Genomic DNA, 71,026 nt, shown 5'->3' with positions numbered 1-71,026 from the left:
TAGCTTCGAGGCTGCATGAACGGAGCTTTCCTAATGGGAAAACAAGCCTTGTGCCATCAGTCTCTAATTTCTAGGTTGACACGCAGCATACACGCAGGACCAGAGCTTCCTGGCTCTCCGCAGTGTTCTGGTACCGAAACGGGTGCTGAAGCAAGGTCCCTAGGAGTCTTGAAAGGCTTACTACCGTTCAACTAAAGCAGAACAGCGATGAAGGCCTCATGGAGCTGCTGCACGCCTCCCGTTTTGCCAGCATAATCAGGGCCTTACTTCGAGGCTAGTGCTCACATTGACTTTCACGTTTGGTATAGAGCAGAGCAGGGTGAGGTTCCAAGTAGGAACTGGAAGCACAAGGTTTCTTTCGAGAAAACTCATTTTCTTCTATGTGCCATGCCGGCTGTAAGGAAAAGCACGGTAACAACAGTGCTTTTCAGGTAGCTTCGAGGCCGCATGAATGGAGCTTTCAAAACGGGAAAACAAGCTTTGTGCCTTCAGTCTCCCATTTCCAGGTTGACACGCAGCATAAGTACATGTTGATGCTACCACGTCAAAAGAGATTCACGATCCCCACTGGGGCTTCCCCTGAATCAACTTTTTTCTACGACCGGTTTTCTGCGTGCAGCAAAGTGCCTAAACAAAGGATGCGCGAGGGAGACTTAGAGACCTGTGCCTCTTCAAAAGACCTGCTGTGTTACACCAAGAACTGTGCTTAAATTGTACTTGGAATGCAAGCCGACCACCCCCTTGAGGATGCGTGACTCGAAGTGTAAAAAGTGAAACGGGATTAGAAGCAGAGTGTTTTTCTCAATAGAGTTCAGCTAGGGGAATGAGGTTACATCCACTGCATGGAGGACAGTCGAGAAGTGTGGTCGTGAATCCTGTGTGGAGCTGAGGTAATCTGGCTCTGCCAAGGAAGAGTGCAGTGTGTTGCCTTTCTCTAGCCAACACTGGGGTGTTCCAAAAGGCCTACGGGGCTGGAAGTTGCTTAATAGGACTAGAGCTTCCTGTGTCTATTCAATATTCTGGTACGGAAACGGGTGCTGAAGCAAGGTCCCTAGGAGTCTTGAAAAGCTCACTACTGTGAAACTCAAGCAGAAGAGTGAGGAAGGCCTCATGGAGCTGCTGCACGCCTCCCCATTGGCAAGGCAAATCAGGGCCTTACTTCGAGGCTAGGGCTCACCTTGGCTTTCACTTTTGGTATAGAGCAGAGCAGGGTGAGCTTCCAACAAGGAACTGGAAGCACAAGGTTTCTTCCATGAAAACTCATTTTCTTCTCAGAACCATGTCGGCAGTGACGAAAACCCAGGCAACAACAAGGCTTTTCAGGTAGCTTCGAGGCCGCATGAACGGAGCTTTCCTAATGGGAAAACAAGCCTTGTGCCATCAGTCTCTAATTTCTAGGTTGACACGCAGCATACACGCAGGACCAAAGCTTCCTGGCTCTACGCAGTGTTCTGGTACCGAAACGGTTGCTTAAGCAAAGTCCCTAGGAGTCTTGGAGAGCTGACTACCGTTCAACTAAAGCAGAACAGCGATGAAGGCCTCATGGAGCTGCTGCACGCCTCCCGTTTTGCCAGCATAATCAGGGCCTTACTTCGAGGCTAGTGCTCACATTGACTTTCACGTTTGGTATAGAGCAGAGCAGGGTGAGGTTCCAAGTAGGAACTGGAAGCACAAGGTTTCTTTCGAGAAAACTCATTTTCTTCTATGTGCCATGCCGGCTGTAAGGAAAAGCACGGTAACAACAGTGCTTTTCAGGTAGCTTCGAGGCCGCATGAATGGAGCTTTCAAAACGGAAAAACAAGCTTTGTGCCTTCAGTCTCCCATTTCCAGGTTGACACGCAGCATAAGTACATGTTGATGCTACCACGTCAAAAGAGATTCACGATCCCCACTGGGGCTTCCCCTGAATCAACTTTTTTCTACGACCGGTTTTCTGCGTGCAGCAAAGTGCCTAAACAAAGGATGCGCGAGGGAGACTTAGAGACCTGTGCCTCTTCAAAAGACCTGCTGTGTTACACCAAGAACTGTGCTTAAATTGTACTTGGAATGCAAGCCGACCACCTCCTTGAGGATGCGTGACTCGAAGTGTAAAAAGTGAAACGGGATTAGAAGCAGAGTGTTTTTCTCAATAGAGTTCAGCTAGGGGAATGAGGTTACATCCACTGCATAGAGGACAGTCGAGAAATGGGTCGTGAAACCTGTGTGGAGCTGAGGTAATCTGGCTCTGCCAAGGAAGAGTGCAGTGTGTTGCCTTTCTCTAGCCAACACTGGGGTGTTCCAAAAGGCCTACGGGGCTGGAAGTTGCTTAACAGGACTAGAGCTTCCTGTGTCTACTCAATATTCTGGTACTGAAACGGGTGCTGAAGCAAGGTCCCTAGGAGTCTTGACAGGCTTACTACCGTGAAACTCAAGCAGAACAGTGAGGAAGGCCTCATGGAGCTGCTGCACGCCTCCCCATTGGCAAGGCAAATCAGGGCCTTACTTCGAGGCTAGGGCTCACGTTGGCTTTCAGTTTTGGTATACAGCAGAGCACGGTGAGCTTCCAACAAGGAACTGGAAGCACAAGGTTTCTTCCATGAAAACTCATTTTCTTCTCAGAACCATGTCGGCAGTGACGAAAACCCAGGCAACAACAGTGCTTTTCTGGTAGCTTCGAGGCCGCATGAACGGAGCTTTCCTAATGGGAAAACAAGCCTTGTGCCATCAGTCTCTAATTTCTAGGTTGACACGCAGCATACACGCAGGACCAGAGCTTCCTGGCTCTCCGCAGTGTTCTGGTACCGAAACGGTTGCTTAAGCAAAGTCCCTAGGAGCCTTGGAGAGCTTACTACCGTTCAACTAAAGCAGAACAGCGATGAAGGCCTCATGGAGCTGCTGCACGCCTCCCGTTTTGCCAGCATAATCAGGGCCTTACTTCGAGGCTAGTGCTCACATTGACTTTCACGTTTGGTATAGAGCAGAGCAGGGTGAGGTTCCAAGTAGGAACTGGAAGCACAAGGTTTCTTTCGAGAAAACTCATTTTCTTCTATGTGCCATGCCGGCTGTAAGGAAAAGCACGGTAACAACAGTGCTTTTCAGGTAGCTTCGAGGCCGCATGAATGGAGCTTTCAAAACGGGAAAACAAGCTTTGTGCCTTCAGTCTCCCATTTCCAGGTTGACACGCAGCATAAGTACATGTTGATGCTACCACGTCAAAAGAGATTCACGATCCCCACTGGGGCTTCCCCTGAATCAACTTTTTTCTACGACCGGTTTTCTGCGTGCAGCAAAGTGCCTAAACAAAGGATGCGTGAGGGAGACTTAGAGACCTGTGCCTCTTCAAAAGACCTGCTGTGTTACACCAAGAACTGTGCTTAAATTGTACTTGGAATGCAAGCCGACCACCCCCTTGAGGATGCGTGACTCGAAGTGTAAAAACTGAAACGGGATTAGAAGCAGAGTGTTTTTCTCAATAGAGTTCAGCTAGGGGAATGAGGTTACATCCACTGCATGGAGGACAGTCGAGAAGTGTGGTCGTGAATCCTGTGTGGAGCTGAGGTAATCTGGCTCTGCCAAGGAAGAGTGCAGTGTGTTGCCTTTCTCTAGCCAACACTGGGGTGTTCCAAAAGGCCTACGGGGCTGGAAGTTGCTTAACAGGACTAGAGCTTCCTGTGTCTACTCAATATTCTGGTACTGAAACGGGTGCTGAAGCAAGGTCCCTAGGAGTCTTGAAAGGCTCACTACCGTGAAACTCAAGCAGAACAGTGAGGAAGGCCTCATGGAGCTGCTGCACGCCTCCCCATTGGCAAGGCAAATCAGGGCCTTACTTCGAGGCTAGGGCTCACGTTGGCTTTCACTTTTGGTATAGAGCAGAGCAGGGTGAGCTTCCAACAAGGAACTGGAAGCACAAGGTTTCTTCCATGAAAACTCATTTTCTTCTCAGAACCATGTCGGCAGTGACGAAAACCCAGGCAACAACAATGCTTTTCAGGTAGCTTCGAGGCTGCATGAACGGAGCTTTCCTAATGGGAAAACAAGCCTTGTGCCATCAGTCTCTAATTTCTAGGTTGACACGCAGCATACACGCAGGACCAGAGCTTCCTGGCTCTCCGCAGTGTTCTGGTACCGAAACGGGTGCTGAAGCAAGGTCCCTAGGAGTCTTGAAAGGCTTACTACCGTTCAACTAAAGCAGAACAGCGATGAAGGCCTCATGGAGCTGCTGCACGCCTCCCGTTTTGCCAGCATAATCAGGGCCTTACTTCGAGGCTAGTGCTCACATTGACTTTCACGTTTGGTATAGAGCAGAGCAGGGTGAGGTTCCAAGTAGGAACTGGAAGCACAAGGTTTCTTTCGAGAAAACTCATTTTCTTCTATGTGCCATGCCGGCTGTAAGGAAAAGCACGGTAACAACAGTGCTTTTCAGGTAGCTTCGAGGCCGCATGAATGGAGCTTTCAAAACGGGAAAACAAGCTTTGTGCCTTCAGTCTCCCATTTCCAGGTTGACACGCAGCATAAGTACATGTTGATGCTACCACGTCAAAAGAGATTCACGATCCCCACTGGGGCTTCCCCTGAATCAACTTTTTTCTACGACCGGTTTTCTGCGTGCAGCAAAGTGCCTAAACAAAGGATGCGCGAGGGAGACTTAGAGACCTGTGCCTCTTCAAAAGACCTGCTGTGTTACACCAAGAACTGTGCTTAAATTGTACTTGGAATGCAAGCCGACCACCCCCTTGAGGATGCGTGACTCGAAGTGTAAAAAGTGAAACGGGATTAGAAGCAGAGTGTTTTTCTCAATAGAGTTCAGCTAGGGGAATGAGGTTACATCCACTGCATGGAGGACAGTCGAGAAGTGTGGTCGTGAATCCTGTGTGGAGCTGAGGTAATCTGGCTCTGCCAAGGAAGAGTGCAGTGTGTTGCCTTTCTCTAGCCAACACTGGGGTGTTCCAAAAGGCCTACGGGGCTGGAAGTTGCTTAATAGGACTAGAGCTTCCTGTGTCTATTCAATATTCTGGTACGGAAACGGGTGCTGAAGCAAGGTCCCTAGGAGTCTTGAAAAGCTCACTACTGTGAAACTCAAGCAGAAGAGTGAGGAAGGCCTCATGGAGCTGCTGCACGCCTCCCCATTGGCAAGGCAAATCAGGGCCTTACTTCGAGGCTAGGGCTCACCTTGGCTTTCACTTTTGGTATAGAGCAGAGCAGGGTGAGCTTCCAACAAGGAACTGGAAGCACAAGGTTTCTTCCATGAAAACTCATTTTCTTCTCAGAACCATGTCGGCAGTGACGAAAACCCAGGCAACAACAAGGCTTTTCAGGTAGCTTCGAGGCCGCATGAACGGAGCTTTCCTAATGGGAAAACAAGCCTTGTGCCATCAGTCTCTAATTTCTAGGTTGACACGCAGCATACACGCAGGACCAAAGCTTCCTGGCTCTACGCAGTGTTCTGGTACCGAAACGGTTGCTTAAGCAAAGTCCCTAGGAGTCTTGGAGAGCTGACTACCGTTCAACTAAAGCAGAACAGCGATGAAGGCCTCATGGAGCTGCTGCACGCCTCCCGTTTTGCCAGCATAATCAGGGCCTTACTTCGAGGCTAGTGCTCACATTGACTTTCACGTTTGGTATAGAGCAGAGCAGGGTGAGGTTCCAAGTAGGAACTGGAAGCACAAGGTTTCTTTCGAGAAAACTCATTTTCTTCTATGTGCCATGCCGGCTGTAAGGAAAAGCACGGTAACAACAGTGCTTTTCAGGTAGCTTCGAGGCCGCATGAATGGAGCTTTCAAAACGGAAAAACAAGCTTTGTGCCTTCAGTCTCCCATTTCCAGGTTGACACGCAGCATAAGTACATGTTGATGCTACCACGTCAAAAGAGATTCACGATCCCCACTGGGGCTTCCCCTGAATCAACTTTTTTCTACGACCGGTTTTCTGCGTGCAGCAAAGTGCCTAAACAAAGGATGCGCGAGGGAGACTTAGAGACCTGTGCCTCTTCAAAAGACCTGCTGTGTTACACCAAGAACTGTGCTTAAATTGTACTTGGAATGCAAGCCGACCACCTCCTTGAGGATGCGTGACTCGAAGTGTAAAAAGTGAAACGGGATTAGAAGCAGAGTGTTTTTCTCAATAGAGTTCAGCTAGGGGAATGAGGTTACATCCACTGCATAGAGGACAGTCGAGAAATGGGTCGTGAAACCTGTGTGGAGCTGAGGTAATCTGGCTCTGCCAAGGAAGAGTGCAGTGTGTTGCCTTTCTCTAGCCAACACTGGGGTGTTCCAAAAGGCCTACGGGGCTGGAAGTTGCTTAACAGGACTAGAGCTTCCTGTGTCTACTCAATATTCTGGTACTGAAACGGGTGCTGAAGCAAGGTCCCTAGGAGTCTTGACAGGCTTACTACCGTGAAACTCAAGCAGAACAGTGAGGAAGGCCTCATGGAGCTGCTGCACGCCTCCCCATTGGCAAGGCAAATCAGGGCCTTACTTCGAGGCTAGGGCTCACGTTGGCTTTCAGTTTTGGTATACAGCAGAGCACGGTGAGCTTCCAACAAGGAACTGGAAGCACAAGGTTTCTTCCATGAAAACTCATTTTCTTCTCAGAACCATGTCGGCAGTGACGAAAACCCAGGCAACAACAGTGCTTTTCTGGTAGCTTCGAGGCCGCATGAACGGAGCTTTCCTAATGGGAAAACAAGCCTTGTGCCATCAGTCTCTAATTTCTAGGTTGACACGCAGCATACACGCAGGACCAGAGCTTCCTGGCTCTCCGCAGTGTTCTGGTACCGAAACGGGTGCTGAAGCAAGGTCCCTAGGAGTCTTGAAAGGCTTACTACCGTGAAACTAAAGCAGAACAACGATGAAGGCATCATGGAGCTGCTGCACGCCTCCCGTTTTGCAAGGATAATCAAGGCCTTACTTCGAAGCAAGTCTCACGTTGACTTTCACTTTAGGTATAGAGCAGAGCAGGGTGAGCTTCCTACAAGGAACTGGAAGCAAAAGGTTTTTTACGAAAAAAATCATTTTCTTCTCAGAACCATGCCGGCAGTGACTAAAACCCCGCCAACAACAATGCTTTTCCGGTAGCTACGAGGCCGCATGAACGGAGCTTTCCTAATGGGAAAACAAGCCTTGTGCCATCAGTCTCTAATTTCTAGGTAGACACGCAGCATACACGCAGGACCAAAGCTTCCTGGCTCTACGCAGTGTTCTGGTACCGAAACGGTTGCTTAAGCAAAGTCCCTAGGAGTCTTGGAGAGCTTACTACCGTTCAACTAAAGCAGAACAGCGATGAAGGCCTCATGGAGCTGCTGCACGCCTCCCGTTTTGCCAGCATAATCAGGGCCTTACTTCGAGGCTAGTGCTCACATTGACTTTCACGTTTGGTATAGAGCAGAGCAGGGTGAGGTTCCAAGTAGGAACTGGAAGCACAAGGTTTCTTTCGAGAAAACTCATTTTCTTCTATGTGCCATGCCGGCTGTAAGGAAAAGCACGGTAACAACAGTGCTTTTCAGGTAGCTTCGAGGCCGCATGAATGGAGCTTTCAAAACGGGAAAACAAGCTTTGTGCCTTCAGTCTCCCATTTCCAGGTTGACACGCAGTATAAGTACATGTTGATGCTACCACGTCAAAAGAGATTCACGATCCCCACTGGGGCTTCCCCTGAATCAACTTTTTTCTACGACCGGTTTTCTGCGTGCAGCAAAGTGCCTAAACAAAGGATGCGCGAGGGAGACTTAGAGACCTGTGCCTCTTCAAAAGACCTGCTGTGTTACACCAAGAACTGTGCTTAAATTGTACTTGGAATGCAAGCCGACCACCCCCTTGAGGATGCGTGACTCGAAGTGTAAAAAGTGAAACGGGATTAGAAGCAGAGTGTTTTTCTCAATAGAGTTCAGCTAGGGGAATGAGGTTACATCCACTGCATGGAGGACAGTCGAGAAGTGTGGTCGTGAATCCTGTGTGGAGCTGAGGTAATCTGGCTCTGCCAAGGAAGAGTGCAGTGTGTTGCCTTTCTCTAGCCAACACTGGGGTGTTCCAAAAGGCCTACGGGGCTGGAAGTTGCTTAACAGGACTAGAGCTTCCTGTGTCTCCTCAATATTCTGGTACGGAAACGGGTGCTGAAGCAAGGTCCCTAGGAGTCTTGAAAGGCTTACTACCGTGAAACTCAAGCAGAAGAGTGAGGAAGGCCTCATGGAGCTGCTGCACGCCTCCCCATTGGCAAGGCAAATCAGGGCCTTACTTCGAGGCTAGGGCTCACGTTGGCTTTCACTTTTGGTATAGAGCAGAGCAGGGTGAGCTTCCGAAAAGGAACTGGAAGCACAAGGTTTCTTCCATGAAAACTCATTTTCTTCTCAGAACCATGTCGGCAGTGACGAAAACCCAGGCAACAACAATGCTTTTCAGGTAGCTTCGAGGCCGCATGAACGGAGCTTTCCTAATGGGAAAACAAGCCTTGTGCCATCAGTCTCTAATTTCTAGGTTGACACGCAGCATACATGCAGGACCAGAGCTTCCTGGCTCTCCGCAGTGTTCTGGTACCGAAACGGGGGCTGAAGCAAGGTCCCTAGGAGTCTTGAAAGGCTTACTACCATGAAACTAAAGCAGAACAACGATGAAGGCCTCATGGAGCTGCTGCACGCCTCCCGTTTTGCAAGGATAATCAAGGCCTTACTTCGAAGCAAGTCTCACGTTGACTTTCACTTTAGGTATAGAGCAGAGCAGGGTGAGCTTCCTACAAGGAACTGGAAGCACAAGGTTTCTTACGAAAAAACTCATTTTCTTCTCAGAACCATGCCGGCAGTGACTAAAACCCCGCCAACAACAATGCTTTTCCGGTAGCTTCGAGGCCGCATGAACGGACCTTTCCTAATGGGAAAACAAGCCTTGTGCCATCAGTCTCTAATTTCTAGGTAGACAAGCAGCATACACGCAGGACCAAAGCTTCCTGGCTCTACGCAGTGTTCTGGTACCGAAACGGTTGCTTAAGCAAAGTCCCTAGGAGTCTTGGAGAGCTGACTACCGTTCAACTAAAGCAGAACAGCGATGAAGGCCTCATGGAGCTGCTGCACGCCTCCCGTTTTGCCAGCATAATCAGGGCCTTACTTCGAGGCTAGTGCTCACATTGACTTTCACGTTTGGTATAGAGCAGAGCAGGGTGAGGTTCCAAGTAGGAACTGGAAGCACAAGGTTTCTTTCGAGAAAACTCATTTTCTTCTATGTGCCATGCCGGCTGTAAGGAAAAGCACGGTAACAACAGTGCTTTTCAGGTAGCTTCGAGGCCGCATGAATGGAGCTTTCAAAACGGGAAAACAAGCTTTGTGCCTTCAGTCTCCCATTTCCAGGTTGACACGCAGCATAAGTACATGTTGATGCTACCACGTCAAAAGAGATTCACGATCCCCACTGGGGCTTCCCCTGAATCAACTTTTTTCTACGACCGGTTTTCTGCGTGCAGCAAAGTGCCTAAACAAAGGATGCGCGAGGGAGACTTAGAGACCTGTGCCTCTTCAAAAGACCTGCTGTGTTACACCAAGAACTGTGCTTAAATTGTACTTGGAATGCAAGCCGACCACCCCCTTGAGGATGCGTGACTCGAAGTGTAAAAAGTGAAACGGGATTAGAAGCAGAGTGTTTTTCTCAATAGAGTTCAGCTAGGGGAATGAGGTTACATCCACTGCATGGAGGACAGTCGAGAAGTGTGGTCGTGAATCCTGTGTGGAGCTGAGGTAATCTGGCTCTGCCAAGGAAGAGTGCAGTGTGTTGCCTTTCTCTAGCCAACACTGGGGTGTTCCAAAAGGCCTACGGGGCTGGAAGTTGCTTAACAGGACTAGAGCTTCCTGTGTCTCCTCAATATTCTGGTACTGAAACGGGTGCTGAAGCAAGGTCCCTAGGACTCTTGAAAGGCTTACTACCGTGAAACTCAAGCAGAACAGTGAGGAAGGCCTCATGGAGCTGCTGCACGCCTCCCCATTGGCAAGGCAAATCAGGGCCTTACTTCGAGGCTAGGGCTCACGTTGGCTTTCACTTTTGGTATAGAGCAGAGCAGGGTGAGCTTCCAAAAAGGAACTGGAAGCACAAGGTTTCTTCCATGAAAACTCATTTTCTCCTCAGAACCATGTCGGCAGTGACGAAAACCCAGGCAACAACAATGCTTTTCAGGTAGCTTCGAGGCCGCATGAACGGAGCTTTCCTAATGGGAAAACAAGCCTTGTGCCATCAGTCTCTAATTTCTAGGTTGACACGCAGCATACACGCAGGACCAGAGCTTCCTGGCTCTCCGCAGTGTTCTGGTACCGAAACGGGGGCTGAAGCAAGGTCCCTAGGAGTCTTGAAAGGCTTACTACCGTGAAACTAAAGCAGAACAACGATGAAGGCCTCATGGAGCTGCTGCACGCCTCCCGTTTTGCAAGGATAATCAAGGCCTTACTTCGAAGCAAGTCTCACGTTGACTTTCACTTTAGGTATAGAGCAGAGCAGGGTGAGCTTCCTACAAGGAACTGGAAGCACAAGGTTTCTTACGAAAAAACTCATTTTCTTCTCAGAACCATGCCGGCAGTGACTAAAACCCCGCCAACAACAATGCTTTTCCGGTAGCTTCGAGGCCACATGAACGGAGCTTTCCTAATGGGAAAACAAGCCTTGTGCCATCAGTCTCTAATTTCTAGGTAGACACGCAGCATACACGCAGGACCAAAGCTTCCTGGCTCTACGCAGTGTTCTGGTACCGAAACGGTTGCTTAAGCAAAGTCCCTAGGAGTCTTGGAGAGCTGACTACCGTTCAACTAAAGCAGAACAGCGATGAAGGCCTCATGGAGCTGCTGCACGCCTCCCGTTTTGCCAGCATAATCAGGGCCTTACTTCGAGGCTAGTGCTCACATTGACTTTCACGTTTGGTATAGAGCAGAGCAGGGTGAGGTTCCAAGTAGGAACTGGAAGCACAAGGTTTCTTTCGAGAAAACTCATTTTCTTCTATGTGCCATGCCGGCTGTAAGGAAAAGCACGGTAACAACAGTGCTTTTCAGGTAGCTTCGAGGCCGCATGAATGGAGCTTTCAAAACGGGAAAACAAGCTTTGTGCCTTCAGTCTCCCATTTCCAGGTTGACACGCAGCATAAGTACATGTTGATGCTACCACGTCAAAAGAGATTCACGATCCCCACTGGGGCTTCCCCTGAATCAACTTTTTTCTACGACCGGTTTTCTGCGTGCAGCAAAGTGCCTAAACAAAGGATGCGCGAGGGAGACTTAGAGACCTGTGCCTCTTCAAAAGACCTGCTGTGTTACACCAAGAACTGTGCTTAAATTGTACTTGGAATGCAAGCCGACCACCCCCTTGAGGATGCGTGACTCGAAGTGTAAAAAGTGAAACGGGATTAGAAGCAGAGTGTTTTTCTCAATAGAGTTCAGCTAGGGGAATGAGGTTACATCCACTGCATGGAGGACAGTCGAGAAGTGTGGTCGTGAATCCTGTGTGGAGCTGAGGTAATCTGGCTCTGCCAAGGAAGAGTGCAGTGTGTTGCCTTTCTCTAGCCCACACTGGGGTGTTCCAAAAGGCCTACGGGGCTGGAAGTTGCTTAACAGGACTAGAGCTTCCTGTGTCTCCTCAATATTCTGGTACGGAAACGGGTGCTGAAGCAAGGTCCCTAGGAGTCTTGAAAGGCTTACTACCGTGAAACTCAAGCAGAACAGTGAGGAAGGCCTCATGGAGCTGCTGCACGCCTCCCCATTGGCAAGGCAAATCAGGGCCTTACTTCGAGGCTAGGGCTCACGTTGGCTTTCACTTTTGGTATAGAGCAGAGCAGGGTGAGCTTCCAAAAAGGAACTGGAAGCACAAGGTTTCTTCCATGAAAACTCATTTTCTTCTCAGAACCATGTCGGCAGTGACGAAAACCCAGGCAACAACAATGCTTTTCAGGTAGCTTCGAGGCCGCATGAACGGAGCTTTCCTAATGGGAAAACAAGCCTTGTGCCATCAGTCTCTAATTTCTAGGTTGACACGCAGCATACACGCAGGACCAGAGCTTCCTGGCTCTCCGCAGTGTTCTGGTACCGAAACGGGGGCTGAAGCAAGGTCCCTAGGAGTCTTGAAAGGCTTACTACCGTGAAACTAAAGCAGAACAACGATGAAGGCCTCATGGAGCTGCTGCACGCCTCCCGTTTTGCAAGGATAATCAAGGCCTTACTTCGAAGCAAGTCTCACGTTGACTTTCACTTTAGGTATAGAGCAGAGCAGGGTGAGCTTCCTACAAGGAACTGGAAGCACAAGGTTTCTAACGAAAAAACTCATTTTCTTCTCAGAACCATGCCGGCAGTGACTAAAACCCCGCCAACAACAATGCTTTTCCGGTAGCTTCGAGGCCGCATGAACGGAGCTTTCCTAATGGGAAAACAAGCCTTGTGCCATCAGTCTCTAATTTCTAGGTAGACACGCAGCATACACGCAGGACCAAAGCTTCCTGGCTCTACGCAGTGTTCTGGTACCGAAACGGTTGCTTAAGCAAAGTCCCTAGGAGTCTTGGAGAGCTTACTACCGTTCAACTAAAGCAGAACAGCGATGAAGGCCTCATGGAGCTGCTGCACGCCTCCCGTTTTGCCAGCATAATCAGGGCCTTACTTCGAGGCTAGTGCTCACATTGACTTTCACGTTTGGTATAGAGCAGAGCAGGGTGAGGTTCCAAGTAGGAACTGGAAGCACAAGGTTTCTTTCGAGAAAACTCATTTTCTTCTATGTGCCATGCCGGCTGTAAGGAAAAGCACGGTAACAACAGTGCTTTTCAGGTAGCTTCGAGGCCGCATGAATGGAGCTTTCAAAACGGGAAAACAAGCTTTGTGCCTTCAGTCTCCCATTTCCAGGTTGACACGCAGCATAAGTACATGTTGATGCTACCACGTCAAAAGAGATTCACGATCCCCACTGGGGCTTCCCCTGAATCAACTTTTTTCTACGACCGGTTTTCTGCGTGCAGCAAAGTGCCTAAACAAAGGATGCGCGAGGGAGACTTAGAGACCTGTGCCTCTTCAAAAGACCTGCTGTGTTACACCAAGAACTGTGCTTAAATTGTACTTGGAATGCAAGCCGACCACCCCCTTGAGGATGCGTGACTCGAAGTGTAAAAAGTGAAACGGGATTAGAAGCAGAGTGTTTTTCTCAATAGAGTTCAGCTAGGGGAATGAGGTTACATCCACTGCATGGAGGACAGTCGAGAAGTGTGGTCGTGAATCCTGTGTGGAGCTGAGGTAATCTGGCTCTGCCAAGGAAGAGTGCAGTGTGTTGCCTTTCTCTAGCCAACACTGGGGTGTTCCAAAAGGCCTACGGGGCTGGAAGTTGCTTAACAGGACTAGAGCTTCCTGTGTCTCCTCAATATTCTGGTACGGAAACGGGTGCTGAAGCAAGGTCCCTAGGAGTCTTGAAAGGCTTACTACCGTGAAACTCAAGCAGAACAGTGAGGAAGGCCTCATGGAGCTGCTGCACGCCTCCCCATTGGCAAGGCAAATCAGGGCCTTACTTCGAGGCTAGGGCTCACGTTGGCTTTCACTTTTGGTATAGAGCAGAGCAGGGTGAGCTTCCAAAAAGGAACTGGAAGCACAAGGTTTCTTCCATGAAAACTCATTTTCTTCTCAGAACCATGTCGGCAGTGACGAAAACCCAGGCAACAACAATGCTTTTCAGGTAGCTTCGAGGCCGCATGAACGGAGCTTTCCTAATGGGAAAACAAGCCTTGTGCCATCAGTCTCTAATTTCTAGGTTGACACGCAGCATACACGCAGGACCAGAGCTTCCTGGCTCTCCGCAGTGTTCTGGTACCGAAACGGGGGCTGAAGCAAGGTCCCTAGGAGTCTTGAAAGGCTTACTACCGTGAAACTAAAGCAGAACAACGATGAAGGCCTCATGGAGCTGCTGCACGCCTCCCGTTTTGCAAGGATAATCAAGGCCTTACTTCGAAGCAAGTCTCACGTTGACTTTCACTTTAGGTATAGAGCAGAGCAGGGTGAGCTTCCTACAAGGAACTGGAAGCACAAGGTTTCTAACGAAAAAACTCATTTTCTTCTCAGAACCATGCCGGCAGTGACTAAAACCCCGCCAACAACAATGCTTTTCCGGTAGCTTCGAGGCCGCATGAACGGAGCTTTCCTAATGGGAAAACAAGCCTTGTGCCATCAGTCTCTAATTTCTAGGTAGACACGCAGCATACACGCAGGACCAAAGCTTCCTGGCTCTACGCAGTGTTCTGGTACCGAAACGGTTGCTTAAGCAAAGTCCCTAGGAGTCTTGGAGAGCTTACTACCGTTCAACTAAAGCAGAACAGCGATGAAGGCCTCATGGAGCTGCTGCACGCCTCCCGTTTTGCCAGCATAATCAGGGCCTTACTTCGAGGCTAGTGCTCACATTGACTTTCACGTTTGGTATAGAGCAGAGCAGGGTGAGGTTCCAAGTAGGAACTGGAAGCACAAGGTTTCTTTCGAGAAAACTCATTTTCTTCTATGTGCCATGCCGGCTGTAAGGAAAAGCACGGTAACAACAGTGCTTTTCAGGTAGCTTCGAGGCCGCATGAATGGAGCTTTCAAAACGGGAAAACAAGCTTTGTGCCTTCAGTCTCCCATTTCCAGGTTGACACGCAGCATAAGTACATGTTGATGCTACCACGTCAAAAGAGATTCACGATCCCCACTGGGGCTTCCCCTGAATCAACTTTTTTCTACGACCGGTTTTCTGCGTGCAGCAAAGTTCCTAAACAAAGGATGCGCGAGGGAGACTTAGAGACCTGTGCCTCTTCAAAAGACCTGCTGTGTTACACCAAGAACTGTGCTTAAATTGTACTTGGAATGCAAGCCGACCACCCCCTTGAGGATGCGTGACTCGAAGTGTAAAAAGTGAAACGGGATTAGAAGCAGAGTGTTTTTCTCAATAGAGTTCAGCTAGGGGAATGAGGTTACATCCACTGCATGGAGGACAGTCGAGAAGTGTGGTCGTGAATCCTGTGTGGAGCTGAGGTAATCTGGCTCTGCCAAGGAAGAGTGCAGTGTGTTGCCTTTCTCTAGCCAACACTGGGGTGTTCCAAAAGGCCTACGGGGCTGGAAGTTGCTTAACAGGACTAGAGCTTCCTGTGTCTCCTCAATATTCTGGTACGGAAACGGGTGCTGAAGCAAGGTCCCTAGGAGTCTTGAAAGGCTTACTACCGTGAAACTCAAGCAGAACAGTGAGGAAGGCCTCATGGAGCTGCTGCACGCCTCCCCATTGGCAAGGCAAATCAGGGCCTTACTTCGAGGCTAGGGCTCACGTTGGCTTTCACTTTTGGTATAGAGCAGAGCAGGGTGAGCTTCCAAAAAGGAACTGGAAGCACAAGGTTTCTTCCATGAAAACTCATTTTCTTCTCAGAACCATGTCGGCAGTGACGAAAACCCAGGCAACAACAATGCTTTTCAGGTAGCTTCGAGGCCGCATGAACGGAGCTTTCCTAATGGGAAAACAAGCCTTGTGCCATCAGTCTCTAATTTCTAGGTTGACACGCAGCATACACGCAGGACCAGAGCTTCCTGGCTCTCCGCAGTGTTCTGGTACCGAAACGGGTGCTGAAGCAAGGTCCCTAGGAGTCTTGAAAGGCTTACTACCGTGAAACTAAAGCAGAACAACGATGAAGGCCTCATGGAGCTGCTGCACGCCTCCCGTTTTGCAAGGATAATCAAGGCCTTACTTCGAAGCAAGTCTCACGTTGACTTTCACTTTAGGTATAGAGCAGAGCAGGGTGAGCTTCCTACAAGGAACTGGAAGCACAAGGTTTCTTACGAAAAAACTCATTTTCTTCTCAGAACCATGCCGGCAGTGACTAAAACCCCGCCAACAACAATGCTTTTCCGGTAGCTTCGAGGCCGCATGAACGGAGCTTTCCTAATGGGAAAACAAGCCTTGTGCCATCAGTCTCTAATTTCTAGGTAGACACGCAGCATACACGCAGGACCAAAGCTTCCTGGCTCTACGCAGTGTTCTGGTACCGAAACGGTTGCTTAAGCAAAGTCCCTAGGAGTCTTGGAGAGCTGACTACCGTTCAACTAAAGCAGAACAGCGATGAAGGCCTCATGGAGCTGCTGCACGCCTCCCGTTTTGCCAGCATAATCAGGGCCTTACTTCGAGGCTAGTGCTCACATTGACTTTCACGTTTGGTATAGAGCAGAGCAGGGTGAGGTTCCAAGTAGGAACTGGAAGCACAAGGTTTCTTTCGAGAAAACTCATTTTCTTCTATGTGCCATGCCGGCTGTAAGGAAAAGCACGGTAACAACAGTGCTTTTCAGGTAGCTTCGAGGCCGCATGAATGGAGCTTTCAAAACGGGAAAACAAGCTTTGTGCCTTCAGTCTCCCATTTCCAGGTTGACACGCAGCATAAGTACATGTTGATGCTACCACGTCAAAAGAGATTCACGATCCCCACTGGGGCTTCCCCTGAATCAACTTTTTTCTACGACCGGTTTTCTGCGTGCAGCAAAGTGCCTAAACAAAGGATGCGCGAGGGAGACTTAGAGACCTGTGCCTCTTCAAAAGACCTGCTGTGTTACACCAAGAACTGTGCTTAAATTGTACTTGGAATGCAAGCCGACCACCCCCTTGAGGATGCGTGACTCGAAGTGTAAAAAGTGAAACGGGATTAGAAGCAGAGTGTTTTTCTCAATAGAGTTCAGCTAGGGGAATGAGGTTACATCCACTGCATGGAGGACAGTCGAGAAGTGTGGTCGTGAATCCTGTGTGGAGCTGAGGTAATCTGGCTCTGCCAAGGAAGAGTGCAGTGTGTTGCCTTTCTCTAGCCCACACTGGGGTGTTCCAAAAGGCCTACGGGGCTGGAAGTTGCTTAACAGGACTAGAGCTTCCTGTGTCTCCTCAATATTCTGGTACGGAAACGGGTGCTGAAGCAAGGTCCCTAGGAGTCTTGAAAGGCTTACTACCGTGAAACTCAAGCAGAACAGTGAGGAAGGCCTCATGGAGCTGCTGCACGCCTCCCCATTGGCAAGGCAAATCAGGGCCTTACTTCGAGGCTAGGGCTCACGTTGGCTTTCACTTTTGGTATAGAGCAGAGCAGGGTGAGCTTCCAAAAAGGAACTGGAAGCACAAGGTTTCTTCCATGAAAACTCATTTTCTTCTCAGAACCATGTCGGCAGTGACGAAAACCCAGGCAACAACAATGCTTTTCAGGTAGCTTCGAGGCCGCATGAACGGAGCTTTCCTAATGGGAAAACAAGCCTTGTGCCATCAGTCTCTAATTTCTAGGTTGACACGCAGCATACACGCAGGACCAGAGCTTCCTGGCTCTCCGCAGTGTTCTGGTACGGAAACGGGGGCTGAAGCAAGGTCCCTAGGAGTCTTGAAAGGCTTACTACCGTGAAACTAAAGCAGAACAACGATGAAGGCCTCATGGAGCTGCTGCACGCCTCCCGTTTTGCAAGGATAATCAAGGCCTTACTTCGAAGCAAGTCTCACGTTGACTTTCACTTTAGGTATAGAGCAGAGCAGGGTGAGCTTCCTACAAGGAACTGGAAGCACAAGGTTTCTAACGAAAAAACTCATTTTCTTCTCAGAACCATGCCGGCAGTGACTAAAACCCCGCCAACAACAATGCTTTTCCGGTAGCTTCGAGGCCGCATGAACGGAGCTTTCCTAATGGGAAAACAAGCCTTGTGCCATCAGTCTCTAATTTCTAGGTAGACACGCAGCATACACGCAGGACCAAAGCTTCCTGGCTGTACGCAGTGTTCTGGTACCGAAACGGTTGCTTAAGCAAAGTCCCTAGGAGTCTTGGAGAGCTTACTACCGTTCAACTAAAGCAGAACAGCGATGAAGGCCTCATGGAGCTGCTGCACGCCTCCCGTTTTGCCAGCATAATCAGGGCCTTACTTCGAGGCTAGTGCTCACATTGACTTTCACGTTTGGTATAGAGCAGAGCAGGGTGAGGTTCCAAGTAGGAACTGGAAGCACAAGGTTTCTTTCGAGAAAACTCATTTTCTTCTATGTGCCATGCCGGCTGTAAGGAAAAGCACGGTAACAACAGTGCTTTTCAGGTAGCTTCGAGGCCGCATGAATGGAGCTTTCAAAACGGGAAAACAAGCTTTGTGCCTTCAGTCTCCCATTTCCAGGTTGACACGCAGCATAAGTACATGTTGATGCTACCACGTCAAAAGAGATTCACGATCCCCACTGGGGCTTCCCCTGAATCAACTTTTTTCTACGACCGGTTTTCTGCGTGCAGCAAAGTGCCTAAACAAAGGATGCGCGAGGGAGACTTAGAGACCTGTGCCTCTTCAAAAGACCTGCTGTGTTACACCAAGAACTGTGCTTAAATTGTACTTGGAATGCAAGCCGACCACCCCCTTGAGGATGCGTGACTCGAAGTGTAAAAAGTGAAACGGGATTAGAAGCAGAGTGTTTTTCTCAATAGAGTTCAGCTAGGGGAATGAGGTTACATCCACTGCATGGAGGACAGTCGAGAAGTGTGGTCGTGAATCCTGTGTGGAGCTGAGGTAATCTGGCTCTGCCAAGGAAGAGTGCAGTGTGTTGCCTTTCTCTAGCCAACACTGGGGTGTTCCAAAAGGCCTACGGGGCTGGAAGTTGCTTAACAGGACTAGAGCTTCCTGTGTCTCCTCAATATTCTGGTACGGAAACGGGTGCTGAAGCAAGGTCCCTAGGAGTCTTGAAAGGCTTACTACCGTGAAACTCAAGCAGAACAGTGAGGAAGGCCTCATGGAGCTGCTGCACGCCTCCCCATTGGCAAGGCAAATCAGGGCCTTACTTCGAGGCTAGGGCTCACGTTGGCTTTCACTTTTGGTATAGAGCAGAGCAGGGTGAGCTTCCAAAAAGGAACTGGAAGCACAAGGTTTCTTCCATGAAAACTCATTTTCTTCTCAGAACCATGTCGGCAGTGACGAAAACCCAGGCAACAACAATGCTTTTCAGGTAGCTTCGAGGCCGCATGAACGGAGCTTTCCTAATGGGAAAACAAGCCTTGTGCCATCAGTCTCTAATTTCTAGGTTGACACGCAGCATACACGCAGGACCAGAGCTTCCTGGCTCTCCGCAGTGTTCTGGTACCGAAACGGGGGCTGAAGCAAGGTCCCTAGGAGTCTTGAAAGGCTTACTACCGTGAAACTAAAGCAGAACAACGATGAAGGCCTCATGGAGCTGCTGCACGCCTCCCGTTTTGCAAGGATAATCAAGGCCTTACTTCGAAGCAAGTCTCACGTTGACTTTCACTTTAGGTATAGAGCAGAGCAGGGTGAGCTTCCTACAAGGAACTGGAAGCACAAGGTTTCTAACGAAAAAACTCATTTTCTTCTCAGAACCATGCCGGCAGTGACTAAAACCCCGCCAACAACAATGCTTTTCCGGTAGCTTCGAGGCCGCATGAACGGAGCTTTCCTAATGGGAAAACAAGCCTTGTGCCATCAGTCTCTAATTTCTAGGTAGACACGCAGCATACACGCAGGACCAAAGCTTCCTGGCTCTACGCAGTGTTCTGGTACCGAAACGGTTGCTTAAGCAAAGTCCCTAGGAGTCTTGGAGAGCTTACTACCGTTCAACTAAAGCAGAACAGCGATGAAGGCCTCATGGAGCTGCTGCACGCCTCCCGTTTTGCCAGCATAATCAGGGCCTTACTTCGAGGCTAGTGCTCACATTGACTTTCACGTTTGGTATAGAGCAGAGCAGGGTGAGGTTCCAAGTAGGAACTGGAAGCACAAGGTTTCTTTCGAGAAAACTCATTTTCTTCTATGTGCCATGCCGGCTGTAAGGAAAAGCACGGTAACAACAGTGCTTTTCAGGTAGCTTCGAGGCCGCATGAATGGAGCTTTCAAAACGGGAAAACAAGCTTTGTGCCTTCAGTCTCCCATTTCCAGGTTGACACGCAGCATAAGTACATGTTGATGCTACCACGTCAAAAGAGATTCACGATCCCCACTGGGGCTTCCCCTGAATCAACTTTTTTCTACGACCGGTTTTCTGCGTGCAGCAAAGTGCCTAAACAAAGGATGCGCGAGGGAGACTTAGAGACCTGTGCCTCTTCAAAAGACCTGCTGTGTTACACCAAGAACTGTGCTTAAATTGTACTTGGAATGCAAGCCGACCACCCCCTTGAGGATGCGTGACTCGAAGTGTAAAAAGTGAAACGGGATTAGAAGCAGAGTGTTTTTCTCAATAGAGTTCAGCTAGGGGAATGAGGTTACATCCACTGCATGGAGGACAGTCGAGAAGTGTGGTCGTGAATCCTGTGTGGAGCTGAGGTAATCTGGCTCTGCCAAGGAAGAGTGCAGTGTGTTGCCTTTCTCTAGCCAACACTGGGGTGTTCCAAAAGGCCTACGGGGCTGGAAGTTGCTTAACAGGACTAGAGCTTCCTGTGTCTCCTCAATATTCTGGTACTGAAACGGGTGCTGAAGCAAGGTCCCTAGGAGTCTTGAAAGGCTTACTACCGTGAAACTCAAGCAGAACAGTGAGGAAGGCCTCATGGAGCTGCTGCACGCCTCCCCATTGGCAAGGCAAATCAGGGCCTTACTTCGAGGCTAGGGCTCACGTTGGCTTTCACTTTTGGTATAGAGCAGAGCAGGGTGAGCTTCCAAAAAGGAACTGGAAGCACAAGGTTTCTTCCATGAAAACTCATTTTCTTCTCAGAACCATGTCGGCAGTGACGAAAACCCAGGCAACAACAATGCTTTTCAGGTAGCTTCGAGGCCGCATGAACGGAGCTTTCCTAATGGGAAAACAAGCCTTGTGCCATCAGTCTCTAATTTCTAGGTTGACACGCAGCATACACGCAGGACCAGAGCTTCCTGGCTCTCCGCAGTGTTCTGGTACCGAAACGGGTGCTGAAGCAAGGTCCCTAGGAGTCTTGAAAGGCTTACTACCGTGAAACTAAAGCAGAACAACGATGAAGGCCTCATGGAGCTGCTGCACGCCCCCGTTTTGCAAGGATAATCAAGGCCTTACTTCGAAGCAAGTCTCACGTTGACTTTCACTTTAGGTATAGAGCAGAGCAGGGTGAGCTTCCTACAAGGAACTGGAAGCACAAGGTTTCTTACGAAAAAACTCATTTTCTTCTCAGAACCATGCCGGCAGTGACTAAAACCCCGCCAACAACAATGCTTTTCCGGTAGCTTCGAGGCCGCATGAACGGAGCTTTCCTAATGGGAAAACAAGCCTTGTGCCATCAGTCTCTAATTTCTAGGTAGACACGCAGCATACACGCAGGACCAAAGCTTCCTGGCTCTACGCAGTGTTCTGGTACCGAAACGGTTGCTTAAGCAAAGTCCCTAGGAGTCTTGGAGAGCTGACTACCGTTCAACTAAAGCAGAACAGCGATGAAGGCCTCATGGAGCTGCTGCACGCCTCCCGTTTTGCCAGCATAATCAGGGCCTTACTTCGAGGCTAGTGCTCACATTGACTTTCACGTTTGGTATAGAGCAGAGCAGGGTGAGGTTCCAAGTAGGAACTGGAAGCACAAGGTTTCTTTCGAGAAAACTCATTTTCTTCTATGTGCCATGCCGGCTGTAAGGAAAAGCACGGTAACAACAGTGCTTTTCAGGTAGCTTCGAGGCCGCATGAATGGAGCTTTCAAGACGGGAAAACAAGCTTTGTGCCTTCAGTCTCCCATTTCCAGGTTGACACGCAGCATAAGTACATGTTGATGCTACCACGTCAAAAGAGATTCACGATCCCCACTGGGGCTTCCCCTGAATCAACTTTTTTCTACGACCGGTTTTCTGCGTGCAGCAAAGTGCCTAAACAAAGGATGCGCGAGGGAGACTTAGAGACCTGTGCCTCTTCAAAAGACCTGCTGTGTTACACCAAGAACTGTGCTTAAATTGTACTTGGAATGCAAGCCGACCACCCCCTTGAGGATGCGTGACTCGAAGTGTAAAAAGTGAAACGGGATTAGAAGCAGAGTGTTTTTCTCAATAGAGTTCAGCTAGGGGAATGAGGTTCCATCCACTGCATGGAGGACAGTCGAGAAGTGTGGTCGTGAATCCTGTGTGGAGCTGAGGTAATCTGGCTCTGCCAAGGAAGAGTGCAGTGTGTTGCCTTTCTCTAGCCAACACTGGGGTGTTCCAAAAGGCCTACGGGGCTGGAAGTTGCTTAACAGGACTAAAGCTTCCTGTGTCTCCTCAATATTCTGGTACGGAAACGGGTGCTGAAGCAAGGTCCCTAGGAGTCTTGAAAGGCTTACTACCGTGAAACTCAAGCAGAACAGTGAGGAAGGCCTCATGGAGCTGCTGCACGCCTCCCCATTGGCAAGGCAAATCAGGGCCTTACTTCGAGGCTAGGGCTCACGTTGGCTTTCACTTTTGGTATAGAGCAGAGCAGGGTGAGCTTCCAACAAGGAACTGGAAGCACAAGGTTTCTTCCATGAAAACTCATTTTCTTCTCAGAACCATGTCGGCAGTGACGAAAACCCAGGCAACAACAATGCTTTTCAGGTAGCTTCGAGGCCGCATGAACGGAGCTTTCCTAATGGGAAAACAAGCCTTGTGCCATCAGTCTCTAATTTCTAGGTTGACACGCAGCATACACGCAGGACCAGAGCTTCCTGGCTCTCCGCAGTGTTCTGGTACCGAAACGGGTGCTGAAGCAAGGTCCCTAGGAGTCTTGAAAGGCTTACTACCGTGAAACTAAAGCAGAACAACGATGAAGGCCTCATGGAGCTGCTGCACGCCTCCCGTTTTGCAAGGATAATCAAGGCCTTACTTCGAAGCAAGTCTCACGTTGACTTTCACTTTAGGTATAGAGCAGAGCAGGGTGAGCTTCCTACAAGGAACTGGAAGCACAAGGTTTCTTACGAAAAAACTCATTTTCTTCTCAGAACCATGCCGGCAGTGACTAAAACCCCGCCAACAACAATGCTTTTCCGGTAGCTTCGAGGCCGCATGAACGGAGCTTTCCTAATGGGAAAACAAGCCTTGTGCCATCAGTCTCTAATTTCTAGGTAGACACGCAGCATACACGCAGGACCAAAGCTTCCTGGCTCTACGCAGTGTTCTGGTACCGAAACGGTTGCTTAAGCAAAGTCCCTAGGAGTCTTGGAGAGCTGACTACCGTTCAACTAAAGCAGAACAGCGATGAAGGCCTCATGGAGCTGCTGCACGCCTCCCGTTTTGCCAGCATAATCAGGGCCTTACTTCGAGGCTAGTGCTCACATTGACTTTCACGTTTGGTATAGAGCAGAGCAGGGTGAGGTTCCAAGTAGGAACTGGAAGCACAAGGTTTCTTTCGAGAAAACTCATTTTCTTCTATGTGCCATGCCGGCTGTAAGGAAAAGCACGGTAACAACAGTGCTTTTCAGGTAGCTTCGAGGCCGCATGAATGGAGCTTTCAAAACGGGAAAACAAGCTTTGTGCCTTCAGTCTCCCATTTCCAGGTTGACACGCAGCATAAGTACATGTTGATGCTACCACGTCAAAAGAGATTCACGATCCCCACTGGGGCTTCCCCTGAATCAACTTTTTTCTACGACCGGTTTTCTGCGTGCAGCAAAGTGCCTAAACAAAGGATGCGCGAGGGAGACTTAGAGACCTGTGCCTCTTCAAAAGACCTGCTGTGTTACACCAAGAACTGTGCTTAAATTGTACTTGGAATGCAAGCCGACCACCCCCTTGAGGATGCGTGACTCGAAGTGTAAAAAGTGAAACGGGATTAGAAGCAGAGTGTTTTTCTCAATAGAGTTCAGCTAGGGGAATGAGGTTACATCCACTGCATGGAGGACAGTCGAGAAGTGTGGTCGTGAATCCTGTGTGGAGCTGAGGTAATCTGGCTCTGCCAAGGAAGAGTGCAGTGTGTTGCCTTTCTCTAGCCAACACTGGGGTGTTCCAAAAGGCCTACGGGGCTGGAAGTTGCTTAACAGGACTAAAGCTTCCTGTGTCTCCTCAATATTCTGGTACGGAAACGGGTGCTGAAGCAAGGTCCCTAGGAGTCTTGAAAGGCTTACTACCGTGAAACTCAAGCAGAACAGTGAGGAAGGCCTCATGGAGCTGCTGCACGCCTCCCCATTGGCAAGGCAAATCAGGGCCTTACTTCGAGGCTAGGGCTCACGTTGGCTTTCACTTTTGGTATAGAGCAGAGCAGGGTGAGCTTCCAAAAAGGAACTGGAAGCACAAGGTTTCTTCCATGAAAACTCATTTTCTTCTCAGAACCATGTCGGCAGTGACGAAAACCCAGGCAACAACAATGCTTTTCAGGTAGCTTCGAGGCCGCATGAACGGAGCTTTCCTAATGGGAAAACAAGCCTTGTGCCATCAGTCTCTAATTTCTAGGTTGACACGCAGCATACACGCAGGACCAGAGCTTCCTGGCTCTCCGCAGTGTTCTGGTACCGAAACGGGTGCTGAAGCAAGGTCCCTAGGAGTCTTGAAAGGCTTACTACCGTGAAACTAAAGCAGAACAACGATGAAGGCCTCATGGAGCTGCTGCACGCCTCCCGTTTTGCAAGGATAATCAAGGCCTTACTTCGAAGCAAGTCTCACGTTGACTTTCACTTTAGGTATAGAGCAGAGCAGGGTGAGCTTCCTACAAGGAACTGGAAGCACAAGGTTTCTTACGAAAAAACTCATTTTCTTCTCAGAACCATGCCGGCAGTGACTAAAACCCCGCCAACAACAATGCTTTTCCGGTAGCTTCGAGGCCGCATGAACGGAGCTTTCCTAATGGGAAAACAAGCCTTGTGCCATCAGTCTCTAATTTCTAGGTAGACACGCAGCATACACGCAGGACCAAAGCTTCCTGGCTCTACGCAGTGTTCTGGTACCGAAACGGTTGCTTAAGCAAAGTCCCTAGGAGTCTTGGAGAGCTGACTACCGTTCAACTAAAGCAGAACAGCGATGAAGGCCTCATGGAGCTGCTGCACGCCTCCCGTTTTGCCAGCATAATCAGGGCCTTACTTCGAGGCTAGTGCTCACATTGACTTTCACGTTTGGTATAGAGCAGAGCAGGGTGAGGTTCCAAGTAGGAACTGGAAGCACAAGGTTTCTTTCGAGAAAACTCATTTTCTTCTATGTGCCATGCCGGCTGTAAGGAAAAGCACGGTAACAACAGTGCTTTTCAGGTAGCTTCGAGGCCGCATGAATGGAGCTTTCAAAACGGGAAAACAAGCTTTGTGCCTTCAGTCTCCCATTTCCAGGTTGACACGCAGCATAAGTACATGTTGATGCTACCACGTCAAAAGAGATTCACGATCCCCACTGGGGCTTCCCCTGAATCAACTTTTTTCTACGACCGGTTTTCTGCGTGCAGCAAAGTGCCTAAACAAAGGATGCGCGAGGGAGACTTAGAGACCTGTGCCTCTTCAAAAGACCTGCTGTGTTACACCAAGAACTGTGCTTAAATTGTACTTGGAATGCAAGCCGACCACCCCCTTGAGGATGCGTGACTCGAAGTGTAAAAAGTGAAACGGGATTAGAAGCAGAGTGTTTTTCTCAATAGAGTTCAGCTAGGGGAATGAGGTTACATCCACTGCATGGAGGACAGTCGAGAAGTGTGGTCGTGAATCCTGTGTGGAGCTGAGGTAATCTGGCTCTGCCAAGGAAGAGTGCAGTGTGTTGCCTTTCTCTAGCCAACACTGGGGTGTTCCAAAAGGCCTACAGGGCTGGAAGTTGCTTAACAGGACTAAAGCTTCCTGTGTCTCCTCAATATTCTGGTACGGAAACGGGTGCTGAAGCAAGGTCCCTAGGAGTCTTGAAAGGCTTACTACCGTGAAACTCAAGCAGAACAGTGAGGAAGGCCTCATGGAGCTGCTGCACGCCTCCCCATTGGCAAGGCAAATCAGGGCCTTACTTCGAGGCTAGGGCTCACGTTGGCTTTCACTTTTGGTATAGAGCAGAGCAGGGTGAGGTTCCAACAAGGAACTGGAAGCACAAGGTTTCTTCCATGAAAACTCATTTTCTTCTCAGAACCATGTCGGCAGTGACGAAAACCCAGGCAACAACAATGCTTTTCAGGTAGCTTCGAGGCCGCATGAACGGAGCTTTCCTAATGGGAAAACAAGCCTTGTGCCATCAGTCTCTAATTTCTAGGTTGACACGCAGCATACACGCAGGACCAGAGCTTCCTGGCTCTCCGCAGTGTTCTGGTACCGAAACGGGGGCTGAAGCAAGGTCCCTAGGAGTCTTGAAAGGCTTACTACCGTGAAACTAAAGCAGAACAACGATGAAGGCCTCATGGAGCTGCTGCACGCCTCCCGTTTTGCAAGGATAATCAAGGCCTTACTTCGAAGCAAGTCTCACGTTGACTTTCACTTTAGGTATAGAGCAGAGCAGGGTGAGCTTCCTACAAGGAACTGGAAGCACAAGGTTTCTTACGAAAAAACTCATTTTCTTCTCAGAACCATGCCGGCAGTGACTAAAACCCCGCCAACAACAATGCTTTTCCGGTAGCTTCGAGGCCGCATGAACGGAGCTTTCCTAATGGGAAAACAAGCCTTGTGCCATCAGTCTCTAATTTCTAGGTAGACACGCAGCATACACGCAGGACCAAAGCTTCCTGGCTCTACGCAGTGTTCTGGTACCGAAACGGTTGCTTAAGCAAAGTCCCTAGGAGTCTTGGAGAGCTGACTACCGTTCAACTAAAGCAGAACAGCGATGAAGGCCTCATGGAGCTGCTGCACGCCTCCCGTTTTGCCAGCATAATCAGGGCCTTACTTCGAGGCTAGTGCTCACATTGACTTTCACGTTTGGTATAGAGCAGAGCAGGGTGAGGTTCCAAGTAGGAACTGGAAGCACAAGGTTTCTTTCGAGAAAACTCATTTTCTTCTATGTGCCATGCCGGCTGTAAGGAAAAGCACGGTAACAACAGTGCTTTTCAGGTAGCTTCGAGGCCGCATGAATGGAGCTTTCAAAACGGGAAAACAAGCTTTGTGCCTTCAGTCTCCCATTTCCAGGTTGACACGCAGCATAAGTACATGTTGATGCTACCACGTCAAAAGAGATTCACGATCCCCACTGGGGCTTCCCCTGAATCAACTTTTTTCTACGACCGGTTTTCTGCGTGCAGCAAAGTGCCTAAACAAAGGATGCGCGAGGGAGACTTAGAGACCTGTGCCTCTTCAAAAGACCTGCTGTGTTACACCAAGAACTGTGCTTAAATTGTACTTGGAATGCAAGCCGACCACCCCCTTGAGGATGCGTGACTCGAAGTGTAAAAAGTGAAACGGGATTAGAAGCAGAGTGTTTTTCTCAATAGAGTTCAGCTAGGGGAATGAGGTTACATCCACTGCATGGAGGACAGTCGAGAAGTGTGGTCGTGAATCCTGTGTGGAGCTGAGGTAATCTGGCTCTGCCAAGGAAGAGTGCAGTGTGTTGCCTTTCTCTAGCCCACACTGGGGTGTTCCAAAAGGCCTACGGGGCTGGAAGTTGCTTAACAGGACTAGAGCTTCCTGTGTCTACTCAATATTCTGGTACTGAAACGGGTGCTGAAGCAAGGTCCCTAGGAGTCTTGAAAGGCTTACTACCGTGAAACTCAAGCAGAACAGTGAGGAAGGCCTCATGGAGCTGCTGCACGCCTCCCCATTGGCAAGGCAAATCAGGGCCTTACTTCGAGGCTAGGGCTCACGTTGGCTTTCACTTTTGGTATAGAGCAGAGCAGGGTGAGCTTCCAACAAGGAACTGGAAGCACAAGGTTTCTTCCATGAAAACTCATTTTCTTCTCAGAACCATGTCGGCAGTGACGAAAACCCAGGCAACAACAATGCTTTTCAGGTAGCTTCGAGGCCGCATGAACGGAGCTTTCCTAATGGGAAAACAAGCCTTGTGCCATCAGTCTCTAATTTCTAGGTTGACACGCAGCATACACGCAGGACCAGAGCTTCCTGGCTCTCCGCAGTGTTCTGGTACCGAAACGGGTGCTGAAGCAAGGTCCCTAGGAGTCTTGAAAGGCTTACTACCGTGAAACTAAAGCAGAACAACGATGAAGGCCTCATGGAGCTGCTGCACGCCTCCCGTTTTGCAAGGATAATCAAGGCCTTACTTCGAAGCAAGTCTCACGTTGACTTTCACTTTAGGTATAGAGCAGAGCAGGGTGAGCTTCCTACAAGGAACTGGAAGCACAAGGTTTCTTACGAAAAAACTCATTTTCTTCTCAGAACCATGCCGGCAGTGACTAAAACCCCGCCAACAACAATGCTTTTCCGGTAGCTTCGAGGCCGCATGAACGGAGCTTTCCTAATGGGAAAACAAGCCTTGTGCCATCAGTCTCTAATTTCTAGGTAGACACGCAGCATACACGCAGGACCAAAGCTTCCTGGCTCTACGCAGTGTTCTGGTACCGAAACGGTTGCTTAAGCAAAGTCCCTAGGAGTCTTGGAGAGCTGACTACCGTTCAACTAAAGCAGAACAGCGATGAAGGCCTCATGGAGCTGCTGCACGCCTCCCGTTTTGCCAGCATAATCAGGGCCTTACTTCGAGGCTAGTGCTCACATTGACTTTCACGTTTGGTATAGAGCAGAGCAGGGTGAGGTTCCAAGTAGGAACTGGAAGCACAAGGTTTCTTTCGAGAAAACTCATTTTCTTCTATGTGCCATGCCGGCTGTAAGGAAAAGCACGGTAACAACAGTGCTTTTCAGGTAGCTTCGAGGCCGCATGAATGGAGCTTTCAAAACGGGAAAACAAGCTTTGTGCCTTCAGTCTCCCATTTCCAGGTTGACACGCAGCATAAGTACATGTTGATGCTACCACGTCAAAAGAGATTCACGATCCCCACTGGGGCTTCCCCTGAATCAACTTTTTTCTACGACCGGTTTTCTGCGTGCAGCAAAGTGCCTAAACAAAGGATGCGCGAGGGAGACTTAGAGACCTGTGCCTCTTCAAAAGACCTGCTGTGTTACACCAAGAACTGTGCTTAAATTGTACTTGGAATGCAAGCCGACCACCCCCTTGAGGATGCGTGACTCGAAGTGTAAAAAGTGAAACGGGATTAGAAGCAGAGTGTTTTTCTCAATAGAGTTCAGCTAGGGGAATGAGGTTACATCCACTGCATGGAGGACAGTCGAGAAGTGTGGTCGTGAATCCTGTGTGGAGCTGAGGTAATCTGGCTCTGCCAAGGAAGAGTGCAGTGTGTTGCCTTTCTCTAGCCAACACTGGGGTGTTCCAAAAGGCCTACGGGGCTGGAAGTTGCTTAACAGGACTAAAGCTTCCTGTGTCTCCTCAATATTCTGGTACGGAAACGGGTGCTGAAGCAAGGTCCCTAGGAGTCTTGAAAGGCTTACTACCGTGAAACTCAAGCAGAACAGTGAGGAAGGCCTCATGGAGCTGCTGCACGCCTCCCCATTGGCAAGGCAAATCAGGGCCTTACTTCGAGGCTAGGGCTCACGTTGGCTTTCACTTTTGGTATAGAGCAGAGCAGGGTGAGCTTCCAACAAGGAACTGGAAGCACAAGGTTTCTTCCATGAAAACTCATTTTCTTCTCAGAACCATGTCGGCAGTGACGAAAACCCAGGCAACAACAATGCTTTTCAGGTAGCTTCGAGGCCGCATGAACGGAGCTTTCCTAATGGGAAAACAAGCCTTGTGCCATCAGTCTCTAATTTCTAGGTTGACACGCAGCATACACGCAGGACCAGAGCTTCCTGGCTCTCCGCAGTGTTCTGGTACCGAAACGGGGGCTGAAGCAAGGTCCCTAGGAGTCTTGAAAGGCTTACTACCATGAAACTAAAGCAGAACAACGATGAAGGCCTCATGGAGCTGCTGCACGCCTCCCGTTTTGCAAGGATAATCAAGGCCTTACTTCGAAGCAAGTCTCACGTTGACTTTCACTTTAGGTATAGAGCAGAGCAGGGTGAGCTTCCTACAAGGAACTGGAAGCAAAAGGTTTCTTACGAAAAAACTCATTTTCTTCTCCGAACCATGCCGGCAGTGACTAAAACCCCGCCAACAACAATGCTTTTCCGGTAGCTTCGAGGCCGCATGAACGGAGCTTTCCTAATGGGAAAACAAGCCTTGTGCCATCAGTCTCTAATTTCTAGGTAGACACGCAGCATACACGCAGGACCAAAGCTTCCTGGCTCTACGCAGTGTTCTGGTACCGAAACGGTTGCTTTAGCAAAGTCCCTAGGAGTCTTGGAGAGCTTACTACCGTTCAACTAAAGCAGAACAGCGATGAAGGCCTCATGGAGCTGCTGCACGCCTCCCGTTTTGCCAGCATAATCAGGGCCTTACTTCGAGGCTAGTGCTCACATTGACTTTCACGTTTGGTATAGAGCAGAGCAGGGTGAGGTTCCAAGTAGGAACTGGAAGCACAAGGTTTCTTTCGAGAAAACTCATTTTCTTCTATGTGCCATGCCGGCTGTAAGGAAAAGCACGGTAACAACAGTGCTTTTCAGGTAGCTTCGAGGCCGCATGAATGGAGCTTTCAAAACGGGAAAACAAGCTTTGTGCCTTCAGTCTCCCATTTCCAGGTTGACACGCAGCATAAGTACATGTTGATGCTACCACGTCAAAAGAGATTCACGATCCCCACTGGGGCTTCCCCTGAATCAACTTTTTTCTACGACCGGTTTTCTGCATGCAGCAAAGTGCCTAAACAAAGGATGCGCGAGGGAGACTTAGAGACCTGTGCCTCTTCAAAAGACCTGCTGTGTTACACCAAGAACTGTGCTTAAATTGTACTTGGAATGCAAGCCGACCACCCCCTTGAGGATGCGTGACTCGAAGTGTAAAAAGTGAAACGGGATTAGAAGCAGAGTGTTTTTCTCAATAGAGTTCAGCTAGGGGAATGAGGTTACATCCACTGCATGGAGGACAGTCGAGAAGTGTGGTCGTGAATCCTGTGTGGAGCTGAGGTAATCTGGCTCTGCCAAGGAAGAGTGCAGTGTGTTGCCTTTCTCTAGCCCACACTGGGGTGTTCCAAAAGGCCTACGGGGCTGGAAGTTGCTTAACAGGACTAGAGCTTCCTGTGTCTACTCAATATTCTGGTACTGAAACGGGTGCTGAAGCAAGGTCCCTAGGAGTCTTGAAAGGTTTACTACCGTGAAACTCAAGCAGAACAGTGAGGAAGGCCTCATGGAGCTGCTGCACGCCTCCCCATTGGCAAGGCAAATCAGGGCCTTACTTCGAGGCTAGGGCTCACGTTGGCTTTCACTTTTGGTATAGAGCAGAGCAGGGTGAGCTTCCAACAAGGAACTGGAAGCACAAGGTTTCTTCCATGAAAACTCATTTTCTTCTCAGAACCATGTCGGCAGTGACGAAAACCCAGGCAACAACAATGCTTTTCAGGTAGCTTCGAGGCCGCATGAACGGAGCTTTCCTAATGGGAAAACAAGCCTTGTGCCATCAGTCTCTAATTTCTAGGTTGACACGCAGCATACACGCAGGACCAGAGCTTCCTGGCTCTCCGCAGTGTTCTGGTACCGAAACGGGTGCTGAAGCAAGGTCCCTAGGAGTCTTGAAAGGCTTACTACCGTGAAACTAAAGCAGAACAACGATGAAGGCCTCATGGAGCTGCTGCACGCCTCCCGTTTTGCAAGGATAATCAAGGCCTTACTTCGAAGCAAGTCTCACGTTGACTTTCACTTTAGGTATAGAGCAGAGCAGGGTGAGCTTCCTACAAGGAACTGGAAGCACAAGGTTTCTTACGAAAAAACTCATTTTCTTCTCAGAACCATGCCGGCAGTGACTAAAACCCCGCCAACAACAATGCTTTTCCGGTAGCTTCGAGGCCGCATGAACGGAGCTTTCCTAATGGGAAAACAAGCCTTGTGCCATCAGTCTCTAATTTCTAGGTAGACACGCAGCATACACGCAGGACCAAAGCTTCCTGGCTCTACGCAGTGTTCTGGTACCGAAACGGTTGCTTAAGCAAAGTCCCTAGGAGTCTTGGAGAGCTGACTACCGTTCAACTAAAGCAGAACAGCGATGAAGGCCTCATGGAGCTGCTGCACGCCTCCCGTTTTGCCAGCATAATCAGGGCCTTACTTCGAGGCTAGTGCTCACATTGACTTTCACGTTTGGTATAGAGCAGAGCAGGGTGAGGTTCCAAGTAGGAACTGGAAGCACAAGGTTTCTTTCGAGAAAACTCATTTTCTTCTATGTGCCATGCCGGCTGTAAGGAAAAGCACGGTAACAACAGTGCTTTTCAGGTAGCTTCGAGGCCGCATGAATGGAGCTTTCAAAATGGGAAAACAAGCTTTGTGCCTTCAGTCTCCCATTTCCAGGTTGACACGCAGCATAAGTACATGTTGATGCTACCACGTCAAAAGAGATTCACGATCCCCACTGGGGCTTCCCCTGAATCAACTTTTTTCTACGACCGGTTTTCTGCGTGCAGCAAAGTGCCTAAACAAAGGATGCGCGAGGGAGACTTAGAGACCTGTGCCTCTTCAAAAGACCTGCTGTGTTACACCAAGAACTGTGCTTAAATTGTACTTGGAATGCAAGCCGACCACCCCCTTGAGGATGCGTGACTCGAAGTGTAAAAAGTGAAACGGGATTAGAAGCAGAGTGTTTTTCTCAATAGAGTTCAGCTAGGGGAATGAGGTTACATCCACTGCATGGAGGACAGTCGAGAAGTGTGGTCGTGAATCCTGTGTGGAGCTGAGGTAATCTGGCTCTGCCAAGGAAGAGTGCAGTGTGTTGCCTTTCTCTAGCCAACACTGGGGTGTTCCAAAAGGCCTACGGGGCTGGAAGTTGCTTAACAGGACTAGAGCTTCCTGTGTCTACTCAATATTCTGGTACTGAAACGGGTGCTGAAGCAAGGTCCCTAGGAGTCTTGAAAGGCTTACTACCGTGAAACTCAAGCAGAACAGTGAGGAAGGCCTCATGGAGCTGCTGCACGCCTCCCCATTGGCAAGGCAAATCAGGGCCTTACTTCGAGGCTAGGGCTCACGTTGGCTTTCACTTTTGGTATAGAGCAGAGCAGGGTGAGCTTCCAACAAGGAACTGGAAGCACAAGGTTTCTTCCATGAAAACTCATTTTCTTCTCAGAACCATGTCGGCAGTGACGAAAACCCAGGCAACAACAATGCTTTTCAGGTAGCTTCGAGGCCGCATGAACGGAGCTTTCCTAATGGGAAAACAAGCCTTGTGCCATCAGTCTCTAATTTCTAGGTTGACACGCAGCATACACGCAGGACCAGAGCTTCCTGGCTCTCCGCAGTGTTCTGGTACCGAAACGGGGGCTGAAGCAAGGTCCCTAGGAGTCTTGAAAGGCTTACTACCATGAAACTAAAGCAGAACAACGATGAAGGCCTCATGGAGCTGCTGCACGCCTCCCGTTTTGCAAGGATAATCAAGGCCTTACTTCGAAGCAAGTCTCACGTTGACTTTCACTTTAGGTATAGAGCAGAGCAGGGTGAGCTTCCTACAAGGAACTGGAAGCAAAAGGTTTCTTACGAAAAAACTCATTTTCTTCTCCGAACCATGCCGGCAGTGACTAAAACCCCGCCAACAACAATGCTTTTCCGGTAGCTTCGAGGCCGCATGAACGGAGCTTTCCTAATGGGAAAACAAGCCTTGTGCCATCAGTCTCTAATTTCTAGGTAGACACGCAGCATGCACGCAGGACCAAAGCTTCCTGGCTCTACGCAGTGTTCTGGTACCGAAACGGTTGCTTAAGCAAAGTCCCTAGGAGTCTTGGAGAGCTGACTACCGTTCAACTAAAGCAGAACAGCGATGAAGGCCTCATGGAGCTGCTGCACGCCTCCCGTTTTGCCAGCATAATCAGGGCCTTACTTCGAGGCTAGTGCTCACATTGACTTTCACGTTTGGTATAGAGCAGAGCAGCGTGAGGTTCCAAGTAGGAACTGGAAGCACAAGGTTTCTTTCGAGAAAACTCATTTTCTTCTATGTGCCATGCCAGCTGTAAGGAAAAGCACGGTAACAACAGTGCTTTTCAGGTAGCTTCGAGGCCGCATGAATGGAGCTTTCAAAACGGGAAAACAAGCTTTGTGCCTTCAGTCTCCCATTTCCAGGTTGACACGCAGCATAAGTACATGTTGATGCTACCACGTCAAAAGAGATTCACGATCCCCACTGGGGCTTCCCCTGAATCAACTTTTTTCTACGACCGGTTTTCTGCGTGCAGCAAAGTGCCTAAACAAAGGATGCGCGAGGGAGACTTAGAGACCTGTGCCTCTTCAAAAGACCTGCTGTGTTACACCAAGAACTGTGCTTAAATTGTACTTGGAATGCAAGCCGACCACCCCCTTGAGGATGCGTGACTCGAAGTGTAAAAAGTGAAACGGGATTAGAAGCAGAGTGTTTTTCTCAATAGAGTTCAGCTAGGGGAATGAGGTTACATCCACTGCATGGAGGACAGTCGAGAAGTGTGGTCGTGAATCCTGTGTGGAGCTGAGGTAATCTGGCTCTGCCAAGGAAGAGTGCAGTGTGTTGCCTTTCTCTAGCCCACACTGGGGTGTTCCAAAAGGCCTACGGGGCTGGAAGTTGCTTAACAGGACTAAAGCTTCCTGTGTCTCCTCAATATTCTGGTACGGAAACGGGTGCTGAAGCAAGGTCCCTAGGAGTCTTGAAAGGCTTACTACCGTGAAACTCAAGCAGAACAGTGAGGAAGGCCTCATGGAGCTGCTGCACGCCTCCCCATTGGCAAGGCAAATCAGGGCCTTACTTCGAGGCTAGGGCTCACCTTGGCTTTCACTTTTGGTATAGAGCAGAGCAGGGTGAGCTTCCAAAAAGGAACTGGAAGCACAAGGTTTCTTCCATGAAAACTCATTTTCTTCTCAGAACCATGTCGGCAGTGACGAAAACCCAGGCAACAACAATGCTTTTCAGGTAGCTTCGAGGCCGCATGAACGGAGCTTTCCTAATGGGAAAACAAGCCTTGTGCCATCAGTCTCTAATTTCTAGGTTGACACGCAGCATACACGCAGGACCAGAGCTTCCTGGCTCTCCGCAGTGTTCTGGTACCGAAACGGGGGCTGAAGCAAGGTCCCTAGGAGTCTTGAAAGGCTTACTACCGTGAAACTAAAGCAGAACAACGATGAAGGCCTCATGGAGCTGCTGCACGCCTCCCGTTTTGCAAGGATAATCAAGGCCTTACTTCGAAGCAAGTCTCACGTTGACTTTCACTTTAGGTATAGAGCAGAGCAGGGTGAGCTTCCTACAAGGAACTGGAAGCACAAGGTTTCTTACGAAAAAACTCATTTTCTTCTCAGAACCATGCCGGCAGTGACTAAAACCCCACCAACAACAATGCTTTTCCGGTAGCTTCGAGGCCGCATGAACGGAGCTTTCGTAATGGGAAAACAAGCCTTGTGCCATCAGTCTCTAATTTCTAGGTAGACACGCAGCATACACGCAGGACCAAAGCTTCCTGGCTCTACGCAGTGTTCTGGTACCGAAACGGTTGCTTAAGCAAAGTCCCTAGGAGTCTTGGAGAGCTGACTACCGTTCAACTAAAGCAGAACAGCGATGAAGGCCTCATGGAGCTGCTGCACGCCTCCCGTTTTGCCAGCATAATCAGGGCCTTACTTCGAGGCTAGTGCTCACATTGACTTTCACGTTTGGTATAGAGCAGAGCAGGGTGAGGTTCCAAGTAGGAACTGGAAGCACAAGGTTTCTTTCGAGAAAACTCATTTTCTTCTATGTGCCATGCCGGCTGTAAGGAAAAGCACGGTAACAACAGTGCTTTTCAGGTAGCTTTGAGGCCGCATGAATGGAGCTTTCAAAATGGGAAAACAAGCTTTGTGCCTTCAGTCTCCCATTTCCAGGTTGACACGCAGCATAAGTACATGTTGATGCTACCACGTCAAAAGAGATTCACGATCCCCACTGGGGCTTCCCCTGAATCAACTTTTTTCTACGACCGGTTTTCTGCGTGCAGCAAAGTGCCTAAACAAAGGATGCGCGAGGGAGACTTAGAGACCTGTGCCTCTTCAAAAGACCTGCTGTGTTACACCAAGAACTGTGCTTAAATTGTACTTGGAATGCAAGCCGACCACCCCCTTGAGGATGCGTGACTCGAAGTGTAAAAAGTGAAACGGGATTAGAAGCAGAGTGTTTTTCTCAATAGAGTTCAGCTAGGGGAATGAGGTTACATCCACTGCATGGAGGACAGTCGAGAAGTGTGGTCGTGAATCCTGTGTGGGGCTGAGGTAATCTGGCTCTGCCAAGGAAGAGTGCAGTGTGTTGCCTTTCTCTAGCCAACACTGGGGTGTTCCAAAAGGCCTACGGGGCTGGAAGTTGCTTAACAGGACTAGAGCTTCCTGTGTCTCCTCAATATTCTGGTACTGAAACGGGTGCTGAAGCAAGGTCCCTAGGAGTCTTGAAAGGCTTACTACCGTGAAACTCAAGCAGAACAGTGAGGAAGGCCTCATGGAGCTGCTGCACGCCTCCCCATTGGCAAGGCAAATCAGGGCCTTACTTCGAGGCTAGGGCTCACGTTGGCTTTCACTTTTGGTATAGAGCAGAGCAGGGTGAGCTTCCAACAAGGAACTGGAAGCACAAGGTTTCTTCCATGAAAACTCATTTTCTTCTCAGAACCATGTCGGCAGTGACGAAAACCCAGGCAACAACAATGCTTTTCAGGTAGCTTCGAGGCCGCATGAACGGAGCTTTCCTAATGGGAAAACAAGCCTTGTGCCATCAGTCTCTAATTTCTAGGTTGACACGCAGCATACACGCAGGACCAGAGCTTCCTGGCTCTCCGCAGTGTTCTGGTACCGAAACGGGGGCTGAAGCAAGGTCCCTAGGAGTCTTGAAAGGCTTACTACCGTGAAACTAAAGCAGAACAACGATGAAGGCCTCATGGAGCTGCTGCACGCCTCCCGTTTTGCAAGGATAATCAAGGCCTTACTTCGAAGCAAGTCTCACGTTGACTTTCACTTTAGGTATAGAGCAGAGCAGGGTGAGCTTCCTACAAGGAACTGGAAGCAAAAGGTTTCTTACGAAAAAACTCATTTTCTTCTCAGAACCATGCCGGCAGTGACTAAAACCCCGCCAACAACAATGCTTTTCCGGTAGCTTCGAGGCCGCATGAACGGAGCTTTCCTAATGGGAAAACAAGCCTTGTGCCATCAGTCTCTAATTTCTAGGTAGACACGCAGCATACACGCAGGACCAAAGCTTCCTGGCTCTACGCAGTGTTCTGGTACCGAAACGGTTGCTTAAGCAAAGTCCCTAGGAGTCTTGGAGAGCTTACTACCGTTCAACTAAAGCAGAACAGCGATGAAGGCCTCATGGAGCTGCTGCACGCCTCCCGTTTTGCCAGCATAATCAGGGCCTTACTTCGAGGCTAGTGCTCACATTGACTTTCACGTTTGGTATAGAGCAGAGCAGGGTGAGGTTCCAAGTAGGAACTGGAAGCACAAGGTTTCTTTCGAGAAAACTCATTTTCTTCTATGTGCCATGCCGGCTGTAAGGAAAAGCACGGTAACAACAGTGCTTTTCAGGTAGCTTCGAGGCCGCATGAATGGAGCTTTCAAAACGGGAAAACAAGCTTTGTGCCTTCAGTCTCCCATTTCCAGGTTGACACGCAGCATAAGTACATGTTGATGCTACCACGTCAAAAGAGATTCACGATCCCCACTGGGGCTTCCCCTGAATCAACTTTTTTCTACGACCGGTTTTCTGCGTGCAGCAAAGTGCCTAAACAAAGGATGCGCGAGGGAGACTTAGAGACCTGTGCCTCTTCAAAAGACCTGCTGTGTTACACCAAGAACTGTGCTTAAATTGTACTTGGAATGCAAGCCGACCACCCCCTTGAGGATGCGTGACTCGAAGTGTAAAAAGTGAAACGGGATTAGAAGCAGAGTGTTTTTCTCAATAGAGTTCAGCTAGGGGAATGAGGTTACATCCACTGCATGGAGGACAGTCGAGAAGTGTGGTCGTGAATCCTGTGTGGAGCTGAGGTAATCTGGCTCTGCCAAGGAAGAGTGCAGTGTGTTGCCTTTCTCTAGCCCACACTGGGGTGTTCCAAAAGGCCTACGGTGCTGGAAGTTGCTTAACAGGACTAGAGCTTCCTGTGTCTACTCAATATTCTGGTACTGAAACGGGTGCTGAAGCAAGGTCCCTAGGAGTCTTGAAAGGCTTACTACCGTGAAACTCAAGCAGAACAGTGAGGAAGGCCTCATGGAGCTGCTGCACGCCTCCCCATTGGCAAGGCAAATCAGGGCCTTACTTCGAGGCTAGGGCTCACGTTGGCTTTCACTTTTGGTATAGAGCAGAGCAGGGTGAGCTTCCAAAAAGGAACTGGAAGCACAAGGTTTCTTCCATGAAAACTCATTTTCTTCTCAGAACCATGTCGGCAGTGACGAAAACCCAGGCAACAACAATGCTTTTCAGGTAGCGTCGAGGCCGCATGAACGGAGCTTTCCTAATGGGAAAACAAGCCTTGTGCCATCAGTCTCTAATTTCTAGGTTGACACGCAGCATACACGCAGGACCAGAGCTTCCTGGCTCTCCGCAGTGTTCTGGTACCGAAACGGGTGCTGAAGCAAGGTCCCTAGGAGTCTTGAAAGGCTTGCTACCGTGAAACTAAAGCAGAACAACGATGAAGGCCTCATGGAGCTGCTGCACGCCTCCCGTTTTGCAAGGATAATCAAGGCCTTACTTCGAAGCAAGTCTCACGTTGCCTTTCACTTTAGGTATAGAGCAGAGCAGGGTGAGCTTCCTACAAGGAACTGGAAGCACAAGGTTTCTTACGGAAAAACTCATTTTCTTCTCAGAACCATGCCGGCAGTGACTAAAACCCCGCCAACAACAATGCTTTTCCGGTAGCTTCGAGGCCGCATGAACGGAGCTTTCCTAATGGGAAAACAAGCCTTGTGCCATCAGTCTCTAATTTCTAGGTAGACACGCAGCATACACGCAGGACCAAAGCCTCCTGGCTCTACGCAGTGTTCTGGTACCGAAACGGTTGCTTAAGCAAAGTCCCTAGGAGTCTTGGAGAGCTGACTACCGTTCAACTAAAGCAGAACAGCGATGAAGGCCTCATGGAGCTGCTGCACGCCTCCCGTTTTGCCAGCATAATCAGGGCCTTACTTCGAGGCTAGTGCTCACATTGACTTTCACGTTTGGTATAGAGCAGAGCAGGGTGAGGTTCCAAGTAGGAACTGGAAGCACAAGGTTTCTTTCGAGAAAACTCATTTTCTTCTATGTGCCATGCCGGCTGTAAGGAAAAGCACGGTAACAACAGTGCTTTTCAGGTAGCTTCGAGGCCGCATGAATGGAGCTTTCAAAACGGGAAAACAAGCTTTGTGCCTTCAGTCTCCCATTTCCAGGTTGACACGCAGCATAAGTACATGTTGATGCTACCACGTCAAAAGAGATTCACGATCCCCACTGGGGCTTCCCCTGAATCAACTTTTTTCTACGACCGGTTTTCTGCGTGCAGCAAAGTGCCTAAACCAAGGATGCGCGAGGGAGACTTAGAGACCTGTGCCTCTTCAAAAGACCTGCTGTGTTACACCAAGAACTGTGCTTAAATTGTACTTGGAATGCAAGCCGACCACCCCCTTGAGGATGCGTGACTCGAAGTGTAAAAAGTGAAACGGGATTAGAAGCAGAGTGTTTTTCTCAATAGAGTTCAGCTAGGGGAATGAGGTTACATCCACTGCATGGAGGACAGTCGAGAAGTGTGGTCGTGAATCCTGTGTGGAGCTGAGGTAATCTGGCTCTGCCAAGGAAGAGTGCAGTGTGTTGCCTTTCTCTAGCCCACACTGGGGTGTTCCAAAAGGCCTACGGGGCTGGAAGTTGCTTAACAGGACTAGAGCTTCCTGTGTCTACTCAATATTCTGGTACTGAAACGGGTGCTGAAGCAAGGTCCCTAGGAGTCTTGAAAGGCTTACTACCGTGAAACTCAAGCAGAACAGTGAGGAAGGCCTCATGGAGCTGCTGCACGCCTCCCCATTGGCAAGGCAAATCAGGGCCTTACTTCGAGGCTAGGGCTCACGTTGGCTTTCACTTTTGGTATAGAGCAGAGCAGGGTGAGCTTCCAACAAGGAACTGGAAGCACAAGGTTTCTTCCATGAAAACTCATTTTCTTCTCAGAACCATGTCGGCAGTGACGAAAACCCAGGCAACAACAATGCTTTTCAGGTAGCTTCGAGGCCGCATGAACGGAGCTTTCCTAATGGGAAAACAAGCCTTGTGCCATCAGTCTCTAATTTCTAGGTTGACACGCAGCATACACGCAGGACCAGAGCTTCCTGGCTCTCCGCAGTGTTCTGGTACCGAAACGGGGGCTGAAGCAAGGTCCCTAGGAGTCTTGAAAGGCTTACTACCGTGAAACTAAAGCAGAACAACGATGAAGGCCTCATGGAGCTGCTGCACGCCTCCCGTTTTGCAAGGATAATCAAGGCCTTACTTCGAAGCAAGTCTCACGTTGACTTTCACTTTAGGTATAGAGCAGAGCAGGGTGAGCTTCCTACAAGGAACTGGAAGCAAAAGGTTTCTTACGAAAAAACTCATTTTCTTCTCAGAACCATGCCGGCAGTGACTAAAACCCCGCCAACAACAATGCTTTTCCGGTAGCTTCGAGGCCGCATGAACGGAGCTTTCCTAATGGGAAAACAAGCCTTGTGCCATCAGTCTCTAATTTCTAGGTAGACACGCAGCATACACGCAGGACCAAAGCTTCCTGGCTCTACGCAGTGTTCTGGTACCGAAACGGTTGCTTAAGCAAAGTCCCTAGGAGTCTTGGAGAGCTGACTACCGTTCAACTAAAGCAGAACAGCGATGAAGGCCTCATGGAGCTGCTGCACGCCTCCCGTTTTGCCAGCATAATCAGGGCCTTACTTCGAGGCTAGTGCTCACATTGACTTTCACGTTTGGTATAGAGCAGAGCAGGGTGAGGTTCCAAGTAGGAACTGGAAGCACAAGGTTTCTTTCGAGAAAACTCATTTTCTTCTATGTGCCATGCCGGCTGTAAGGAAAAGCACGGTAACAACAGTGCTTTTCAGGTAGCTTCGAGGCCGCATGAATGGAGCTTTCAAAACGGGAAAACAAGCTTTGTGCCTTCAGTCTCCCATTTCCAGGTTGACACGCAGCATAAGTACATGTTGATGCTACCACGTCAAAAGAGATTCACGATCCCCACTGGGGCTTCCCCTGAATCAACTTTTTTCTACGACCGGTTTTCTGCGTGCAGCAAAGTGCCTAAACAAAGGATGCGCGAGGGAGACTTAGAGACCTGTGCCTCTTCAAAAGACCTGCTGTGTTACACCAAGAACTGTGCTTAAATTGTACTTGGAATGCAAGCCGACCACCCCCTTGAGGATGCGTGACTCGAAGTGTAAAAAGTGAAACGGGATTAGAAGCAGAGTGTTTTTCTCAATAGAGTTCAGCTAGGGGAATGAGGTTACATCCACTGCATGGAGGACAGTCGAGAAGTGTGGTCGTGAATCCTGTGTGGAGCTGAGGTAATCTGGCTCTGCCAAGGAAGAGTGCAGTGTGTTGCCTTTCTCTAGCCCACACTGGGGTGTTCCAAAAGGCCTACGGGGCTGGAAGTTGCTTAACAGGACTAAAGCTTCCTGTGTCTCCTCAATATTCTGGTACGGAAACGGGTGCTGAAGCAAGGTCCCTAGGAGTCTTGAAAGGCTTACTACCGTGAAACTCAAGCAGAACAGTGAGGAAGGCCTCATGGAGCTGCTGCACGCCTCCCCATTGGCAAGGCAAATCAGGGCCTTACTTCGAGGCTAGGGCTCACGTTGGCTTTCACTTTTGGTATAGAGCAGAGCAGGGTGAGCTTCCAAAAAGGAACTGGAAGCACAAGGTTTCTTCCATGAAAACTCATTTTCTTCTCAGAACCATGTCGGCAGTGACGAAAACCCAGGCAACAACAATGCTTTTCAGGTAGCTTCGAGGCCGCATGAACGGAGCTTTCCTAATGGGAAAACAAGCCTTGTGCCATCAGTCTCTAATTTCTAGGTTGACACGCAGCATACACGCAGGACCAGAGCTTCCTGGCTCTCCGCAGTGTTCTGGTACCGAAACGGGGGCTGAAGCAAGGTCCCTAGGAGTCTTGAAAGGCTTACTACCGTGAAACTAAAGCAGAACAACGATGAAGGCCTCATGGAGCTGCTGCACGCCTCCCGTTTTGCAAGGATAATCAAGGCCTTACTTCGAAGCAAGTCTCACGTTGACTTTCACTTTAGGTATAGAGCAGAGCAGGGTGAGCTTCCTACAAGGAACTGGAAGCACAAGGTTTCTTACGAAAAAACTCATTTTCTTCTCAGAACCATGCCGGCAGTGACTAAAACCCCACCAACAACAATGCTTTTCCGGTAGCTTCGAGGCCGCATGAACGGAGCTTTCGTAATGGGAAAACAAGCCTTGTGCCATCAGTCTCTAATTTCTAGGTAGACACGCAGCATACACGCAGGACCAAAGCTTCCTGGCTCTACGCAGTGTTCTGGTACCGAAACGGTTGCTTAAGCAAAGTCCCTAGGAGTCTTGGAGAGCTGACTACCGTTCAACTAAAGCAGAACAGCGATGAAGGCCTCATGGAGCTGCTGCACGCCTCCCGTTTTGCCAGCATAATCAGGGCCTTACTTCGAGGCTAGTGCTCACATTGACTTTCACGTTTGGTATAGAGCAGAGCAGGGTGAGGTTCCAAGTAGGAACTGGAAGCACAAGGTTTCTTTCGAGAAAACTCATTTTCTTCTATGTGCCATGCCGGCTGTAAGGAAAAGCACGGTAACAACAGTGCTTTTCAGGTAGCTTTGAGGCCGCATGAATGGAGCTTTCAAAATGGGAAAACAAGCTTTGTGCCTTCAGTCTCCCATTTCCAGGTTGACACGCAGCATAAGTACATGTTGATGCTACCACGTCAAAAGAGATTCACGATCCCCACTGGGGCTTCCCCTGAATCAACTTTTTTCTACGACCGGTTTTCTGCGTGCAGCAAAGTGCCTAAACAAAGGATGCGCGAGGGAGACTTAGAGACCTGTGCCTCTTCAAAAGACCTGCTGTGTTACACCAAGAACTGTGCTTAAATTGTACTTGGAATGCAAGCCGACCACCCCCTTGAGGATGCGTGACTCGAAGTGTAAAAAGTGAAACGGGATTAGAAGCAGAGTGTTTTTCTCAATAGAGTTCAGCTAGGGGAATGAGGTTACATCCACTGCATGGAGGACAGTCGAGAAGTGTGGTCGTGAATCCTGTGTGGGGCTGAGGTAATCTGGCTCTGCCAAGGAAGAGTGCAGTGTGTTGCCTTTCTCTAGCCAACACTGGGGTGTTCCAAAAGGCCTACGGGGCTGGAAGTTGCTTAACAGGACTAGAGCTTCCTGTGTCTCCTCAATATTCTGGTACTGAAACGGGTGCTGAAGCAAGGTCCCTAGGAGTCTTGAAAGGCTTACTACCGTGAAACTCAAGCAGAACAGTGAGGAAGGCCTCATGGAGCTGCTGCACGCCTCCCCATTGGCAAGGCAAATCAGGGCCTTACTTCGAGGCTAGGGCTCACGTTGGCTTTCACTTTTGGTATAGAGCAGAGCAGGGTGAGCTTCCAACAAGGAACTGGAAGCACAAGGTTTCTTCCATGAAAACTCATTTTCTTCTCAGAACCATGTCGGCAGTGACGAAAACCCAGGCAACAACAATGCTTTTCAGGTAGCTTCGAGGCCGCATGAACGGAGCTTTCCTAATGGGAAAACAAGCCTTGTGCCATCAGTCTCTAATTTCTAGGTTGACACGCAGCATACACGCAGGACCAGAGCTTCCTGGCTCTCCGCAGTGTTCTGGTACCGAAACGGGGGCTGAAGCAAGGTCCCTAGGAGTCTTGAAAGGCTTACTACCGTGAAACTAAAGCAGAACAACGATGAAGGCCTCATGGAGCTGCTGCACGCCTCCCGTTTTGCAAGGATAATCAAGGCCTTACTTCGAAGCAAGTCTCACGTTGACTTTCACTTTAGGTATAGAGCAGAGCAGGGTGAGCTTCCTACAAGGAACTGGAAGCAAAAGGTTTCTTACGAAAAAACTCATTTTCTTCTCAGAACCATGCCGGCAGTGACTAAAACCCCGCCAACAACAATGCTTTTCCGGTAGCTTCGAGGCCGCATGAACGGAGCTTTCCTAATGGGAAAACAAGCCTTGTGCCATCAGTCTCTAATTTCTAGGTAGACACGCAGCATACACGCAGGACCAAAGCTTCCTGGCTCTACGCAGTGTTCTGGTACCGAAACGGTTGCTTAAGCAAAGTCCCTAGGAGTCTTGGAGAGCTTACTACCGTTCAACTAAAGCAGAACAGCGATGAAGGCCTCATGGAGCTGCTGCACGCCTCCCGTTTTGCCAGCATAATCAGGGCCTTACTTCGAGGCTAGTGCTCACATTGACTTTCACGTTTGGTATAGAGCAGAGCAGGGTGAGGTTCCAAGTAGGAACTGGAAGCACAAGGTTTCTTTCGAGAAAACTCATTTTCTTCTATGTGCCATGCCGGCTGTAAGGAAAAGCACGGTAACAACAGTGCTTTTCAGGTAGCTTCGAGGCCGCATGAATGGAGCTTTCAAAACGGGAAAACAAGCTTTGTGCCTTCAGTCTCCCATTTCCAGGTTGACACGCAGCATAAGTACATGTTGATGCTACCACGTCAAAAGAGATTCACGATCCCCACTGGGGCTTCCCCTGAATCAACTTTTTTCTACGACCGGTTTTCTGCGTGCAGCAAAGTGCCTAAACAAAGGATGCGCGAGGGAGACTTAGAGACCTGTGCCTCTTCAAAAGACCTGCTGTGTTACACCAAGAACTGTGCTTAAATTGTACTTGGAATGCAAGCCGACCACCCCCTTGAGGATGCGTGACTCGAAGTGTAAAAAGTGAAACGGGATTAGAAGCAGAGTGTTTTTCTCAATAGAGTTCAGCTAGGGGAATGAGGTTACATCCACTGCATGGAGGACAGTCGAGAAGTGTGGTCGTGAATCCTGTGTGGAGCTGAGGTAATCTGGCTCTGCCAAGGAAGAGTGCAGTGTGTTGCCTTTCTCTAGCCCACACTGGGGTGTTCCAAAAGGCCTACGGTGCTGGAAGTTGCTTAACAGGACTAGAGCTTCCTGTGTCTACTCAATATTCTGGTACTGAAACGGGTGCTGAAGCAAGGTCCCTAGGAGTCTTGAAAGGCTTACTACCGTGAAACTCAAGCAGAACAGTGAGGAAGGCCTCATGGAGCTGCTGCACGCCTCCCCATTGGCAAGGCAAATCAGGGCCTTACTTCGAGGCTAGGGCTCACGTTGGCTTTCACTTTTGGTATAGAGCAGAGCAGGGTGAGCTTCCAAAAAGGAACTGGAAGCACAAGGTTTCTTCCATGAAAACTCATTTTCTTCTCAGAACCATGTCGGCAGTGACGAAAACCCAGGCAACAACAATGCTTTTCAGGTAGCGTCGAGGCCGCATGAACGGAGCTTTCCTAATGGGAAAACAAGCCTTGTGCCATCAGTCTCTAATTTCTAGGTTGACACGCAGCATACACGCAGGACCAGAGCTTCCTGGCTCTCCGCAGTGTTCTGGTACCGAAACGGGTGCTGAAGCAAGGTCCCTAGGAGTCTTGAAAGGCTTGCTACCGTGAAACTAAAGCAGAACAACGATGAAGGCCTCATGGAGCTGCTGCACGCCTCCCGTTTTGCAAGGATAATCAAGGCCTTACTTCGAAGCAAGTCTCACGTTGCCTTTCACTTTAGGTATAGAGCAGAGCAGGGTGAGCTTCCTACAAGGAACTGGAAGCACAAGGTTTCTTACGGAAAAACTCATTTTCTTCTCAGAACCATGCCGGCAGTGACTAAAACCCCGCCAACAACAATGCTTTTCCGGTAGCTTCGAGGCCGCATGAACGGAGCTTTCCTAATGGGAAAACAAGCCTTGTGCCATCAGTCTCTAATTTCTAGGTAGACACGCAGCATACACGCAGGACCAAAGCCTCCTGGCTCTACGCAGTGTTCTGGTACCGAAACGGTTGCTTAAGCAAAGTCCCTAGGAGTCTTGGAGAGCTGACTACCGTTCAACTAAAGCAGAACAGCGATGAAGGCCTCATGGAGCTGCTGCACGCCTCCCGTTTTGCCAGCATAATCAGGGCCTTACTTCGAGGCTAGTGCTCACATTGACTTTCACGTTTGGTATAGAGCAGAGCAGGGTGAGGTTCCAAGTAGGAACTGGAAGCACAAGGTTTCTTTCGAGAAAACTCATTTTCTTCTATGTGCCATGCCGGCTGTAAGGAAAAGCACGGTAACAACAGTGCTTTTCAGGTAGCTTCGAGGCCGCATGAATGGAGCTTTCAAAACGGGAAAACAAGCTTTGTGCCTTCAGTCTCCCATTTCCAGGTTGACACGCAGCATAAGTACATGTTGATGCTACCACGTCAAAAGAGATTCACGATCCCCACTGGGGCTTCCCCTGAATCAACTTTTTTCTACGACCGGTTTTCTGCGTGCAGCAAAGTGCCTAAACCAAGGATGCGCGAGGGAGACTTAGAGACCTGTGCCTCTTCAAAAGACCTGCTGTGTTACACCAAGAACTGTGCTTAAATTGTACTTGGAATGCAAGCCGACCACCCCCTTGAGGATGCGTGACTCGAAGTGTAAAAAGTGAAACGGGATTAGAAGCAGAGTGTTTTTCTCAATAGAGTTCAGCTAGGGGAATGAGGTTACATCCACTGCATGGAGGACAGTCGAGAAGTGTGGTCGTGAATCCTGTGTGGAGCTGAGGTAATCTGGCTCTGCCAAGGAAGAGTGCAGTGTGTTGCCTTTCTCTAGCCCACACTGGGGTGTTCCAAAAGGCCTACGGGGCTGGAAGTTGCTTAACAGGACTAGAGCTTCCTGTGTCTACTCAATATTCTGGTACTGAAACGGGTGCTGAAGCAAGGTCCCTAGGAGTCTTGAAAGGCTTACTACCGTGAAACTCAAGCAGAACAGTGAGGAAGGCCTCATGGAGCTGCTGCACGCCTCCCCATTGGCAAGGCAAATCAGGGCCTTACTTCGAGGCTAGGGCTCACGTTGGCTTTCACTTTTGGTATAGAGCAGAGCAGGGTGAGCTTCCAACAAGGAACTGGAAGCACAAGGTTTCTTCCATGAAAACTCATTTTCTTCTCAGAACCATGTCGGCAGTGACGAAAACCCAGGCAACAACAATGCTTTTCAGGTAGCTTCGAGGCCGCATGAACGGAGCTTTCCTAATGGGAAAACAAGCCTTGTGCCATCAGTCTCTAATTTCTAGGTTGACACGCAGCATACACGCAGGACCAGAGCTTCCTGGCTCTCCGCAGTGTTCTGGTACCGAAACGGGGGCTGAAGCAAGGTCCCTAGGAGTCTTGAAAGGCTTACTACCGTGAAACTAAAGCAGAACAACGATGAAGGCCTCATGGAGCTGCTGCACGCCTCCCGTTTTGCAAGGATAATCAAGGCCTTACTTCGAAGCAAGTCTCACGTTGACTTTCACTTTAGGTATAGAGCAGAGCAGGGTGAGCTTCCTACAAGGAACTGGAAGCAAAAGGTTTCTTACGAAAAAACTCATTTTCTTCTCAGAACCATGCCGGCAGTGACTAAAACCCCGCCAACAACAATGCTTTTCCGGTAGCTTCGAGGCCGCATGAACGGAGCTTTCCTAATGGGAAAACAAGCCTTGTGCCATCAGTCTCTAATTTCTAGGTAGACACGCAGCATACACGCAGGACCAAAGCTTCCTGGCTCTACGCAGTGTTCTGGTACCGAAACGGTTGCTTAAGCAAAGTCCCTAGGAGTCTTGGAGAGCTGACTACCGTTCAACTAAAGCAGAACAGCGATGAAGGCCTCATGGAGCTGCTGCACGCCTCCCGTTTTGCCAGCATAATCAGGGCCTTACTTCGAGGCTAGTGCTCACATTGACTTTCACGTTTGGTATAGAGCAGAGCAGGGTGAGGTTCCAAGTAGGAACTGGAAGCACAAGGTTTCTTTCGAGAAAACTCATTTTCTTCTATGTGCCATGCCGGCTGTAAGGAAAAGCACGGTAACAACAGTGCTTTTCAGGTAGCTTCGAGGCCGCATGAATGGAGCTTTCAAAACGGGAAAACAAGCTTTGTGCCTTCAGTCTCCCATTTCCAGGTTGACACGCAGCATAAGTACATGTTGATGCTACCACGTCAAAAGAGATTCACGATCCCCACTGGGGCTTCCCCTGAATCAACTTTTTTCTACGACCGGTTTTCTGCGTGCAGCAAAGTGCCTAAACAAAGGATGCGCGAGGGAGACTTAGAGACCTGTGCCTCTTCAAAAGACCTGCTGTGTTACACCAAGAACTGTGCTTAAATTGTACTTGGAATGCAAGCCGACCACCCCCTTGAGGATGCGTGACTCGAAGTGTAAAAAGTGAAACGGGATTAGAAGCAGAGTGTTTTTCTCAATAGAGTTCAGCTAGGGGAATGAGGTTACATCCACTGCATGGAGGACAGTCGAGAAGTGTGGTCGTGAATCCTGTGTGGAGCTGAGGTAATCTGGCTCTGCCAAGGAAGAGTGCAGTGTGTTGCCTTTCTCTAGCCAACACTGGGGTGTTCCAAAAGGCCTACGGGGCTGGAAGTTGCTTAACAGGACTAGAGCTTCCTGTGTCTCCTCAATATTCTGGTACTGAAACGGGTGCTGAAGCAAGGTCCCTAGGAGGCTTGAAAGGCTTACTACCGTTAAACTCAAGCAGAACAGTGAGGAAGGCCTCATGGAGCTGCTGCACGCCTCCCCATTGGCAAGGCAAATCAGGGCCTTACTTCGAGGCTAGGGCTCACGTTGGCTTTCACTTTTGGTATAGAGCAGAGCAGGGTGAGCTTCCAACAAGGAACTGGAAGCACAAGGTTTCTTCCATGAAAACTCATTTTCTTCTCAGAACCATGTCGGCAGTGACGAAAACCCAGGCAACAACAATGCTTTTCAGGTAGCTTCGAGGCCGCATGAACGGAGCTTTCCTAATGGGAAAACAAGCCTTGTGCCATCAGTCTCTAATTTCTAGGTTGACACGCAGCATACACGCAGGACCAGAGCTTCCTGGCTCTCCGCAGTGTTCTGGTACCGAAACGGGGGCTGAAGCAAGGTCCCTAGGAGTCTTGAAAGGCTTACTACCGTGAAACTAAAGCAGAACAACGATGAAGGCCTCATGGAGCTGCTGCACGCCTCCCGTTTTGCAAGGATAATCAAGGCCTTACTTCGAAGCAAGTCTCACGTTGACTTTCACTTTAGGTATAGAGCAGAGCAGGGTGAGCTTCCTACAAGGAACTGGAAGCACAAGGTTTCTTACGAAAAAACTCATTTTCTTCTCAGAACCATGCCGGCAGTGACTAAAACCCCGCCAACAAGAATGCTTTTCCGGTAGCTTCGAGGCCGCATGAACGGAGCTTTCCTAATGGGAAAACAAGCCTTGTGCCATCAGTCTCTAATTTCTAGGTAGACACGCAGCATACACGCAGGACCAAAGCTTCCTGGCTCTACGCAGTGTTCTGGTACCGAAACGGTTGCTTAAGCAAAGTCCCTAGGAGTCTTGGAGAGCTGACTACCCTTCAACTAAAGCAGAACAGCGATGAAGGCCTCATGGAGCTGCTGCACGCCTCCCGTTTTGCCAGCATAATCAGGGCCTTACTTCGAGGCTAGTGCTCACATTGACTTTCACGTTTGGTATAGAGCAGAGCAGGGTGAGGTTCCAAGTAGGAACTGGAAGCACAAGGTTTCTTTCGAGAAAACTCATTTTCTTCTATGTGCCATGCCGGCTGTAAGGAAAAGCACGGTAACAACAGTGCTTTTCAGGTAGCTTCGAGGCCGCATGAATGGAGCTTTCAAAACGGGAAAACAAGCTTTGTGCCTTCAGTCTCCCATTTCCAGGTTGACACGCAGCATAAGTACATGTTGATGCTACCACGTCAAAAGAGATTCACGATCCCCACTGGGGCTTCCCCTGAATCAACTTTTTTCTACGACCGGTTTTCTGCGTGCAGCAAAGTGCCTAAACCAAGGATGCGCGAGGGAGACTTAGAGACCTGTGCCTCTTCAAAAGACCTGCTGTGTTACACCAAGAACTGTGCTTAAATTGTACTTGGAATGCAAGCCGACCACCCCCTTGAGGATGCGTGACTCGAAGTGTAAAAAGTGAAATGGGATTAGAAGCAGAGTGTTTTTCTCAATAGAGTTCAGCTAGGGGAATGAGGTTACATCCACTGCATGGAGGACAGTCGAGAAGTGTGGTCGTGAATCCTGTGTGGAGCTGAGGTAATCTGGCTCTGCCAAGGAAGAGTGCAGTGTGTTGCCTTTCTCTAGCCCACACTGGGGTGTTCCAAAAGGCCTACGGGGCTGGAAGTTGCTTAACAGGACTAGAGCTTCCTGTGTCTACTCAATATTCTGGTACTGAAATGGGTGCTGAAGCAAGGTCCCTAGGACTCTTGAAAGGCTCACTACCGTGAAACTCAAGCAGAACAGTGAGGAAGGCCTCATGGAGCTGCTGCACGTCTCCCCATTGGCAAGGCAAATCAGGGCCTTACTTCGAGGCTAGGGCTCACCTTGGCTTTCACTTTTGGTATAGAGCAGAGCAGGGTGAGCTTCCAAAAAGGAACTAGAAGCACAAGGTTTCTTCCATGAAAACTCATTTTCTTCTCAGAACCATGTCGGCAGTGACGAAAACCCAGGCAACAACAATGCTTTTCAGGTAGCTTCGAGGCCGCATGAACGGAGCTTTCCTAATGGGAAAACAAGCCTTGTGCCATCAGTCTCTCATTTCTAGGTTGACACGCAGCATACACGCAGGACCAGAGCTTCCTGGCTCTCCGCAGTGTTCTGGTACCGAAACGGGTGCTGAAGCAAGGTCCCTAGGAGTCTTGAAAGGCTTACTACCGTGAAACTAAAGCAGAACAACGATGAAGGCCTCATGGAGCTGCTGCACGCCTCCCGTTTTGCAAGGATAATCAAGGCCTTACTTCGAAGCAAGTCTCACGTTGACTTTCACTTTAGGTATAGAGCAGAGCAGGGTGAGCTTCCTACAAGGAACTGGAAGCACAAGGTTTCTTACGAAAAAACTCATTTTCTTCTCAGAACCATGCCGGCAGTGACTAAAACCCCGCCAACAACAATGCTTTTCCGGTAGCTTCGAGGCCGCATGAACGGAGCTTTCCTAATGGGAAAACAAGCCTTGTGCCATCAGTCTCTAATTTCTAGGTAGACACGCAGCATACACGCAGGACCAAAGCTTCCTGGCTGTACGCAGTGTTCTGGTACCGAAACGGTTGCTTAAGCAAAGTCCCTAGGAGTCTTGGAGAGCTTACTACCGTTCAACTAAAGCAGAACAGCGATGAAGGCCTCATGGAGCTGCTGCACGCCTCCCGTTTTGCCAGCATAATCAGGGCCTTACTTCGAGGCTAGTGCTCACATTGACTTTCACGTTTGGTATAGAGCAGAGCAGGGTGAGGTTCCAAGTAGGAACTGGAAGCACAAGGTTTCTTTCGAGAAAACTCATTTTCTTCTATGTGCCATGCCGGCTGTAAGGAAAAGCACGGTAACAACAGTGCTTTTCAGGTAGCTTCGAGGCCGCATGAATGGAGCTTTCAAAACGGGAAAACAAGCTTTGTGCCTTCAGTCTCCCATTTCCAGGTTGACACGCAGCATAAGTACATGTTGATGCTACCACGTCAAAAGAGATTCACGATCCCCACTGGGGCTTCCCCTGAATCAACTTTTTTCTACGACCGGTTTTCTGCGTGCAGCAAAGTGCCTAAACCAAGGATGCGCGAGGGAGACTTAGAGACCTGTGCCTCTTCAAAAGACCTGCTGTGTTACACCAAGAACTGTGCTTAAATTGTACTTGGAATGCAAGCCGACCACCCCCTTGAGGATGCGTGACTCGAAGTGTAAAAAGTGAAACGGGATTAGAAGCAGAGTGTTTTTCTCAATAGAGTTCAGCTAGGGGAATGAGGTTACATCCACTGCATGGAGGACAGTCGAGAAGTGTGGTCGTGAATCCTGTGTGGAGCTGAGGTAATCTGGCTCTGCCAAGGAAGAGTGCAGTGTGTTGCCTTTCTCTAGCCCACACTGGGGTGTTCCAAAAGGCCTACGGGGCTGGAAGTTGCTTAACAGGACTAGAGCTTCCTGTGTCTCCTCAATATTCTGGTACTGAAACGGGTGCTGAAGCAAGGTCCCTAGGAGTCTTGAAAGGCTTACTACCGTGAAACTCAAGCAGAACAGTGAGGAAGGCCTCATGGAGCTGCTGCACGCCTCCCCATTGGCAAGGCCAATCAGGGCCTTACTTCGAGGCTAGGGCTCACCTTGGCTTTCACTTTTGGTATAGAGCAGAGCAGGGTGAGCTTCCAAAAAGGAACTAGAAGCACAAGGTTTCTTCCATGAAAACTCATTTTCTTCTCAGAACCATGTCGGCAGTGACGAAAACCCAGGCAACAACAATGCTTTTCAGGTAGCTTCGAGGCCGCATAAACGGAGCTTTCCTAATGGGAAAACAAGCCTTGTGCCATCAGTCTCTAATTTCTAGGTTGACACGCAGCATACACGCAGGACAAAAGCTTCCTGGCTCTCCGCAGTGTTCTGGTACCGAAACGGGGGCTGAAGCAAGGTCCCTAGGAGTCTTGAAAGGCTTACTACCGTGAAACTAAAGCAGAACAACGATGAAGGCCTCATGGAGCTGCTGCACGCCTCCCGTTTTGCAAGGATAATCAAGGCCTTACTTCGAAGCAAGTCTCACGTTGACTTTCACTTTAGGTATAGAGCAGAGCAGGGTGAGCCTCCTACAAGGAACTGGAAGCACAAGGTTTCTTACGAAAAAACTCATTTTCTTCTCAGAACCATGCCGGCAGTGACTAAAACCCCGCCAACAACAATGCTTTTCCGGTAGCTTCGAGGCCGCATGAACGGAGCTTTCCTAATGGGAAAACAAGCCTTGTGCCATCAGTCTCTAATTTCTAGGTAGACACGCAGCATACACGCAGGACCAAAGCTTCCTGGCTCTACGCAGTGTTCTGGTACCGAAACGGTTGCTTAAGCAAAGTCCCTAGGAGTCTTGGAGAGCTTACTACCGTTCAAGTAAAGCAGAACAGCGATGAAGGCCTCATGGAGCTGCTGCACGCCTCCCGTTTTGCCAGCATAATCAGGGCCTTACTTCGAGGCTAGTGCTCACATTGACTTTCACGTTTGGTATAGAGCAGAGCAGGGTGAGGTTCCAAGTAGGAACTGGAAGCACAAGGTTTCTTTCGAGAAAACTCATTTTCTTCTATGTGCCATGCCGGCTGTAAGGAAAAGCACGGTAACAACAGTGCTTTTCAGGTAGCTTCGAGGCCGCATGAATGGAGCTTTCAAAACGGGAAAACAAGCTTTGTGCCTTCAGTCTCCCATTTCCAGGTTGACACGCAGCATAAGTACATGTTGATGCTACCACGTCAAAAGAGATTCACGATCCCCACTGGGGCTTCCCCTGAATCAACTTTTTTCTACGACCGGTTTTCTGCGTGCAGCAAAGTGCCTAAACAAAGGATGCGCGAGGGAGACTTAGAGACCTGTGCCTCTTCAAAAGACCTGCTGTGTTACACCAAGAACTGTGCTTAAATTGTACTTGGAATGCAAGCCGACCACCCCCTTGAGGATGCGTGACTCGAAGTGTAAAAAGTGAAACGGGATTAGAAGCAGAGTGTTTTTCTCAATAGAGTTCAGCTAGGGGAATGAGGTTACATCCACTGCATGGAGGACAGTCGAGAAGTGTGGTCGTGAATCCTGTGTGGAGCTGAGGTAATCTGGCTCTGCCAAGGAAGAGTGCAGTGTGTTGCCTTTCTCTAGCCAACACTGGGGTGTTCCAAAAGGCCTACGGGGCTGGAAGTTGCTTAACAGGACTAGAGCTTCCTGTGTCTACTCAATATTCTGGTACTGAAACGGGTGCTGAAGCAAGGTCCCTAGGAGTCTTGAAAGGCTTACTACCGTGAAACTCAAGCAGAACAGTGAGGAAGGCCTCATGGAGCTGCTGCACGCCTCCCCATTGGCAAGGCAAATCAGGGCCTTACTTCGAGGCTAGGGCTCACGTTGGCTTTCACTTTTGGTATAGAGCAGAGCAGGGTGAGCTTCCAAAAAGGAACTGGAAGCACAAGGTTTCTTCCATGAAAACTCATTTTCTTCTCAGAACCATGTCGGCAGTGACGAAAACCCAGGCAACAACAATGCTTTTCAGGTAGCGTCGAGGCCGCATAAACGGAGCTTTCCTAATGGGAAAACAAGCCTTGTGCCATCAGTCTCTAATTTCTAGGTTGACACGCAGCATACACGCAGGAGCAGAGCTTCCTGGCTCTCCGCAGTGTTCTGGTACCGAAACGGGTGCTGAAGCAAGGTCCCTAGGAGTCTTGAAAGGCTTACTACCGTGAAACTAAAGCAGAACAACGATGAAGGCCTCATGGAGCTGCTGCACGCCTCCCGTTTTGCAAGGATAATCAAGGCCTTACTTCGAAGCAAGTCTCACGTTGACTTTCACTTTAGGTATAGAGCAGAGCAGGGTGAGCTTCCTACAAGGAACTGGAAGCACAAGGTTTCTTACGAAAAAACTCATTTTCTTCTCAGAACCATGCCGGCAGTGACTAAAACCCCGCCAACAAGAATGCTTTTCCGGTAGCTTCGAGGCCGCATGAACGGAGCTTTCCTAATGGGAAAACAAGCCTTGTGCCATCAGTCTCTAATTTCTAGGTAGACACGCAGCATACACGCAGGACCAAAGCTTCCTGGCTGTACGCAGTGTTCTGGTACCGAAACGGTTGCTTAAGCAAAGTCCCTAGGAGTCTTGGAGAGCTGACTACCGTTCAACTAAAGCAGAACAGCGATGAAGGCCTCATGGAGCTGCTGCACGCCTCCCGTTTTGCCAGCATAATCAGGGCCTTACTTCGAGGCTAGTGCTCACATTGACTTTCACGTTTGGTATAGAGCAGAGCAGGGTGAGGTTCCAAGTAGGAACTGGAAGCACAAGGTTTCTTTCGAGAAAACTCATTTTCTTCTATGTGCCATGCCGGCTGTAAGGAAAAGCACGGTAACAACAGTGCTTTTCAGGTAGCTTCGAGGCCGCATGAATGGAGCTTTCAAAACGGGAAAACAAGCTTTGTGCCTTCAGTCTCCCATTTCCAGGTTGACACGCAGCATAAGTACATGTTGATGCTACCACGTCAAAAGAGATTCACGATCCCCACTGGGGCTTCCCCTGAATCAACTTTTTTCTACGACCGGTTTTCTGCGTGCAGCAAAGTGCCTAAACCAAGGATGCGCGAGGGAGACTTAGAGACCTGTGCCTCTTCAAAAGACCTGCTGTGTTACACCAAGAACTGTGCTTAAATTGTACTTGGAATGCAAGCCGACCACCCCCTTGAGGATGCGTGACTCGAAGTGTAAAAAGTGAAATGGGATTAGAAGCAGAGTGTTTTTCTCAATAGAGTTCAGCTAGGGGAATGAGGTTACATCCACTGCATGGAGGACAGTCGAGAAGTGTGGTCGTGAATCCTGTGTGGAGCTGAGGTAATCTGGCTCTGCCAAGGAAGAGTGCAGTGTGTTGCCTTTCTCTAGCCCACACTGGGGTGTTCCAAAAGGCCTACGGGGCTGGAAGTTGCTTAACAGGACTAGAGCTTCCTGTGTCTACTCAATATTCTGGTACTGAAATGGGTGCTGAAGCAAGGTCCCTAGGACTCTTGAAAGGCTCACTACCGTGAAACTCAAGCAGAACAGTGAGGAAGGCCTCATGGAGCTGCTGCACGCCTCCCCATTGGCAAGGCAAATCAGGGCCTTACTTCGAGGCTAGGGCTCACCTTGGCTTTCACTTTTGGTATAGAGCAGAGCAGGGTGAGCTTCCAAAAAGGAACTAGAAGCACAAGGTTTCTTCCATGAAAACTCATTTTCTTCTCAGAACCATGTCGGCAGTGACGAAAACCCAGGCAACAACAATGCTTTTCAGGTAGCTTCGAGGCCGCATGAACGGAGCTTTCCTAATGGGAAAACAAGCCTTGTGCCATCAGTCTCTCATTTCTAGGTTGACACGCAGCATACACGCAGGACCAGAGCTTCCTGGCTCTCCGCAGTGTTCTGGTACCGAAACGGGTGCTGAAGCAAGGTCCCTAGGAGTCTTGAAAGGCTTACTACCGTGAAACTAAAGCAGAACAACGATGAAGGCCTCATGGAGCTGCTGCACGCCTCCCGTTTTGCAAGGATAATCAAGGCCTTACTTCGAAGCAAGTCTCACGTTGACTTTCACTTTAGGTATAGAGCAGAGCAGGGTGAGCTTCCTACAAGGAACTGGAAGCACAAGGTTTCTTACGAAAAAACTCATTTTCTTCTCAGAACCATGCCGGCAGTGACTAAAACCCCGCCAACAACAATGCTTTTCCGGTAGCTTCGAGGCCGCATGAACGGAGCTTTCCTAATGGGAAAACAAGCCTTGTGCCATCAGTCTCTAATTTCTAGGTAGACACGCAGCATACACGCAGGACCAAAGCTTCCTGGCTGTACGCAGTGTTCTGGTACCGAAACGGTTGCTTAAGCAAAGTCCCTAGGAGTCTTGGAGAGCTTACTACCGTTCAACTAAAGCAGAACAGCGATGAAGGCCTCATGGAGCTGCTGCACGCCTCCCGTTTTGCCAGCATAATCAGGGCCTTACTTCGAGGCTAGTGCTCACATTGACTTTCACGTTTGGTATAGAGCAGAGCAGGGTGAGGTTCCAAGTAGGAACTGGAAGCACAAGGTTTCTTTCGAGAAAACTCATTTTCTTCTATGTGCCATGCCGGCTGTAAGGAAAAGCACGGTAACAACAGTGCTTTTCAGGTAGCTTCGAGGCCGCATGAATGGAGCTTTCAAAACGGGAAAACAAGCTTTGTGCCTTCAGTCTCCCATTTCCAGGTTGACACGCAGCATAAGTACATGTTGATGCTACCACGTCAAAAGAGATTCACGATCCCCACTGGGGCTTCCCCTGAATCAACTTTTTTCTACGACCGGTTTTCTGCGTGCAGCAAAGTGCCTAAACCAAGGATGCGCGAGGGAGACTTAGAGACCTGTGCCTCTTCAAAAGACCTGCTGTGTTACACCAAGAACTGTGCTTAAATTGTACTTGGAATGCAAGCCGACCACCCCCTTGAGGATGCGTGACTCGAAGTGTAAAAAGTGAAACGGGATTAGAAGCAGAGTGTTTTTCTCAATAGAGTTCAGCTAGGGGAATGAGGTTACATCCACTGCATGGAGGACAGTCGAGAAGTGTGGTCGTGAATCCTGTGTGGAGCTGAGGTAATCTGGCTCTGCCAAGGAAGAGTGCAGTGTGTTGCCTTTCTCTAGCCCACACTGGGGTGTTCCAAAAGGCCTACGGGGCTGGAAGTTGCTTAACAGGACTAGAGCTTCCTGTGTCTCCTCAATATTCTGGTACTGAAACGGGTGCTGAAGCAAGGTCCCTAGGAGTCTTGAAAGGCTTACTACCGTGAAACTCAAGCAGAACAGTGAGGAAGGCCTCATGGAGCTGCTGCACGCCTCCCCATTGGCAAGGCCAATCAGGGCCTTACTTCGAGGCTAGGGCTCACCTTGGCTTTCACTTTTGGTATAGAGCAGAGCAGGGTGAGCTTCCAAAAAGGAACTAGAAGCACAAGGTTTCTTCCATGAAAACTCATTTTCTTCTCAGAACCATGTCGGCAGTGACGAAAACCCAGGCAACAACAATGCTTTTCAGGTAGCTTCGAGGCCGCATAAACGGAGCTTTCCTAATGGGAAAACAAGCCTTGTGCCATCAGTCTCTAATTTCTAGGTTGACACGCAGCATACACGCAGGACAAAAGCTTCCTGGCTCTCCGCAGTGTTCTGGTACCGAAACGGGGGCTGAAGCAAGGTCCCTAGGAGTCTTGAAAGGCTTACTACCGTGAAACTAAAGCAGAACAACGATGAAGGCCTCATGGAGCTGCTGCACGCCTCCCGTTTTGCAAGGATAATCAAGGCCTTACTTCGAAGCAAGTCTCACGTTGACTTTCACTTTAGGTATAGAGCAGAGCAGGGTGAGCCTCCTACAAGGAACTGGAAGCACAAGGTTTCTTACGAAAAAACTCATTTTCTTCTCAGAACCATGCCGGCAGTGACTAAAACCCCGCCAACAACAATGCTTTTCCGGTAGCTTCGAGGCCGCATGAACGGAGCTTTCCTAATGGGAAAACAAGCCTTGTGCCATCAGTCTCTAATTTCTAGGTAGACACGCAGCATACACGCAGGACCAAAGCTTCCTGGCTCTACGCAGTGTTCTGGTACCGAAACGGTTGCTTAAGCAAAGTCCCTAGGAGTCTTGGAGAGCTGACTACCGTTCAAGTAAAGCAGAACAGCGATGAAGGCCTCATGGAGCTGCTGCACGCCTCCCGTTTTGCCAGCATAATCAGGGCCTTACTTCGAGGCTAGTGCTCACATTGACTTTCACGTTTGGTATAGAGCAGAGCAGGGTGAGGTTCCAAGTAGGAACTGGAAGCACAAGGTTTCTTTCGAGAAAACTCATTTTCTTCTATGTGCCATGCCGGCTGTAAGGAAAAGCACGGTAACAACAGTGCTTTTCAGGTAGCTTCGAGGCCGCATGAATGGAGCTTTCAAAACGGGAAAACAAGCTTTGTGCCTTCAGTCTCCCATTTCCAGGTTGACACGCAGCATAAGTACATGTTGATGCTACCACGTCAAAAGAGATTCACGATCCCCACTGGGGCTTCCCCTGAATCAACTTTTTTCTACGACCGGTTTTCTGCGTGCAGCAAAGTGCCTAAACAAAGGATGCGCGAGGGAGACTTAGAGACCTGTGCCTCTTCAAAAGACCTGCTGTGTTACACCAAGAACTGTGCTTAAATTGTACTTGGAATGCAAGCCGACCACCCCCTTGAGGATGCGTGACTCGAAGTGTAAAAAGTGAAACGGGATTAGAAGCAGAGTGTTTTTCTCAATAGAGTTCAGCTAGGGGAATGAGGTTACATCCACTGCATGGAGGACAGTCGAGAAGTGTGGTCGTGAATCCTGTGTGGAGCTGAGGTAATCTGGCTCTGCCAAGGAAGAGTGCAGTGTGTTGCCTTTCTCTAGCCAACACTGGGGTGTTCCAAAAGGCCTACGGGGCTGGAAGTTGCTTAACAGGACTAGAGCTTCCTGTGTCTACTCAATATTCTGGTACTGAAACGGGTGCTGAAGCAAGGTCCCTAGGAGTCTTGAAAGGCTTACTACCGTGAAACTCAAGCAGAACAGTGAGGAAGGCCTCATGGAGCTGCTGCACGCCTCCCCATTGGCAAGGCAAATCAGGGCCTTACTTCGAGGCTAGGGCTCACGTTGGCTTTCACTTTTGGTATAGAGCAGAGCAGGGTGAGCTTCCAAAAAGGAACTGGAAGCACAAGGTTTCTTCCATGAAAACTCATTTTCTTCTCAGAACCATGTCGGCAGTGACGAAAACCCAGGCAACAACAATGCTTTTCAGGTAGCGTCGAGGCCGCATAAACGGAGCTTTCCTAATGGGAAAACAAGCCTTGTGCCATCAGTCTCTAATTTCTAGGTTGACACGCAGCATACACGCAGGAGCAGAGCTTCCTGGCTCTCCGCAGTGTTCTGGTACCGAAACGGGTGCTGAAGCAAGGTCCCTAGGAGTCTTGAAAGGCTTACTACCGTGAAACTAAAGCAGAACAACGATGAAGGCCTCATGGAGCTGCTGCACGCCTCCCGTTTTGCAAGGATAATCAAGGCCTTACTTCGAAGCAAGTCTCACGTTGACTTTCACTTTAGGTATAGAGCAGAGCAGGGTGAGCTTCCTACAAGGAACTGGAAGCACAAGGTTTCTTACGAAAAAACTCATTTTCTTCTCAGAACCATGCCGGCAGTGACTAAAACCCCGCCAACAAGAATGCTTTTCCGGTAGCTTCGAGGCCGCATGAACGGAGCTTTCCTAATGGGAAAACAAGCCTTGTGCCATCAGTCTCTAATTTCTAGGTAGACACGCAGCATACACGCAGGACCAAAGCTTCCTGGCTGTACGCAGTGTTCTGGTACCGAAACGGTTGCTTAAGCAAAGTCCCTAGGAGTCTTGGAGAGCTGACTACCGTTCAACTAAAGCAGAACAGCGATGAAGGCCTCATGGAGCTGCTGCACGCCTCCCGTTTTGCCAGCATAATCAGGGCCTTACTTCGAGGCTAGTGCTCACATTGACTTTCACGTTTGGTATAGAGCAGAGCAGGGTGAGGTTCCAAGTAGGAACTGGAAGCACAAGGTTTCTTTCGAGAAAACTCATTTTCTTCTATGTGCCATGCCGGCTGTAAGGAAAAGCACGGTAACAACAGTGCTTTTCAGGTAGCTTCGAGGCCGCATGAATGGAGCTTTCAAAACGGGAAAACAAGCTTTGTGCCTTCAGTCTCCCATTTCCAGGTTGACACGCAGCATAAGTACATGTTGATGCTACCACGTCAAAAGAGATTCACGATCCCCACTGGGGCTTCCCCTGAATCAACTTTTTTCTACGACCGGTTTTCTGCGTGCAGCAAAGTGCCTAAACCAAGGATGCGCGAGGGAGACTTAGAGACCTGTGCCTCTTCAAAAGACCTGCTGTGTTACACCAAGAACTGTGCTTAAATTGTACTTGGAATGCAAGCCGACCACCCCCTTGAGGATGCGTGACTCGAAGTGTAAAAAGTGAAATGGGATTAGAAGCAGAGTGTTTTTCTCAATAGAGTTCAGCTAGGGGAATGAGGTTACATCCACTGCATGGAGGACAGTCGAGAAGTGTGGTCGTGAATCCTGTGTGGAGCTGAGGTAATCTGGCTCTGCCAAGGAAGAGTGCAGTGTGTTGCCTTTCTCTAGCCCACACTGGGGTGTTCCAAAAGGCCTACGGGGCTGGAAGTTGCTTAACAGGACTAGAGCTTCCTGTGTCTACTCAATATTCTGGTACTGAAATGGGTGCTGAAGCAAGGTCCCTAGGACTCTTGAAAGGCTCACTACCGTGAAACTCAAGCAGAACAGTGAGGAAGGCCTCATGGAGCTGCTGCACGCCTCCCCATTGGCAAGGCAAATCAGGGCCTTACTTCGAGGCTAGGGCTCACCTTGGCTTTCACTTTTGGTATAGAGCAGAGCAGGGTGAGCTTCCAAAAAGGAACTAGAAGCACAAGGTTTCTTCCATGAAAACTCATTTTCTTCTCAGAACCATGTCGGCAGTGACGAAAACCCAGGCAACAACAATGCTTTTCAGGTAGCTTCGAGGCCGCATGAACGGAGCTTTCCTAATGGGAAAACAAGCCTTGTGCCATCAGTCTCTCATTTCTAGGTTGACACGCAGCATACACGCAGGACCAGAGCTTCCTGGCTCTCCGCAGTGTTCTGGTACCGAAACGGGTGCTGAAGCAAGGTCCCTAGGAGTCTTGAAAGGCTTACTACCGTGAAACTAAAGCAGAACAACGATGAAGGCCTCATGGAGCTGCTGCACGCCTCCCGTTTTGCAAGGATAATCAAGGCCTTACTTCGAAGCAAGTCTCACGTTGACTTTCACTTTAGGTATAGAGCAGAGCAGGGTGAGCTTCCTACAAGGAACTGGAAGCACAAGGTTTCTTACGAAAAAACTCATTTTCTTCTCAGAACCATGCCGGCAGTGACTAAAACCCCGCCAACAACAATGCTTTTCCGGTAGCTTCGAGGCCGCATGAACGGAGCTTTCCTAATGGGAAAACAAGCCTTGTGCCATCAGTCTCTAATTTCTAGGTAGACACGCAGCATACACGCAGGACCAAAGCTTCCTGGCTGTACGCAGTGTTCTGGTACCGAAACGGTTGCTTAAGCAAAGTCCCTAGGAGTCTTGGAGAGCTTACTACCGTTCAACTAAAGCAGAACAGCGATGAAGGCCTCATGGAGCTGCTGCACGCCTCCCGTTTTGCCAGCATAATCAGGGCCTTACTTCGAGGCTAGTGCTCACATTGACTTTCACGTTTGGTATAGAGCAGAGCAGGGTGAGGTTCCAAGTAGGAACTGGAAGCACAAGGTTTCTTTCGAGAAAACTCATTTTCTTCTATGTGCCATGCCGGCTGTAAGGAAAAGCACGGTAACAACAGTGCTTTTCAGGTAGCTTCGAGGCCGCATGAATGGAGCTTTCAAAACGGGAAAACAAGCTTTGTGCCTTCAGTCTCCCATTTCCAGGTTGACACGCAGCATAAGTACATGTTGATGCTACCACGTCAAAAGAGATTCACGATCCCCACTGGGGCTTCCCCTGAATCAACTTTTTTCTACGACCGGTTTTCTGCGTGCAGCAAAGTGCCTAAACCAAGGATGCGCGAGGGAGACTTAGAGACCTGTGCCTCTTCAAAAGACCTGCTGTGTTACACCAAGAACTGTGCTTAAATTGTACTTGGAATGCAAGCCGACCACCCCCTTGAGGATGCGTGACTCGAAGTGTAAAAAGTGAAACGGGATTAGAAGCAGAGTGTTTTTCTCAATAGAGTTCAGCTAGGGGAATGAGGTTACATCCACTGCATGGAGGACAGTCGAGAAGTGTGGTCGTGAATCCTGTGTGGAGCTGAGGTAATCTGGCTCTGCCAAGGAAGAGTGCAGTGTGTTGCCTTTCTCTAGCCCACACTGGGGTGTTCCAAAAGGCCTACGGGGCTGGAAGTTGCTTAACAGGACTAGAGCTTCCTGTGTCTCCTCAATATTCTGGTACTGAAACGGGTGCTGAAGCAAGGTCCCTAGGAGTCTTGAAAGGCTTACTACCGTGAAACTCAAGCAGAACAGTGAGGAAGGCCTCATGGAGCTGCTGCACGCCTCCCCATTGGCAAGGCCAATCAGGGCCTTACTTCGAGGCTAGGGCTCACCTTGGCTTTCACTTTTGGTATAGAGCAGAGCAGGGTGAGCTTCCAAAAAGGAACTAGAAGCACAAGGTTTCTTCCATGAAAACTCATTTTCTTCTCAGAACCATGTCGGCAGTGACGAAAACCCAGGCAACAACAATGCTTTTCAGGTAGCTTCGAGGCCGCATAAACGGAGCTTTCCTAATGGGAAAACAAGCCTTGTGCCATCAGTCTCTAATTTCTAGGTTGACACGCAGCATACACGCAGGACAAAAGCTTCCTGGCTCTCCGCAGTGTTCTGGTACCGAAACGGGGGCTGAAGCAAGGTCCCTAGGAGTCTTGAAAGGCTTACTACCGTGAAACTAAAGCAGAACAACGATGAAGGCCTCATGGAGCTGCTGCACGCCTCCCGTTTTGCAAGGATAATCAAGGCCTTACTTCGAAGCAAGTCTCACGTTGACTTTCACTTTAGGTATAGAGCAGAGCAGGGTGAGCCTCCTACAAGGAACTGGAAGCACAAGGTTTCTTACGAAAAAACTCATTTTCTTCTCAGAACCATGCCGGCAGTGACTAAAACCCCGCCAACAACAATGCTTTTCCGGTAGCTTCGAGGCCGCATGAACGGAGCTTTCCTAATGGGAAAACAAGCCTTGTGCCATCAGTCTCTAATTTCTAGGTAGACACGCAGCATACACGCAGGACCAAAGCTTCCTGGCTCTACGCAGTGTTCTGGTACCGAAACGGTTGCTTAAGCAAAGTCCCTAGGAGTCTTGGAGAGCTTACTACCGTTCAAGTAAAGCAGAACAGCGATGAAGGCCTCATGGAGCTGCTGCACGCCTCCCGTTTTGCCAGCATAATCAGGGCCTTACTTCGAGGCTAGTGCTCACATTGACTTTCACGTTTGGTATAGAGCAGAGCAGGGTGAGGTTCCAAGTAGGAACTGGAAGCACAAGGTTTCTTTCGAGAAAACTCATTTTCTTCTATGTGCCATGCCGGCTGTAAGGAAAAGCACGGTAACAACAGTGCTTTTCAGGTAGCTTCGAGGCCGCATGAATGGAGCTTTCAAAACGGGAAAACAAGCTTTGTGCCTTCAGTCTCCCATTTCCAGGTTGACACGCAGCATAAGTACATGTTGATGCTACCACGTCAAAAGAGATTCACGATCCCCACTGGGGCTTCCCCTGAATCAACTTTTTTCTACGACCGGTTTTCTGCGTGCAGCAAAGTGCCTAAACAAAGGATGCGCGAGGGAGACTTAGAGACCTGTGCCTCTTCAAAAGACCTGCTGTGTTACACCAAGAACTGTGCTTAAATTGTACTTGGAATGCAAGCCGACCACCCCCTTGAGGATGCGTGACTCGAAGTGTAAAAAGTGAAACGGGATTAGAAGCAGAGTGTTTTTCTCAATAGAGTTCAGCTAGGGGAATGAGGTTACATCCACTGCATGGAGGACAGTCGAGAAGTGTGGTCGTGAATCCTGTGTGGAGCTGAGGTAATCTGGCTCTGCCAAGGAAGAGTGCAGTGTGTTGCCTTTCTCTAGCCAACACTGGGGTGTTCCAAAAGGCCTACGGGGCTGGAAGTTGCTTAACAGGACTAGAGCTTCCTGTGTCTACTCAATATTCTGGTACTGAAACGGGTGCTGAAGCAAGGTCCCTAGGAGTCTTGAAAGGCTTACTACCGTGAAACTCAAGCAGAACAGTGAGGAAGGCCTCATGGAGCTGCTGCACGCCTCCCCATTGGCAAGGCAAATCAGGGCCTTACTTCGAGGCTAGGGCTCACGTTGGCTTTCACTTTTGGTATAGAGCAGAGCAGGGTGAGCTTCCAAAAAGGAACTGGAAGCACAAGGTTTCTTCCATGAAAACTCATTTTCTTCTCAGAACCATGTCGGCAGTGACGAAAACCCAGGCAACAACAATGCTTTTCAGGTAGCGTCGAGGCCGCATAAACGGAGCTTTCCTAATGGGAAAACAAGCCTTGTGCCATCAGTCTCTAATTTCTAGGTTGACACGCAGCATACACGCAGGAGCAGAGCTTCCTGGCTCTCCGCAGTGTTCTGGTACCGAAACGGGTGCTGAAGCAAGGTCCCTAGGAGTCTTGAAAGGCTTACTACCGTGAAACTAAAGCAGAACAACGATGAAGGCCTCATGGAGCTGCTGCACGCCTCCCGTTTTGCAAGGATAATCAAGGCCTTACTTCGAAGCAAGTCTCACGTTGACTTTCACTTTAGGTATAGAGCAGAGCAGGGTGAGCTTCCTACAAGGAACTGGAAGCACAAGGTTTCTTACGAAAAAACTCATTTTCTTCTCAGAACCATGCCGGCAGTGACTAAAACCCCGCCAACAAGAATGCTTTTCCGGTAGCTTCGAGGCCGCATGAACGGAGCTTTCCTAATGGGAAAACAAGCCTTGTGCCATCAGTCTCTAATTTCTAGGTAGACACGCAGCATACACGCAGGACCAAAGCTTCCTGGCTGTACGCAGTGTTCTGGTACCGAAACGGTTGCTTAAGCAAAGTCCCTAGGAGTCTTGGAGAGCTGACTACCGTTCAACTAAAGCAGAACAGCGATGAAGGCCTCATGGAGCTGCTGCACGCCTCCCGTTTTGCCAGCATAATCAGGGCCTTACTTCGAGGCTAGTGCTCACATTGACTTTCACGTTTGGTATAGAGCAGAGCAGGGTGAGGTTCCAAGTAGGAACTGGAAGCACAAGGTTTCTTTCGAGAAAACTCATTTTCTTCTATGTGCCATGCCGGCTGTAAGGAAAAGCACGGTAACAACAGTGCTTTTCAGGTAGCTTCGAGGCCGCATGAATGGAGCTTTCAAAACGGGAAAACAAGCTTTGTGCCTTCAGTCTCCCATTTCCAGGTTGACACGCAGCATAAGTACATGTTGATGCTACCACGTCAAAAGAGATTCACGATCCCCACTGGGGCTTCCCCTGAATCAACTTTTTTCTACGACCGGTTTTCTGCGTGCAGCAAAGTGCCTAAACCAAGGATGCGCGAGGGAGACTTAGAGACCTGTGCCTCTTCAAAAGACCTGCTGTGTTACACCAAGAACTGTGCTTAAATTGTACTTGGAATGCAAGCCGACCACCCCCTTGAGGATGCGTGACTCGAAGTGTAAAAAGTGAAATGGGATTAGAAGCAGAGTGTTTTTCTCAATAGAGTTCAGCTAGGGGAATGAGGTTACATCCACTGCATGGAGGACAGTCGAGAAGTGTGGTCGTGAATCCTGTGTGGAGCTGAGGTAATCTGGCTCTGCCAAGGAAGAGTGCAGTGTGTTGCCTTTCTCTAGCCCACACTGGGGTGTTCCAAAAGGCCTACGGGGCTGGAAGTTGCTTAACAGGACTAGAGCTTCCTGTGTCTACTCAATATTCTGGTACTGAAATGGGTGCTGAAGCAAGGTCCCTAGGACTCTTGAAAGGCTCACTACCGTGAAACTCAAGCAGAACAGTGAGGAAGGCCTCATGGAGCTGCTGCACGCCTCCCCATTGGCAAGGCAAATCAGGGCCTTACTTCGAGGCTAGGGCTCACCTTGGCTTTCACTTTTGGTATAGAGCAGAGCAGGGTGAGCTTCCAAAAAGGAACTAGAAGCACAAGGTTTCTTCCATGAAAACTCATTTTCTTCTCAGAACCATGTCGGCAGTGACGAAAACCCAGGCAACAACAATGCTTTTCAGGTAGCTTCGAGGCCGCATGAACGGAGCTTTCCTAATGGGAAAACAAGCCTTGTGCCATCAGTCTCTCATTTCTAGGTTGACACGCAGCATACACGCAGGACCAGAGCTTCCTGGCTCTCCGCAGTGTTCTGGTACCGAAACGGGTGCTGAAGCAAGGTCCCTAGGAGTCTTGAAAGGCTTACTACCGTGAAACTAAAGCAGAACAACGATGAAGGCCTCATGGAGCTGCTGCACGCCTCCCGTTTTGCAAGGATAATCAAGGCCTTACTTCGAAGCAAGTCTCACGTTGACTTTCACTTTAGGTATAGAGCAGAGCAGGGTGAGCTTCCTACAAGGAACTGGAAGCACAAGGTTTCTTACGAAAAAACTCATTTTCTTCTCAGAACCATGCCGGCAGTGACTAAAACCCCGCCAACAACAATGCTTTTCCGGTAGCTTCGAGGCCGCATGAACGGAGCTTTCCTAATGGGAAAACAAGCCTTGTGCCATCAGTCTCTAATTTCTAGGTAGACACGCAGCATACACGCAGGACCAAAGCTTCCTGGCTGTACGCAGTGTTCTGGTACCGAAACGGTTGCTTAAGCAAAGTCCCTAGGAGTCTTGGAGAGCTTACTACCGTTCAACTAAAGCAGAACAGCGATGAAGGCCTCATGGAGCTGCTGCACGCCTCCCGTTTTGCCAGCATAATCAGGGCCTTACTTCGAGGCTAGTGCTCACATTGACTTTCACGTTTGGTATAGAGCAGAGCAGGGTGAGGTTCCAAGTAGGAACTGGAAGCACAAGGTTTCTTTCGAGAAAACTCATTTTCTTCTATGTGCCATGCCGGCTGTAAGGAAAAGCACGGTAACAACAGTGCTTTTCAGGTAGCTTCGAGGCCGCATGAATGGAGCTTTCAAAACGGGAAAACAAGCTTTGTGCCTTCAGTCTCCCATTTCCAGGTTGACACGCAGCATAAGTACATGTTGATGCTACCACGTCAAAAGAGATTCACGATCCCCACTGGGGCTTCCCCTGAATCAACTTTTTTCTACGACCGGTTTTCTGCGTGCAGCAAAGTGCCTAAACCAAGGATGCGCGAGGGAGACTTAGAGACCTGTGCCTCTTCAAAAGACCTGCTGTGTTACACCAAGAACTGTGCTTAAATTGTACTTGGAATGCAAGCCGACCACCCCCTTGAGGATGCGTGACTCGAAGTGTAAAAAGTGAAACGGGATTAGAAGCAGAGTGTTTTTCTCAATAGAGTTCAGCTAGGGGAATGAGGTTACATCCACTGCATGGAGGACAGTCGAGAAGTGTGGTCGTGAATCCTGTGTGGAGCTGAGGTAATCTGGCTCTGCCAAGGAAGAGTGCAGTGTGTTGCCTTTCTCTAGCCCACACTGGGGTGTTCCAAAAGGCCTACGGGGCTGGAAGTTGCTTAACAGGACTAGAGCTTCCTGTGTCTCCTCAATATTCTGGTACTGAAACGGGTGCTGAAGCAAGGTCCCTAGGAGTCTTGAAAGGCTTACTACCGTGAAACTCAAGCAGAACAGTGAGGAAGGCCTCATGGAGCTGCTGCACGCCTCCCCATTGGCAAGGCCAATCAGGGCCTTACTTCGAGGCTAGGGCTCACCTTGGCTTTCACTTTTGGTATAGAGCAGAGCAGGGTGAGCTTCCAAAAAGGAACTAGAAGCACAAGGTTTCTTCCATGAAAACTCATTTTCTTCTCAGAACCATGTCGGCAGTGACGAAAACCCAGGCAACAACAATGCTTTTCAGGTAGCTTCGAGGCCGCATAAACGGAGCTTTCCTAATGGGAAAACAAGCCTTGTGCCATCAGTCTCTAATTTCTAGGTTGACACGCAGCATACACGCAGGACAAAAGCTTCCTGGCTCTCCGCAGTGTTCTGGTACCGAAACGGGGGCTGAAGCAAGGTCCCTAGGAGTCTTGAAAGGCTTACTACCGTGAAACTAAAGCAGAACAACGATGAAGGCCTCATGGAGCTGCTGCACGCCTCCCGTTTTGCAAGGATAATCAAGGCCTTACTTCGAAGCAAGTCTCACGTTGACTTTCACTTTAGGTATAGAGCAGAGCAGGGTGAGCCTCCTACAAGGAACTGGAAGCACAAGGTTTCTTACGAAAAAACTCATTTTCTTCTCAGAACCATGCCGGCAGTGACTAAAACCCCGCCAACAACAATGCTTTTCCGGTAGCTTCGAGGCCGCATGAACGGAGCTTTCCTAATGGGAAAACAAGCCTTGTGCCATCAGTCTCTAATTTCTAGGTAGACACGCAGCATACACGCAGGACCAAAGCTTCCTGGCTCTACGCAGTGTTCTGGTACCGAAACGGTTGCTTAAGCAAAGTCCCTAGGAGTCTTGGAGAGCTTACTACCGTTCAAGTAAAGCAGAACAGCGATGAAGGCCTCATGGAGCTGCTGCACGCCTCCCGTTTTGCCAGCATAATCAGGGCCTTACTTCGAGGCTAGTGCTCACATTGACTTTCACGTTTGGTATAGAGCAGAGCAGGGTGAGGTTCCAAGTAGGAACTGGAAGCACAAGGTTTCTTTCGAGAAAACTCATTTTCTTCTATGTGCCATGCCGGCTGTAAGGAAAAGCACGGTAACAACAGTGCTTTTCAGGTAGCTTCGAGGCCGCATGAATGGAGCTTTCAAAACGGGAAAACAAGCTTTGTGCCTTCAGTCTCCCATTTCCAGGTTGACACGCAGCATAAGTACATGTTGATGCTACCACGTCAAAAGAGATTCACGATCCCCACTGGGGCTTCCCCTGAATCAACTTTTTTCTACGACCGGTTTTCTGCGTGCAGCAAAGTGCCTAAACAAAGGATGCGCGAGGGAGACTTAGAGACCTGTGCCTCTTCAAAAGACCTGCTGTGTTACACCAAGAACTGTGCTTAAATTGTACTTGGAATGCAAGCCGACCACCCCCTTGAGGATGCGTGACTCGAAGTGTAAAAAGTGAAACGGGATTAGAAGCAGAGTGTTTTTCTCAATAGAGTTCAGCTAGGGGAATGAGGTTACATCCACTGCATGGAGGACAGTCGAGAAGTGTGGTCGTGAATCCTGTGTGGAGCTGAGGTAATCTGGCTCTGCCAAGGAAGAGTGCAGTGTGTTGCCTTTCTCTAGCCAACACTGGGGTGTTCCAAAAGGCCTACGGGGCTGGAAGTTGCTTAACAGGACTAGAGCTTCCTGTGTCTACTCAATATTCTGGTACTGAAACGGGTGCTGAAGCAAGGTCCCTAGGAGTCTTGAAAGGCTTACTACCGTGAAACTCAAGCAGAACAGTGAGGAAGGCCTCATGGAGCTGCTGCACGCCTCCCCATTGGCAAGGCAAATCAGGGCCTTACTTCGAGGCTAGGGCTCACGTTGGCTTTCACTTTTGGTATAGAGCAGAGCAGGGTGAGCTTCCAAAAAGGAACTGGAAGCACAAGGTTTCTTCCATGAAAACTCATTTTCTTCTCAGAACCATGTCGGCAGTGACGAAAACCCAGGCAACAACAATGCTTTTCAGGTAGCGTCGAGGCCGCATAAACGGAGCTTTCCTAATGGGAAAACAAGCCTTGTGCCATCAGTCTCTAATTTCTAGGTTGACACGCAGCATACACGCAGGAGCAGAGCTTCCTGGCTCTCCGCAGTGTTCTGGTACCGAAACGGGTGCTGAAGCAAGGTCCCTAGGAGTCTTGAAAGGCTTACTACCGTGAAACTAAAGCAGAACAACGATGAAGGCCTCATGGAGCTGCTGCACGCCTCCCGTTTTGCAAGGATAATCAAGGCCTTACTTCGAAGCAAGTCTCACGTTGACTTTCACTTTAGGTATAGAGCAGAGCAGGGTGAGCTTCCTACAAGGAACTGGAAGCACAAGGTTTCTTACGAAAAAACTCATTTTCTTCTCAGAACCATGCCGGCAGTGACTAAAACCCCGCCAACAAGAATGCTTTTCCGGTAGCTTCGAGGCCGCATGAACGGAGCTTTCCTAATGGGAAAACAAGCCTTGTGCCATCAGTCTCTAATTTCTAGGTAGACACGCAGCATACACGCAGGACCAAAGCTTCCTGGCTGTACGCAGTGTTCTGGTACCGAAACGGTTGCTTAAGCAAAGTCCCTAGGAGTCTTGGAGAGCTGACTACCGTTCAACTAAAGCAGAACAGCGATGAAGGCCTCATGGAGCTGCTGCACGCCTCCCGTTTTGCCAGCATAATCAGGGCCTTACTTCGAGGCTAGTGCTCACATTGACTTTCACGTTTGGTATAGAGCAGAGCAGGGTGAGGTTCCAAGTAGGAACTGGAAGCACAAGGTTTCTTTCGAGAAAACTCATTTTCTTCTATGTGCCATGCCGGCTGTAAGGAAAAGCACGGTAACAACAGTGCTTTTCAGGTAGCTTTGAGGCCGCATGAATGGAGCTTTCAAAACGGGAAAACAAGCTTTGTGCCTTCAGTCTCCCATTTCCAGGTTGACACGCAGCATAAGTACATGTTGATGCTACCACGTCAAAAGAGATTCACGATCCCCACTGGGGCTTCCCCTGAATCAACTTTTTTCTACGACCGGTTTTCTGCGTGCAGCAAAGTGCCTAAACCAAGGATGCGCGAGGGAGACTTAGAGACCTGTGCCTCTTCAAAAGACCTGCTGTGTTACACCAAGAACTGTGCTTAAATTGTACTTGGAATGCAAGCCGACCACCCCCTTGAGGATGCGTGACTCGAAGTGTAAAAAGTGAAATGGGATTAGAAGCAGAGTGTTT

Source organism: Eubalaena glacialis, chromosome 16 (assembly GCF_028564815.1).
Source record: "Eubalaena glacialis isolate mEubGla1 chromosome 16, mEubGla1.1.hap2.+ XY, whole genome shotgun sequence".
NCBI lineage: Eukaryota > Metazoa > Chordata > Mammalia > Artiodactyla > Balaenidae > Eubalaena > Eubalaena glacialis.
The sequence above is the reverse complement of the archived record's forward strand: the minus strand, read 5'-3'. Positions refer to the sequence as shown.